At 40.4% G+C, this 72,089-nt stretch overlaps 2 protein-coding genes across 2 annotated transcripts; both read right to left on the reverse strand.

Moving 5' to 3' along the window:
- Window positions 1-42,159: 42,159 nt before the first annotated feature.
- Window positions 42,160-45,224, reverse strand: LOC115364710 (gibberellin-regulated protein 14-like). Its single transcript, XM_030059263.1, has 7 exons — window positions 45,123-45,224; window positions 44,871-45,039; window positions 44,092-44,619; window positions 43,715-43,756; window positions 42,797-42,870; window positions 42,615-42,658; window positions 42,160-42,294 (listed from the first exon to the last, which is right to left on the reverse strand). Exons 1-7 carry the CDS (start codon window positions 45,141-45,143, stop codon window positions 42,237-42,239), a joined length of 936 nt encoding a protein of 311 aa, XP_029915123.1. The 5' UTR covers window positions 45,144-45,224; the 3' UTR covers window positions 42,160-42,236.
- A 2,837-nt stretch (window positions 45,225-48,061) lies between these two features.
- On the reverse strand, window positions 48,062-53,204 carry LOC115365531 (uncharacterized). Its single transcript, XM_030060589.1, has 16 exons — window positions 53,110-53,204; window positions 52,852-52,990; window positions 52,403-52,480; window positions 51,933-52,301; window positions 51,647-51,742; window positions 51,319-51,548; window positions 51,043-51,221; window positions 50,872-50,959; window positions 50,290-50,637; window positions 50,081-50,198; window positions 49,917-50,008; window positions 49,712-49,826; window positions 49,487-49,576; window positions 49,140-49,301; window positions 48,420-48,599; window positions 48,062-48,337 (listed from the first exon to the last, which is right to left on the reverse strand). Exons 1-16 carry the CDS (start codon window positions 53,170-53,172, stop codon window positions 48,132-48,134), a joined length of 2,553 nt encoding a protein of 850 aa, XP_029916449.1. The 5' UTR covers window positions 53,173-53,204; the 3' UTR covers window positions 48,062-48,131.
- Window positions 53,205-72,089: the final 18,885 nt, after the last annotated feature.

The following is a 72,089-nucleotide window of genomic DNA, read 5'->3' on the forward strand; positions in this document are numbered from 1 at the left end:
GTGTTTTCATTAATTACAAAGCAGGTTTACATGGAGTTCATGTACATCCTGAACTGTTTTTCAGCTCTGCACCCCAGAATATGAAGCAATGTTATCTACATTTTTCTTATATTTTCCTATGTTATGCCATTTTCTCATTCATGCCTTGAAATCAAAGACCACTCAGCCTTGTCTTCAAATTAGCAGCAGTGACCCTTTATTTCTAAGAACAGTAGAGCTGTTAGAGATCAATAGCCAAGCCAGTATGTTTTTCACATCTTCAGGGCTAAATCAATTCCATAAGCCTAACTACATGGCATTTTTTTTCCATCCTCAGGGTTCTTCTTTTTTTATGATTTTCTTGACATTATTGCAGCTTCATATTTTGTGTAGGGATGGAGGCATAACATTTTGGCCATTGAGAAATTGTGAATGTACGTATTTCCACTAAATACATAAAATAAAATAAAATAAATTAAAAAACAGCTCCTGATGTTTGAGAAGAGTAGCACATGTTTGTTGTGATAAAAGTACACTTAAGGAAAGTGTTTTTTTTTTTTTTTTTTTTTTTTTAATAATTCTCTAATATTTTCTTTCTTCAATATTTCCCAAATTACATGGACTGAAAGCATTTTCTGCAAATAGAGAAATATAATGAGTTATAATACGAATGAATCGGAAAGAGGATTCATCATGGAGCTACTGACAATTATTTGTTCACTAAATTAAACCTTTTGAGTTCCCCTACTACTCTGGAGTCTAACCTTGGGACTATTTTGAAAAGTATGAGATTTGTGAAATGAATGAATTAGGTCACCCATCCTTGCATGTATTAGCAAATAACATGCAATTGTGTGAATATAGATTAAAAGAGGCTGGCATGAACTAGGAACAAAATCCCCAAAAACATACATGAAGTTTTTGAAGCCTTTCCTTTTAATGGACTAATTTCAATCATGTGAAAAGGCGCAAGAAAAAACAATTTCCTCATGTTTGATGTAAGCATTCCCCATTAGGCCCTGGCATGACTTAAATAATACAGAGTCACATAGAAAACTTCAATAGAGGCAGTTACTTTGATAATTTTCCCCTGACCTAATGTCAGCTGATTCTATTAGATAATTTTAATTTCATTCCATTCTGCCTTTGTCTTGCTCTGATGTACATGTAATGATCGCTCGCGTTGATTAATTGTCTGTGTTTTCTCCAGAGAGAAGTAACAAAATAAGCTGAAATTATTGCCAAAAATATCCCGAGGTCCATTCCCAAAGATGGTGTGTGAAAACAGTGAGATTAGTTCCACAATCACTGCTAACAGACGGTCATGTCCCAGTGCATTGTATGTTTCTCAGCATGGCGTGTTGCAAGAGATCCCTACTAAGCACTGCGCTCTCACACAAGTAGGACGGAGCTCAGAGGTTGTCTGTTATGATGCAGACAGCCCTGGCAAGCTAGTTACCCCGCCCTCATGGCTGCCACATCCATCAGCGCGGGGTCATCACCTGGCCTGTTGCCACCTGTCGGCTCTGTCACTGCCAATGCAATCTGTTAAGAAAATGAAGGATTGGGAATTAGCTCCCTGCCTGGTGTCTATAACAAACAATGTCATCAGCCCCCACTACAAATATGGATGTTTATTACATATTGTATGAGGTGGGAAACACAGCGCTGTGATGTATGCTATATATTTTTTTTTGTTCTCCGATGCCTCTTCACAATGTGGCTGAGCAATGTTTGATGATCCAGTGTTTGTTATTTTTGTTGACAGTCTTTATTTCTTGCTATTGACTTTTATTGTTTTATGAACAAAGCTTTTTTACATGGAGTGCTCTGTCAATAGCCAGTGCGAGAAGCCTTGATGTGAAAAAGAGCAACACAAACACGCTGTGCACACAAACGCACAAAGCTGTCATCTTAAATAACAACTCGCATTCTCATTTAAGTCCACCAATTAGCATTCAGTGAAACTCTGGCTCAATCATATCTGCAAACAAACCTTTAATCAACCAAAGACATGCCTATGCATAGTAATATAGTAGCATTCTTGCATAACCACTGTACATTACTATCAGCATCATCCAAGCACTATAATTGCACATAAAGAGTGTTGTTTTATGTAATAAATTTTGTATACCTTCAGGGTTTTGTTTTGTTTTGTTTTGTTTTGTTTTTGAATATAAGTAAAATGCGGTTATCCAGAAATCTGCTTTCTGATGAACAGCAGGCAAGTCTGCCAAGGTAAACAGCTCCTCACTCCCTCTCTAGATCTGCAACAATGTTCTACAAAGAAGAGGAGAGGTAATAGATAATGTTAATCAATGAGGACAATTCATTTTGGCAGCGGTACTCTTGCATTGAGGCGTCTTGCATCATTGCTGTTGACAAGGGCTGATTTGCACGATTATGCCGCAGAATACGAGAGTGAATGCTGCACTCTTTTTATTTGGTTTAAAAGATATTTTTTTCTCTGGTTTCTTGGACAGGCTGACAAAAAGAGAGCACTTTATCAGGTGTCACTTCTTCCTGCTCTCTCTCAGACAGGCTTCTGTCTTGATGGCTTCATCTACTGTTCTAGGGACTGGAAGACTGACTGATGGAGCAGGGTAAATAATGCCCACTGTGCAACTTCTCCTCATTCTCCTACGCTGTCTCTCTGTTGCTCTAGATCCCTGTCTCTGTCTGTCTCCACACTTAGGGTTAGAATGGCTCCAGGGATTTCAAACAGAGTGCACCCGCCTTGATTCCTACACATCTAAATGCATAGGCACACACATGCATGCACAGAAATCCAAGCAGGCACATACACATAAACACACCCACAGCCCGCAGCTAAGTCACTATGGGAGTTCATAGCATGCACACAGTAGCATGATTTGACATTAATCTTTAAAGTGGATTAAGGGGAAATTGCATGGACTTACCGCTGACCTAGCCCTCTTGGGATGACAGACCTATGCCCTTGTACATTTGGGTCTAAGCCCTCTCAAATAAAGGGCATCCTAACCTGGATTTGTTTTCATGCAATATCACTATTGCTTCAAAGCACACAATTTTATTATTTTAATACACTTCAGTGTCACAAATGGGCTTTTACTCCCTCCTCTTGCCTCTTACCACCACTGTTCCCCTGAAATAAAATGGACACTGATGATTGGATTCCATATTAAACCTGTCGGGCTGGAAAGAGAATTAGATAGAGAATTATTCTGGAGACCAGCGGTAAACATGACAGATTTGATCCATTTTTCTTTTATGCTGCCCCCAGCATGCACATTGGTGCAGCCAAGGCAAGCCCTTTATTAGGTCACTATTTGAGGCATATGTGAGGTGTGAAATGGACCCCTGCTTTCCTGATGCTTGCCTTTTTTTTTTTTTTCAAACATCAGCAACTTGTTTACTATTTCAGTAGAGGCTGGTTCGCATTGTGTTACATTTTACTGTTAAAAATAAGATAAAACAAAATGCACATGTTGCAATTTGTGCAGTCTCACTGTGTTGTAAGTATAAAAGTGTGAATATAGCCATGGGTTAGTGAAACACTCTATGAAAAGGTCAGGACCAAACCAAAGGTTTCTATTACATTCTGTTATGCTGATTTCTGTAGGTTCTGCTGTGATGACTTTGAGCTTATAGAAATCAATTCATTCATGCATTGCAATGCGAACCCACATGAGATTATTCTCTTGTATAGAAACTCCCAGCACAGTGAAAGAAGAGAAGTGAAAGAAAAAAAAAAAAACTTCCAGTGTTTGGGTCTTTTTTTCACTTGGTCCACTTCCACTTTTCTCTCAAACTACTCTCTTGCCTGTGCAAGATTCTCATTGACTCTATTCCTCTTAAGCCCCATTCTAGTTTGCCCTTGAGGCATCAGAAAAACATCAAAAGGTGTGTTGGAAAAATCATTTAACTTTCATTCAGTTTAACACCAGTCTTATGCTTTGGGCATTGATTTTTTTAGCTCGCGAAGAGTGAAAGTGTGAAAGAACAGAACTTTTCAGTTTCATGCCGTAACAAATGACAACAGCCACTGAAAAGACAAAGTATGAACTCAAAGGTAACCACTAGATCAAACTAACTTGTGTTTGTGTGAATGTGTGAGTATGTGCATGTGTTTGTGCATCTGCGCATCTGCATGTTTGTGTGTCTATGCATGTGCGTGCGTGTGTGTGAGTGTGTGTTTGCATGCATATGTGTGTGTGTATTTGTGTGTCTGTGCATATGCATGTTTGTGTGTGTGTGTGTGTGTGTGTGTGTGCATGTACATATGTGTGTGTGCATTTGTGTGTCTGTGCAGGTACATGTGCATGTTTGTGTGTCTATGCCATAGTCTATGCATTTGTGTGTGGAGGGGCAATTGTGTGTGTGTGTGTGTGTGTGTGTGTGTGTGTGTGCATGCGTGCGTGCGTGTGTGGGCGTGTGTTTGTGTGCATGTGCGAGTGTGTGATTGTGTGTCTCTGTGTCTGTGCATGTGTGCATGCAAGTGTGTGTTTATGTGTCTGTGCAGGTACATGTGCATGTTTATGTGTCCATGCCATGGTATGCATTTGTGTGTGGAGGGGCAATTGTGTGTGTGTGTGTGTGTGTGTGTGTGTGTGTGCGTGCGTGCGTGCGTGTGTGTGTGTGTGTGTGTGTGTGTGTGTGTGTGCATGCGTGCGTGCGTGTGTGGGTGTGTGTTTGTGTGCATGTGCGAGTGTGTGATTGTGTGTCTCTGTGTCTGTGCATGTGTGCATGCAAGTGTGTGTTTATGTGTCTGTGCAGGTACATGTGCATGTTTATGTGTCCATGCCATGGTATGCATTTGTGTGTGGAGGGGCAATTGTGTGTGTGTGTGTGTGTGTGCAAGTGTGTTTGAGTAAGTATAAAATACACAACTGTTTGCTTTTCTTACCCTGTCATCATTCCTTTTACTTTATCACTTAAAGCATGAGGCAATAAATGGCATCTGTCTTTTGAGTTTATTTGCTATGTAACCTGCTCTAGCAGACTGTTGGGATATGAATGTGTGTACATTTTCTGTGTGTCTAGTAATGTGAGAGAAAATTAATGCCTGCATATAACCAAAAATTCAATTTGAAGCTCAAATTGGTGTTTGGTTTTTTTTGTATGTCTGTGTTTGCATGTTTGCAAAACCTTCCCAGTTCACTTAATTGGCATTCATGTCTGTGGAACATCCATCGTCCTTGGCAATCCCAGCACTCTACTGAAGATGAGCTGCTGCTTTGCCACCCTGTCAACCACGAGACAGAGTGCCACAAAGCCACCTGTCAGTGGGCCGTTAAGAGAAGCTCCAGGCTGACCAAGGACTGACCGGGAGCATCTGTGCCAGTGTTTGTGTCTAATACGCTAATGAGAGCTGTCAAGCCATCGCATCACTGCCGCTGCCCTCAGGCACTAACAATGGCACCTTCAATTTGGCTGTCTAAACTGACATCACCCGACACAGGCACACAGAGAGGACAGACGTGTGTCAGTGTACAATAGTATATTGATAGACAAATAAAAAGGCAGACAGAGGTGCAGACACAAACAAGGACACAAATACACATACAGTACAGTGGGAGAGAGAGAGAGAGAGAGAGAGAGAGAGAGAGAGAGAGAGAAGGGAGGAGGAGAGAGACATCTGCAGTTTCTTTTAATGAAGTAAGGTTTGTAAAATGGATTAGTCAGTCTGCTGTTCCCCTGACTGCCTATAGAGGCCAGTGTTGCTCAGTCACAGCAAGGGAAGCCACTTACTCACTTCACCAGAATTAAACAAGCCTGGAAGGATCTAACAACACATCTATTCCCATGTCAGCCCCTGAAAGGAAACAAGTCAAGCCTTTGAAACTGTATCACTAATTTTATATGAGCATGTCTGATTGATGCCATGTGCCAAGCTGTGCAACCAGGTCCGTCCAGCACCCCAAGAAAACATCAGTATGCAACAGTCAATGGACAGTGTGTGCGTGTGTGTGTGTGTGTGTGTGTGTGTGTGTGTGTGAGAGAGAGAGAGAGAGAGGTCTTCAAGCACTCTTCTCTAAGCCTGTCAAGCATCCATCAAGTAAAGTCTCCCTACCCTCAGCTCAAATGTTTCCTCCTACAGTACTGTGTACTCTGACCTTGTTCTGCAACAGCAAAATCCTCCTGGCAAAAATAAATAAATAAATTTGAAAAAAAAAAGAAGAAAGAAGAATAAGTTGGGAATATGGGGGTTCACCTTTGGATGCTAGCTGAAATGATACTTGTACTTTGTGCTTTCGGTATCAATAAAAATCCAGAGATTAAGCATATTCAAGAGTATTAGGACTCCTCAGCATAAATGTATGTGAATTTGGGTGACATGAGGGTGAGGATTGTGTGTGTGTGTGTGTGTGTGTGTGTGTGAGACTGTGTTCACTCACTATACATTTCAAAATTGTTTTGAGGAACTAGCACTTTACATCTGTGCATTTATATGCCGGTGCATTTATATTGTGAGGGAAAAAAACACATAACTGTGTTCCAGTTCAGGGCAAATGTACTACTTATTACTCCCACTAACTATTTTAACGCCTGAAGTTCATAGTTAAATTGCAGACAAACTATTTGCGTACAAAACATGCACATGAATAATTCTCCATCACTTCGCTACATGATCTTGCTGAAGGCACCAGCAATGCCAGGGCCACCACTGGGTTCAGCCTAAACAGGATTCACACAGTTCCTTTGATGAAAAAGTCAAACACTAACCAGGGACATGAGGGAAGTGCTCCCAAATACTGCAACCAGAGAATTGTTGAGACTCTGATCTAAATTTGTTGACTCAAAAATAAAAATAATAAAATAAAATGTTTGTTTGGACCTTTCATTAAAATTTCAAACTAAAAAGAGTGTCCACATCATCTGAGAGAAAAATCATCTAAGGTCTGTCCCCACATCTTCAAAGTCAGTCTCCCGCTAATTGCCAGCGGAGAAACATTTCACTTGATGATATCATAGGCTTCCTAGACTCACTAATAATCACAGATTTATATTAAACTGTCTAAGATCATCAGAATAACATGATTTGATTTTTGTAACCTGATTTTTTTCCAAGGCTATATAATGCATCTAACCTCCTTAAAGTTTGTGTGAGGGACTTTTACCAGTTTAGATTGGTATTCCATTTGGTCATTCAGCTTAGTAAATAATTTATGTACGCTTTCCACCGCTGCATCCAAGATACATGAAAACACTACTTATTTTAGCGCCAACTGTGCAAACATAACTATATTACTAATAGTGCATAGATCATGTTACAGATACGTCTTACATAAATCAGTAAAACATTAAAAGCATATCCTGCAGCAACTCTGCGCAGCCTATAGCATGTGCAGTATGCTGGATATAGCTTCATAATTAAACATATGAATTAGACCGTTTGATGTAATTGCTCGAAACGTCACAGAAAAGGTTGTGTAAGGTCACACTTCTGTTTTCCTGTAAACAGTTTGCTGCACTTTAGAGGGTTTTTCTTTCTCCTAGGCAAACTGTTTAATGCACTCTGCCGTCCCACTTTACGGACTTCTGTTATTGATGGGGAGCTTTGGGCACTAATTTGATTTCATTATTATTCACTGATCATGGACATTTTTTTTTTTTTTTTGCAGTGATACTGAATTTAACATTCCTCAGAATTACTCACTTTATCCCTTTAATGGCAGCCATGTTCCCGCAGTATGCAAGGATCATACACAATGAGATGCTACTTTACCAGTTTCAGTGGATGATGCAGAGACAAAGAACCAAGTGATGTGAATCACAGAATGAGGTGTGCATTTACATGTGCATATTGTGCATAGATCATCGTATGCAACATAAAAATACTTAACAATAATGGACTGGAAATTTGTTAATGCTCTCATCTCAGGACTGTATTATCATACAGTATTTAGAGAAATAGCCATATTGTCATGTATTCACACTGAAACAAGAAGTCGTAAGCTGCAAACAACACCAGCCTGTTTCCTTGATGACCCCCTTGTTAGGGCTCCACCGTTCTGAACCTGCAGCAGTTTGACAGTCTGTCTGCTTTATTCGGGCTTCTTTCGCTGTGTTTCATAACAATAAAAGTGTGAAAATGCCAAGATTTGAGTATCACTGGAATCAGCTTCAGCAGCAAAGTCATTATTAAGAGGTGGTGTGACATTGAGCACGTTTACATGGACACCTTATTCCTGTATTAACCGGAATATTCGCAATATTCCGGTTGCGCACATGTCATGTAATCACGCACCGAACCCGATTAAGGTCATATTCCGGTTGGAGAGAATTCCGAATAAGACCCCTGGCATATGCCTATTCCAACCGGAATATTGGGGCATGTAAACACCTTAGAAAATGCCCCGAACCGGAATATTCAGTCACGACTGCGCATGCTCGACTCGCAAGGAATTCTGTGGTGTCTTTGTTGCTATGGTTACCTGCAAGCGGGGAAAACGGCATGGCGAACAGTATGGTGAACAGCAGCAAGAGCCAGGAGACTGCAGTCCGCCTTCATCTAATGAAAGACTTAAATATCATGGAGGATATTGATGGGAGAAAACATAGAACTAGCAACAGAAGAAAAAGAAGAAGACTTCTTCGCCTGTATTTCCGGCAGACCAGACGCCTATACTAGAGTTCTCATCGGGCCTGAAAATTAAGACCCGACCCGACCCGGGCCTGACTGGGCCAGCCCGAGGCCCGACCCGACCCGACTAATTAGCCGAACTTTAGGCCCGACAGCCCGATAAAGCCCGAAAAAAAAATCGCCAAATTCGCCATTATTTAGCAGAGCCGGTCGGCTGCGGCACCGGGGCACCATCAGTCGGTATCAGGCGAACCGGCCGCGGCACCGGCCAGCATGAGGCAGCTCACCTGTCAGATCCGGCAGACCTGACGGGTGGGCGCGGTATCGGACGGTGCCGCGTCTCTCTCACTTGTTTGCGCTGCGCACGCACAGCTGGTTGTCTGTCTGTCACTGAAAGTTTAGCCTCCAAATCCAATCCAGTCTCTCACTCTCTCCACCAGTCACATAAAAATGAAACGTCATAATCAATAAAGGAACACATAATTCTATTTTTTTATTTAAAAAAAAAAAAAAAAAAAAATCCCCCACAGAACCCGAAGCCCGACCCGACCCGCGACCCGACCCGAAAATGTCGGGTCGGGTCGGGTCGGGTCGGGTTCGGGCAGAATATGAGAACTCTAGCCTATACGCGTACTGCTGCCCCCCGTGGCTGAGTGTCGCATTACGGAAGAGAGTGGAATACGCCGAAACAGTAACATGTAAACGGAATATTCCAGTTGCTGCGGCGCAGTTACCTTAGCCGGAATATTGACCCGAACCGGAATATGGTGTGCATGTAAACGTACTCATTGTCTTAACCAGCAGTGATCAATTTGGCATTTGTCTTGTCAAGTTCGCAAACATTAGTTTAGTAATTGTATTCAAGTTTTTGGACATTACGCTATTTCTTTTTTGCTGGATTGGATATGGATTTAAACTGTGGAAGCTGCTGGATTAAGATGTCGTATGCATTTTTTTCATGCTCATGACCAAGGATTTTAATGTCATAGCTGCTAGTTTGCTGGCCTGTGTGATTCATGTGGCCTGCCGGTTCCACGGCATGATTTGGCATGCACACATGTAGGTTTGTTGTCATGTGTGGGGTTGATTATGTGTGGCTTGATTGTGTAACATTATATGGTTGAACATGTGTGACAGTATGCTATTGTATAGGCAGACATAATGATTGACTGTAAAATTGTATGTATGAAATGTATATTTATTTGCTTTCTGTTATAATTATCATGGTTGCCTGCCCCACTAGTCTATTCTGACTGATTTATCCTTTATCTGGCTACAGGTTTGTGCAGATTATTGGTGAAAATCCATTATGCCGATCATGCCTCTGAAATATCAGTAGACTAGTTCTGCAAGGCCGCTGTAATTTCACTTTTTTATTAGCTCCACCCTTCTGTCCTCATTCATTTGGGATGTGTCTTGCATCTGTATTGTATGGGTGTCCTCACCCTCTCTGCAATGAGCCATCAGCTCCTCACCTCCTCACAGCATCCTAAATTCTTAGTTAATGAGCTGTACAGCAATGTTATCTATAAACATTTGCTAAAATGCTGTTGCAGCACTAGTAAGATCTTTAGTTACTTCATTTTCAAATACTAGGATCACAACAGTGTCATTACCAATAGCCCACCTGGGCCTTTTGGTGAAGAAAATGCAGCCCCTGAAGCTCCATCTACAGTTGAGGAAGGAACTCTAAAATCTTGGTGGATGATGAAGATAATCCTAAAGCATAATTATATCAGAATAATCCCTGTTTTTTTTTTTTTACCGGGGGTCACCATCCCTACAAAGACAAGTTGAGGGTTAAAACAAATGTCTCTAGAATGGAATTTCCCACTTCATTTCTCCTCCTCCCAGCAGCTTATACACCAGGAAGAAAAGTAAACGGGTAAAAGAGAAAACAAGTTCCCAGATAAATCTGGAGCCAAGAACCATTGGCTTTGACCTGCTGGCTGGTAGCTGGCCAGGGCCGGGGACTCAGCTGGGGCAGCTGAGTCCTGCAAGCCACTCACCATCACCATTATCTGGGGAGAGTAGGTGGGTGTGGGGGAGTTGAACTCTTTGGGGATCTCAGTATGCCAGGAACTGACAGATCCTTTTTAGTTTGCCAGAGATCAGACTCTTTATCTGGGCATGAGCAAGAGAAGTGAACGCCTGGTGAAACACAGGTGGAGCTGTCACACACCTGCTTTGGCAGTGATTGTGATCCCTTCGCCTTGTTTAGCTTAGTTTGGAACGGTCGGAGCGCCTGACATACGGTGGGGACAGGTGCATAAGAGACAATGAGGGTGAAACACGTCTGTGCAGGGCTTGTCTTTGCCCCTGTAATGATGTTTGGTTGACATTCAAAATTCACTCCTGAAAAATATTAGCATAGTGTAGGTTTCTGACGCACGGACTGCTGTCGGCTTAGTGCATTTTACAAACCTGTACTGTATGGTGAGCTTGCAGTTCAGCTCCTGTTATTCAAGTCATTAATAGACAATGAAACTCAAAGTGAATTTTAAATGTTCCCTGTAATACACATGCAAGCAGAATTAGTAATTAAACTCTATTTGCTGCAATTTGTTAGCAGCAGTACTGAGAAATACAGAAAATAATAGTAATGACAACAACAAAAAAATCTCACCATCATGCAAATTTAATACTTGATCCATGTTTATCTGTTCAGTGTAAAGGACTAAGACACAAGGCAAATGATTTCCAGCTGCAACAGCATACTTCAAAGAGCCCAGGATTGCTGTAATTAAAGCAGGCATAAGATTCATTATTATGCTCATAAATCTCCCCTTGATTTCCCCTTGCTCAACATAAACTGGCAGAGTTGCTGCTGCAATTCCTCAAAAGAAAAAGACAAGAGCGCAGCAAAAATTTGTCAAAACAATACAACACAACTCTCAAGCCATGGAAAAACTACAGTTTAAGTGTGAATTGTTCTGCGGAACAAAGTCGCCAAGGAACAGAAAAGTGAATACTTGGTGGGAACATCCTGCTCACTGCAAGTGTATACCACCTTGGTGGACCTATAGAAAAATGTAAAACCAAGCAATTTCTTATTTGTTGCTCATTAGATGCAGAAGAACAAATTGGGTCATGAAGCAACAGACCCAAGGGTATTTGTGATTGCCTATGCCGTGAAAAATCAAACAACTTGAATCCCCTATATCCCTGGCTGTTACTTAACATAGTATATGTATGGGTTGATTAGTGAGGCATAAAACTGTAGCAGTCATGCAGTAAATCTCGCTCTCCCCACTGACTTCCTAATAGAAATTTTACTCTGAGGCTCTAAAATCACACCATAGCTTCAGTCACACTCTGATGTTCTCAGAGGGCCAGCCGCTGACGTTTGCTGCAAAAGGCTACACATGTAATCACATTAGGAGTCTGTCCAAACTTCTGTCAATATCCCCGATTCTCCTCGCTTAGGGTCTGCAACCTCAATGTGTTTGACTCTGGCACAGCTAGAAAAGAAAAGTGGGGAAATGACAACAGACCTTTTTGAAATGTTTAACCTCTCCTCCCTGTAGCTAATGGCATATACACAGTTAGAACTAAATCGGGCTGCTTCATAGTAGGCTTCCGCCAGGTCTGCTGAGCTAAAGCTGATATAATACGGTGTGAAATCATTTAGAATAAGCACTCTAAAAGCATCTTAAGACACTGTGGGGAAAAAAGCAGCTTTGAAAAAAAAAATCGAAGGAAAAGATCAAGACTGCGGTATGAGAATGAGGCGAAGTCCTTATCTCCAAATGGGGAGGAGAAGAAGAAGAAGGAGGAAATTCACACCCATATTCAGAACCTGTGCTGTATTTCATTTCACACAATTATGCCCAACTATTTCCCTGCAGTTACAATCATTGAAAATCCATCCCTGCGTTAATGGAATTATAATGATGTAGTGTAAGCCATGGCACCTAATCAAATGGAATTGATTTAAGTTGCTTTCTGGCCCGGGGCCCCCGCAGCTCAAGGGCTCGGCGTGTGTCTTCTCCCTCTGTGATGGTCCCTGGCTTGAGCTACTGAGCTGATAGGATGAGGAATGTGTGCTTACCTGCATGTGTCTGTATCAAAGGCTGTTTGAGTGTTAAAAACAAGGTTTGTTAGCTATTTTGCTCTGTGATCTACAGTATTGGCTTTGATACCACAGGTTCCGTTTGATGTAGGTGTGTGAGAGAGAGAGTGTGTGTACATGCACGCCTGTGTATTTGTATTTGTGAAGGCTGATTAGAGGTATGTGGGCCTAGTGGTGGAAAGAGTGAGCAGAGATCTGACCTACTGGGACATTACTGAGATGGAAGGAGGCAGGCAGGGGCTGACTGATGGCTCACTAAACAAGGCAGCCTTCCCTGGATGCAGATTGGCCCTTATCTGTGCATTTATGCATTGTTTTCCTCTTCACTGAGTTTTTTTTTCTGCTCCTTTAGCTGCCAAGTCCCATTCACCCTCTAAAAACAGACAAGCAAAAAAAAAAAAAAAAAAAGAAAAAAAAAGAAAAAAAGAAGAGTGATAACATTTTTAAAGCTTACACAGGGGAAAATAACCCTCAAAATAAACCTCCAAATCTACTAAGACAAAAAATATTGGTTTAGCTCTTCTTATGAAGCCACTGTAGCAAAGCTTCTCAAAATACACCTAAACCCAATATCGCTACAACTCCCCCAATCCAATTCACAAAGCATTTGCCCATTTCTCTTTTCGTTATCCTTATTGGTACTGAAAAAACAGCGCACAGGCTGTGCCCAATGCCGAGAAATGAAATTGATGACTTAAGTGCTTTCTAGGCTGCTTGCGAAGGGCTTAGCCATGAAGTACTGCTCACATTACATTCTTAGCTTTGCAGAACTGCTGAGGGAACCAGTACCCTGAGCAAAAAGTTTCACCATCAAACAGTGACTGAACCCCAGCTCACCTCATCTGCACTTTACGGCACCAGCATCCACCTCATTGCTTACAAAAGTGCTCTGTAAAGCCAATGTCCAATTCAAGGTTGCAACCACCATGCTTAGTAGCCTTTCAAAAAAAACGGCCTCCACACTGACCACCTTTTCATAAATCCGATCGGCCCTTGAAAGAGAAGAATCACGATCAGTTATAAATGTTGAGAAACATTGTCCTTGAAAGGGAAATGCACTTAAACAGGGGTACATTAAATATGTTCTCCAGTTAGAGACTCATTCAAACATGGATGGAAGCTGGTTAAGGAATTAATAAAGCTCTTAAAATCGAACTGAATGGAATCAACAAAGCATAGAGGGAGCTGAATCAGAATAAGTGAATAAGCTGCTGACGAAGGGGCAATTTGGAAAAGAAAGGCATGCAGTATACGTTTTGGACAAAATGTACTGTGGATAGGGGACAGTATTTGCATAGCACATTCATATGAGCTCACTCCAGACACTCTGCAGTCAGATTCTTTTTGAATCGTCTCTGTTGAGGTTGAATCATATAAAGGACAGATTTTACATGAAAACCCGCCCCTTTTTTTCTGCACACTCGGAAAGCATGCAGCCAATTGTGTATGACAAATTGAGAGCGTTTTGCAATGCCCTTTGCCGAGCTTGTGCAAAATAAGTTTCTGTGCCGTTTTCTCCTGTCTCCTATCGTGGACACCCATGTCTCCCATTTCCTGCATGCCTTGCAAACACAAAAGGAAAGTAGTGCCATTTATTGGGCCTGGGTTTATTTGTATTCCATCTCTTCTTTCACTACATGTCGGCTTTTATGAGCTCACTCAGGCGAAACATTAAAGAAGCTCATTCTTTATTAATCCTCACAATGACAATTCAAAGCTTCCAACACACCGACTTCACCACGTGTGCTTGCACTTTCTACTTTAAGAAATCAGGTTACTGTCATTATTTTTTAAACAGCCCTCGGTTGTCTCAGTATATAAAATTTTGCACCATCGGGGTTTTTAGTTTTGTCAATGAGACAAATAAGGAGAGTTACCATGCATTCGGAGTCGAAGCAAGACGTTTTCATAGTTACAGTGTTGATGTTAAAGAACATCAAATGTTGCAAATGTTAAGAGTCTGCACTTGCCATTGAGTGGCTTGACCTTGCCCTTTTTATCTAGGTATTTTGTGTCTTATCTTGCACGCCTCATGTTTAGACAGATTTATCAATATGGAATTAATTAGGACACTGACTGAGGCTAATGTTTTCATACTTCACATCTCGCACTTTATTTAGCTCAAGGCTAATTTAGTCACTTTTCACTCTGCAGCAACATCTGAGCAAACTCTGAACAGGGACAACTAAACAGGTCAGGAATCTCTGGGTTAATGTGCCAGTAGGCAAAGTGAATTGACTTGACAGAATGTCTGACATGCACTTAACTGTCGCTTTAATTGTATATTTTTCAACAAAAATATACAATTAACAATAAATCAACAATAAATATTGCTACTGGAGCAGTGATGCACTGATTTAGAATTTTGAAAGGGAATTTGGAATTTTCACTAAACCCTATGCGTAGTCAACAGATTAACAGTGATGGATTAATACTGAGGGAACATTTGGGCTTTAATAGTGTTGAGGGAACAGTGGGCTGAGCAAACACAAAGGTGTTCAATTATCCATAGTTATTATGGGAAATCAATACAACCTTTTTATCTTAACACAAGTTAAGGGAACTGGAGTCTCAAAACAGCCAGTTGCTGCTTGGAAATGTGCCTGCACTAGGTGATCAGATAATTCTTCCTCTAATGTCTGCTCCCCAGTTTGAGAAAGTCAATAGGGACCTGACTAAAAGTCCATAAATCTTCACAAATTCATATTGTTTTCCAGCCTTATCAAAACAGCCCAGTTTAACACATGGCTGACAAATGACTGACAGCTTCTTCTGTTGGAACTTTCTTTAACCATTGTTCATTCGGATGTTAACACTTGTCAGTCATGTTTCATTCTTGTGCAAATTTGTAGTAAGACATTTGTCATTAGGCAGGTTTCCAACCCGCTGCATTACAGCATCACTGGTGTGGATTAATTCGTTTTGTGACAATTATCTCTCAAACAGAAGGAGAGTGACACAGACCAAAAGGATAGCAGGGGCCCCTTGGTGGACTGATAAAAATTTCAGTGAGGAAGAGGAGGACAAATCGAAGCAGCTGTGATCAAATTTTGGATGCGAGGAAGGTTAGAAAACCATGACACAAGGGGAAACTGACAGTCAAGTCAAAGATGCTGCAGAGTTCAAACAAGTAGAATAACAGGAAAAGTCTCATGTTGGGTCAAATGCATGACTAGGGTATTTATTAGAAACATAACAATGGGCTCCTCAATTTGAATATTCAGTCCATAATGGAAACACTAAACCTAGTGCTTCATGGACAAAGATAGGGGGCAGTGAAGACAGAGTGAAGAAAAGATTAAAGTAAATAATCAAAATAGTCAAGACTTCGCAAAGATATTTAACGTAAGACTTAAATTCAGTACTGTTTATAAATCCTAAACCACAGGCAAGTCAAAATCAGGGTAGCAAGAGGTTCAAAATAACAGCATCAGGAGAGCTTACAGTAACATAATGGCTGCATATCTGTGATACCGTATTGATGTGTGGTGTGTACTGTGAATGTGAGTTACATTTTTACAACGACTTTCAATTCAAATTGAAACTATATATCAAATATCGGCATTTTCTAAAAAAATAGCCTAGTCGGGAAAGTTGCACTGATAAGCTCAAGGCACCAATGACTTTGCTACTTTTACTGTTTCAAAAAAGTTTAGTGATTATTCAATACACTCAAAATGGGGTGAGGGGAGGGATGGGAGGTCGGGGGAGGGGGTAGCTACTACTTCAAGACATAATGATGGATTATGACCAAACCAGACTGCATCTGGAAGTGCCCAATCAGCTAAATGTAAGCCAGAGGCTGAATTTTTCATAAATATGTATGGCATCTTACATATTGTTAAGAGCCTGCAGTGAATTACAGATCAGCATTATCAATTCAGAGCTACATAATTCTGCTGAGGTACATTTCAAAAGAGGCTTACTCCATGAGATGCAAATATGACAAAATAGTCTCAAGGAGGAGACGCACCTTTACTGCTTCACTTGGCTCTTGCATGTGTACAGAATGAGTTCGGGTAAGATTTTCACCAATAGTTTTCACTCCGAGATAAGGAACTTCTGTAAAAAGTTTACAAAGTCCACATTTGAAGCAGGGCATGGGGCAAGAATGACACTCTGCAAAGCAATATCTGCTGCAGTCCCTCTTACACTCTCGTTTTCAGTTTCCGAAGCAATCACGGGCCAGCAGAGCACAACTGCGCCGCAATTAAGCTGTCTGTGATTTTTAATTAAAACTAAGAGGCGTGATCCGTCTAAAACTTTGTTTGCCTTTCAGGCAACACAAGTTATCATCTTCATAATGGATACGATAATACTGTTGGATGAAAAATGATCACATTACTATTCACATTTTCTAATAATATAGGGCAAGCCGAGAGAGACAAAATAAGTTTTCTGTTTCCTTCCAAGCAGTTTGCCATCCAAACATTGTTACAATTAGGACAATAATTGTAATAGAGACATGAATAATTCAAAGGTGTGAAGCGGTTTCAGCTGCACCCAGTAGGCACAATCAATACACTGCCTGCCACCGTCACCAAGGCAAAGTCCATTACGAGTTTTAATGCATCTGAGTAGCTTCTGAACCGAAAAGCAATTTCATGTTGATATCTCCAGGGACTGCACAAGAGAACTTGAGAGACAAATAAACAAAACTTGCACACCAGTGAGCACACAACCCTAAGGAATACAAGCTTTTACTGTACAAAACTGTTGACTTTGACTTTTTATTAATGACTTGAACATCAAAATTGTTGATGTTTTCAGGTCAGATGACATAATGAGAGAGAAAGTGAGATAGATGATAGACTGAAAGATGGGCCTTCACAAGCAAACAGACACATAAACTCACATGCACAAACCCATTTTATACAGTCCATATAACAAATTGTCTTCTGTCCTGCTGCATGTTAACTTAGGTTCATTTGTCATATTTGGCTGGGGTTTCATTCAGATACTTTGGAAGTTACTCTACTCTGGCCTGTTTGGAGACCCTTGGAGACTTGGCTGACAACAGTGAAAAAGCAACTGTAACCCTATTAGGAGAGAGGGATACACAAGAGGGCATAAGGCCCGTTTCCACTGAATAAGTTCCTTGTAGTATTTGGGGGGCAGGAACTACTACAGGAACGTCCTCTTGCCTGGCCCTCTCAACTGCCATGTCTTCACTGAGAGGGCAAAGTAGGAGGAAGGTGCCTGTAAAGTTACCAGGCTCTGGATGTGATGTAATCGTTGCGCGATCATTTTGACCGGGGCATCAAAATGTGTGTTGTTAGCGCCCCTAAAAATGCTGGCTAAAAGGTGTGTTGTTAGCGTTAGCTAGCTAGCATGTTAGCGTTAGCTTGTTAGTGTTGGCCGTGTTGTTAGGGATGCTAGTGTTAGCTAAAAATGACGGCTATTTTTTCGCTTGCTGTTGACACCACATCGCGCCGTGAGTACATCCAGTCAGCACCAAGTAAACCCCAAGCCCCACCCAGGAGTTTTTCAGGGCCGTTCAAAGTACCTGCCCCGAGGCAAGGACTTGTTTAGCCTCTGTAAAAGTTCAGGAACTCGCTCCTTCGGGGTAGTTCCGGTGGTGGAGACATGCAACAACGGTCCCGGCCCCGTAAAATTACCCCGAAGTTCCTGCGGTGGAAACAGGCCTATAGTCAGGCTTGTCTGCCACTGGATAAGAAAGTAAAGGTGCAATATGCAATGACTGAGGTAAAGATAAAAGTGGGATAAGCACATAATTTATCAGTAAAGCGGGTTGTCAAAACCTTCAATTTTTATGTTTATGCCACATTTTCTTTGCCAGATGACTTTAAAATATCTTAATTGTGTTTCCTGTGATGATAATCATGCACAGTCACCATCAAATGTCATGTGTTTCCATGTATGTTGACAGTCAAGCCTAAAGAATCTTTACCTCAATTCCACATACACCGCGGTGTCCATCCATACAGGGCAGATCTACGGACGAATAGAAACATCATCTCATCTGTAGCCCCTCCTGACCACTGCTTATCCAGAGTGCCCTGTTGCACCAGCGCCACAAAAAACAATTCAATTCAAACTTTATTTCAGTCTCACAAAAGGATCCGTTGCAGGGGTAAGTATCACTGATTTAATCACAATAATGATGGAATCTTGATACTGGCAGTTCTGTGATTTTCGAAATATTGTAAGATAATCACCTATGATACATCACAGTATCTGTACCTGAGGAAGAAAACATACCCTGGAAAAGGAGTTTTATTATGCATACATTGTGCAACGTTTATATTGCAGAACAGTTGGAGTCAAAACACCTAAAGGCAGGGAATAAATACGCCTCATTGGAAATTTAGGAAACTTAAATGTGCATCTGTGCAAATGAAGCCGGAAACACAAATATTGATATCTGGAACAAGTGTATTGATATTGTATCATAAGAGGAAGTATCAATATATTGATAGTTTGATATTTTCTCCCACCCCTAGTCCACAGCATATGAAAAATATAAAAAGAAAAAGAAAGAAAATGGATATATAAAATAAATGCTTCACAATTCATCATTTAGTTTAAAAAACAGTGCATATGTGGGCTGTCCTGCCAGTGTTTTCTGAGCCTGGATGAGCACTGAGAGCAGCCCTTCCAAGTGATGATTAAGCCTCTATGATGCTGTTCTCTGACTCATCCAGGCAACACACAAGTGTCATCTGTCTGTCTATTTGGCAATCATAAATATTAAAGTTTCTCTATAACAGACATCTCTCAGCTGTCGTTTTCTGAAAGTAATGACATAAACTGTTACCTATATGGTTTACATTGATATTTCCCATGGATTTTCATTATGACTGATTTCTTAATGTAGTCACAAATCAGCAGCACATTCAATGCACTTTGCAGTTGCTTATATCAGCAAATTACTTTCATTTGCTCCCAAACACCTGAGATCGATTTACTCTGCAAAGAGGAATAACCCAATTTGAAATATTCTAATGTAACTTCTTCCCCGGAGTTAAAACAATCAAACGGATATATTGGAATGCCTTCCTTCTGTTCAGTGCCTGCTAGTTTGAATAGACTACACCATTTGCCTTATCATTTATTTTTAATTCTCCAGGACTCTCGATCTACCTGGGCCTGTGGGAAGAGGCCTGGCCAGCATCTGTCTGCTGCAGGCATTAGAAACACGTTAACAGCGAGATGAAATAAAATTCATCAAGCCTGACACCAAATTTCAAAAATGACAAGGCGTCAACAGATCTTGGACTTTATTGGCCAAGAGACGAATGGTTTGAAGGAGTAATTCAAAGTGAAAAATCCCCCTCTTGAGGAACAGATCCCCTTTTTTGCAGGTAGTGTGAAGAATCCCTGCTAGAAAATAGAACAGTTTTTCCTTCCCACCTTAATTTACAGTTGGCAGTTAGGCGACACACTATACCTTAACTGCACAATCCAATTGCTTGGAACCAGATTGATTTTCAAGGTAGAAAGTAACAATGATAATTCTTCCTCAATGCAGGTGGTGGTGGGTGTCGTGTCCCTCACACACATCCCGTAGACATTTTCATCTTAATCTTTAATTGAGATGATAATTACCACATTGTTGTGCTAGATTTAGGTTCTTTGAAGTTTAAAGACATGGATAAGTGAATTCCTTCGGCCAATTCCTTTTGAAATTTTGCAGTTTAGATAATTGAAGCCTGACATTTCCAAGGACAAATATGCAGGCCGCACTGCTGTGACTAGGTGAAATGGTTATATAATGAGAAACTATTTAAAAAATGTTTCCCCTTTTAACCGTGTGGGCTTCACAAGACACACCAGTAAAGCCTTTGCTGATGAAGACGTACAACATCAAGCGACGTACTGCCGTGCCTTTTATTAGTTCGTGTACAGATGCTGTATTGTTGTCTGGAGTTTGTCACTTTGCAAAATGTTCCATTAAATTACTTGCAGCATTTTTTATATTGGTTTTTGATTTAAGAGACAAACCAAACCATAAGGTACTGCAGCGAAATGATTCAGGGTACCATATACACTCAGTGTCGATTTTATCAGGCCCACTTGTACAATCTAATGCAGTTCAGTGCAACAGCTCTGCGATCAATTTTACCTTTTAATAAAGTTTATAATGTTCAGTTTTTGTTGACATTGTGGAGAATGTGTAAATTTGATTGCATCTTTATTATTGAGGTTGTAGTTTGCAGAGGTCTTGTGCTGGACTACATTATATTTAGAGGTGTTTCAAATTTGTTGTCCTCCCTATTTAAATACATGAGGGCGACAGAATAGTAGCAACACCTCAATAAAATGCAGACCAGTACAACAGCACCACTAACTATGATCTCAATGCCAAACATAGAACTGAATTAATGTATTAGGTTGTGTTAGATTGAGCAGGTGTACCTAATAAATTGGCCACTAAGGGCTCTAGTTTCCCGGCGCAGCGCGGGGTGGCGCAGTGAGGCGAACCCCGCGCAGAGCTAGTTTCGACCGGCGAAACGGCAGAGGCAGACAGTCTCCAAGTTTCGCAGGCGGAGGTTCGCCGAGATGGGAGTGGCGGCGCAGCGGGGGGAGGTGCCGACAGATTCGGCTTGGCGCAGTGACAGTTTCGTGCCAAAAGGCTTCACCGAGGTGCGCCAAAAGCTCGCCATCTGAAACCACGTCTACTTTCAGCGCAAGGCGGAGCGGAGCTGGCGCAGTGGAAGTTTGGCTGACTGGTGCACATCACCAAAACCTCACAATCAGCACAAACGGTGCCAATCTCCTTTGATCTGACATCAGCTGTGACGGGACAGTTGATATGGAGATATATGTATGTGCTGATTGTGATCGTAGCATTGAATAGTGTTTTTTTCGGTATTTATTGCATCGTTCATGTGCCTGACATTCCGGAAGCCTGCCTGTGAGGTTGTGGTGACGTGTGCGCACTGCGCACTGGTCTCCACTCCGCGCCTGTCTCCTGAGCTCTGCTCCGCCTGTGGCAATAGACCTCCATGTCAGCTGTGTAAACTTTCATTACGCCTTCGCGCAGCGCATTTTAAAGGCAAGGACAGGGGCTCATTTGATTGGTTACATGTGAATCGGCTGTGTCAAACCCACTCCACGCCTTCTCTCCTCCCTTGCGCCGGTAGGAGGGACGGCGGAGTACTTGCGCCACCGAGAACGGCGTGCCAAACTTGGAAAATCCGCCTGGCCACACCCAGTTGGCGAAGCGCATCTGCGCTACGCCCCCGCCTCACCTGGTCTGCGAAACTAGAGCCCTAAGTGTGTATCGACCCCATATCGAGCAGGCACACAAGTAAATGGTTGATGTTAGGGTTAATGTTGGTAAAACATGCGGAGTTGGCTAACCACACTTTACTGCAGGCTATAGTTAGTTAACTTGCTTCATTTTGTTTGTAGGTTAATGAACAAAATAAAGTGAGATTGTACATTTTGTGTTCATATTTCTTAAATTGCAACCACTATTCTCCTTTTAGTAGAAACCATAAATGTATGCATTAGTGTTGCTTGGTTTTCAAGTTATTAAATGTGAGTTAGTGAATAAATAGGGCCTTACCATATCATATTGTCCACAATAATGCTGGTGTAGATTTGTGCATGAAAACAACAACAACAACAACAACAACAACAACAACAACAAAAAAAAAAACCTGTCACATCATGATATCAACAAAATAGCAGTGTGATGACATGTTGATGTATTTGCCTACCGTACCGCACCGCCTACAGTGTTCTGTCACCACAACAACAAACATGACAGCCTCTGATGAGGAATTAGTTCAGTGTTTTCCACACCGGCCAGGTATATTAACTGCCACCCAATTCAAGCCATCCAGAGTTTCCCATTAGCACCATTAGTTTCATCAGTCATTCCTGCCCCCATCTTTATGGTCACCGTCAACATGTAACCAGCACCTTTGTTTAACCAGAGACAGTCTTAAACATGTTCTTAGTAGAACTGGGTATCAAAATTCATCAAAATCCAATGGAAAAGTTATTGCTATTGCAGTTATTGCTATTTTCATCTTGGATATCTTTGCCACAAATTGCCATGAAATACTGTGGTATTATTTTCCGGCAATATCACCTACCTCTATGAATAAACAGCAAATTCACATTGTCAAACTGATTTTAGTTCAGTGTTTACCATAAACTTTATTTATTTATTATGTAGCATAGCTCTAGGGAGAGCAATAGGAAGGAAATGTGTTAGTCTAAGTACCGGCTAATCCTGGGAAAACTGTGAATACATCTTTATAGCTTTATATCTGTTTTGTCATATCAAGTGGACCAACTTGAAAACAGTAGCTTTGTGTTGTAGTGTAACCAGCCAAAATGGAGAAAACAGAAGGGTTTGTCATGTATATAGTGCATGACTGTTATACAACCCTGCAGACCAAGTAGTGCAATCATTTTTATGCATGTGCCTATTAAAAATGCAAGCATTTTCAGCATTTTGGTGTGGATGGGCAACCTCTCGAAAACTTTAAGAAAAAAGATCCTAATGAGGTTGGGGAACATTTTGACACACAAAAAAGGCATTTTCAGATTTCTCCACATCAGTGCAGACTTGGTCTTAGGCCATCTGTGGGTTGCAAAAAACAAACAAACAAACAAACAAACAAATTCAATGATTTTCATTCAAGGACTTCTTAGTGTTAAGCTGTTAGCCTGCCAGGAAACTCAAACATTGACTTACTTGAATAATGTAAATGAGTCTGCTAAAATTAATTTTTTCAACAGAAGTTCCAGCAGATTTGATAATGAGAAATGAGTACTTTAGAGGCAACACATGAAGTGGATAGTCCAATATGTACAGACTGGAGCCCAGATGTGATCTTCAGGGAACAGTGAGAATGGGGACTGCATGAGATTATGTAGGGAGGTGGCGCCTCACCCCAGCTGCTCAGGTAATTGGTTTATGTTTTGGACTGGACCAGGACTTTTAACACTATAGAGAGACACGGAACCAGGTTCAAAAGAGAACGTCAGCTTTCTCTTGCCTCATTTTATTTTAAAAGCTATTACTGTTAGCCAGATAGATTGCAAGTACACTGTGATGAGAGTGATGTCATTCTCTTAGCTAGCTTGGAAGCACTGTTTTGAAATTGCATTATGGATGCTCTTACAATGATTTCTTACAAGATTAGGGGTATAACCGTTTTGAAAACGAGACCGAAAGCATGATACAAACATTCATGGTCGCAAGTTGCGATTCTGTCTTCCATCGTACAAATCCACTGAGTCCTATACAGCAAGGACTGTCGAGCAGACAGATGATCAGTTATTATAATGATTATGAAATCATTAAGTGTTTGAATGTAATCTTGCAAAAATGTGTTTTTATGGTTGTTTGAAGAAGAAATTTGTAAACGTTTGCTCAGCAATATAAAATAGATATTAGAGAGGGAATTATGACCTGTTTAACACCAATTCTAACCAATATCTTACATGAATGTCATATGGCACTTAATCTATTAAACAGGTTTTGTTTGGAAAGGTTTTTTTTTTTTTTTATCATTAAAATATGAAATTAAAAAATTATATATTTTCTTACTCACCATCACCCCAAAGAAGAAAAAGAGGTATGAACCGAACTGTGGATTTGGAGAATTTAATTTCATTGCTTCCTTGTTTTTAATCACTTATACTTTTTCCTTTTCTTTTCTTTTCTTTTTTCTTTTTTTATCGCTTTTTCTCACTCAGTCCTGCAGTTACTTTGCAATTTTTGAGGGAAAAAAAAAAAAACCTTTTATGAAATCAGTCACTTTAGGCCTCTATAATCCCCAAATCCTAGAGAGCCTGAATAAATTTCAGGGCAAGGAAAAAATAAATATAACTAACTAAATAAAAATAGATTAAACAACACCCAAGTCAGGCATCAACTTACTTGGGTTTACCTGTATTCATACCTGTGTATAAGAGTGATCAGTGCGGCATCTAAAAGTATCTTCATCGGTCACCTTCTGATCTCTGATCAGTCACTAGGCTGAACACCCAGAGTACAGATATGCAAGACAAGAGTAGCTGAAACTGTCTCTTGGTCTTTCATGATTGTGCCGTCTCGTACTGGCAACAGGGAGTCGGATGATTGAATGGGTGTCATCAGTTCATATTACTCTGTGGCATTTTGAAAATGGGAACACAATCATCATATGTGCTGTTTTGTTTCCTTGTAATCTCCTTTTCTCCAAGATTAATGACATGAAAAGGGTCTTAGCCAGGGATGAGTCATCCAGGCAGGGCAGCCGAGTGAAACATGAAAATGGCATTTATAACGGCTGGAAGTAGAAGCCCCAGTCTATGTCTCTCTATTTACAAAGAAGTGTTTGGCATCTAGGGCAGAAAGAGAGGGCCTCTGACAAACTGTAGTCTGCAGCATTCAAGTTAAATAGCAGCTACATGTCAGTGAATGTTGTAAACCTCCAGCTGAACTGACCTGCATGTCCTGTCAGGTGACTTTCCACTTCTTAAATGTCCTTTTCATTCTTTTAGTCGGTATCCCAGGGCTAATATTCTGTCCAGGCCACCATGAAAGTGGATGAAACCTGTTCACAATGAGAGAGGATGATAGAGGGGATGAACTCATCAACCTCACAACTGATGATGCTCCACATCAGAGCCAAAATATGAGTCTTACACAGCCTTGATCATAACTAAATATTGTGAGATGTTTGTGTTAATGCTGATTTTGACGAATGTTGAAAATTTAGATCCTCAGGTAAATAGAAAGAAATTGAAGAAAGCGCTGAATTAGAAAATGCCTCCACTTTTTCGATATTTACCAGCAACATACTGCAGGCCTATATGGTACAGTCAGATGAAAAATTGATTTTCTGTCCTCTCCAATCAGTTTTGAATGTGACAGGCAGACACCCTGCTAAACACCAGACACCAGTCAAGCCACTCAGATGTAGAACATAATGTTCATTTTCAGTTTTCCATTTGATTTCAGACAGTGCAATTGTCAGAATGTAAAGATGGCGTCAAATCCTCCCGCACTGTCTCTGATTAACATACTGAGAGGGAAGATCAAGATAAGCCCACAGGGAGGTGAGTGTGATAGTTCTCTTATGTTTCATTTTTTGGTCCAGTGAGAGCAATCCGTGACAGACATGGTCTCTTTGCATTTAGTTCTGTCTTTGTCAGGCAAAAGGTGTTGAGAACCAGCACAGTGCCGTGTGCATCAACACTATCTGTGTCACACCATTTCGATAATATGCCTGAGGTAAAAATAGTCCCCTGTCATCTGTCGCTTGTCAGAGTCTCTCATGTATCCTTGTGAGTTGGTTCTGAAATTGAATATGCCCAGTTCAAACAGAGTTCAGCTTCTTTTTGAATAAATATTACTTGGCCCTTGTCTCCCATCAATCATTCATCCATCAGTGAGCCTTCACACAGACTTTGTGTGTCTGTCAGACACACTGGTTTGCCATGCAGGTGTGACCTGATAGAGTAGCCAGTACCCTGGGGCATCAGGGGTCAAAACGACTTCGCCCTCCATTTTATTCTGGACTTCTGTACTTTCCTTTTACATTACAAGGTTGATTTACCGTGGTCTCAAAGGGGCTTAAAACTATTACCTGGAACACTTTGAGTGACCTTAAGGAAAAACTCAGAGCCGAATGGCTATTTGAGCTCGAGCCCGGTCACTGCTCTTTTATCTGAATGTCTTCCTCTCAGCTTGCAACAAGATTCGCCTTGCATGACAGCACAATCTGCCTACAGTGTGCGTGTCATAATTTCAAACTCCATATATTATATGTTATTATAGCATGTCATTCAGTAATAACATCATTCAGTTAAAACATTCATTTTATTGCATGGGTTGTTCAACGTTTTCCTTGTGTGGAACTGTATTTTGGAAGGAGTGTTCAGACCAAATGCGAAGCATGCCGGATTCACAGAAATACAACCACAAATTTTTCGTTGACATTGACAATTTTTAACTGATGCACATGATCTGAATTTTACATGTTTGTGTCATTCCCTAAACTGTGTTGCAGCATGCAGCAGCGAGGCTGCATTTTCAAGAACTATTCATCCTGCCCAGCAAATGAGATTTGTTTCTCAGACGGACTGTCCACAATGTAATTTACAAGTAAGCAGGTCAGACTGGTGTGTCCAGACGTCACCACCCTATTTGCATGGGTTGCTGTGGTAACAGTGTAGGCGTCGGTAACCATGCACAATGGTGGCGTGGCTTTCCAACGGGGAAGGATGAGAGATGTACAGAAGTCTTCCCCCAAAGTGCCATCAGACAATTTATTTTAGCGTCTGTTGTTCTCTGTGTTGTCCTCCATACTGTTCAGCGAGTAGCAGCATGGATTCTGCTCAGCCGCTCTGATGCACTTCTGTCACTCTGGATTTGATGTTGTTGTTATGTGTTGCATTCCGAGAGACACGAAAGACAGTTCGAAAGCTTATTTGAGTGTCTGGACTGAGACACATCTGTAGAAATACAATTGGAATTGCATTTCTAACTATCTCCAAATGTGGTTTGGATTGGAATCGCAAAAATAACATTTCATGTGGATTTTTGTCGTCCAAACCTTCTAAAATCAATCTGGAAACAATCTAGATTAAAAAAAAAAAAAAAAAAAAAGAGGAGAAGGAGCAGGTGCAGGAGGAGGAGCCTCTGCTGAACCATTGTGGGTAGACAACAAGCAGAGAGCGAGCTGGAAAGTTACCTGACGTCTCCTGATGTAGTCTGAACCCCTGGAGTGGTGAAGTCTACATGAGAGCAACTTCCCAAGAGTGAGCCAACTGGCAAAGACATACGTGTGCATCCTGGCCACCTGCAGCCCCCCTGAAAAAAACTTTTAGTGCAGGTGGTAACATTGCCACATGTGGCGTTAAAACTACAATGAGTGAACCAACTCACAATTATATTACAAAAGCCACTTTCATATTGTGTCTGACATTTCTATGATGTATGACATGACATAGACAAAATGTTTGGACAGAATATAACATAGGGTATATCTATCTATCTATCTATCTATCTGAAAATATAGCTGAAATTCGAATATATTTCAGAAGTTATATCTTCTGGCAAATACACATTATTACAGATATACAGATTTCTGTCATTTGATTTCTGTCAAATAAACCAACACAGAGGTCAATATCCACATTCCTCAAGAAATGTGCTTAATTAGCAACTTGCTAAATGTGCATGCTGAACAGTTATTATGCATATTCACCAGCCAGGTGGAAAATCCAAGGAATTCCCACATTTCTCAATTAAATAGTTAATGCGGCTGGCCATGTGCTGAGTGAATAATACACATAGGTGGCAATGATTTGCTTTTTGCAACCCCTGTAGTACTAACCTGTAAAATCTATTCTGCATCATTTTCCTCCCCAAAATAACTATGTTTAGCACATAGACACATCTCATCTGCCCAACTGAAAGTAGAGAAACACATGTTTTCCTGCAAGCAAGGGCCAAGACTACGCATGATGAATATGGCTGTTTAAAAATGTGATAGATGAAAGCCGACATCAGTGACTCAATAAAGTAATCACGCAACTGAGAGTTCTTGAAAGTTGAACATTTAATAACTGAATCAGATGAGGATATCCACCACCAGGTGTTCCTTTGAGCCTGGACAGTTTACAGGCGTGTCTGCATCTTTTTATACGCGGCTGATGAGTTGATTCGAGCCCCAGCTGTAGGACTATTCTGTTAAATCTACCTGTCAATAGTTTCTTCAATCTTATAATGAACACACATGCTGTGAGGACAGTCACATCTTTACCCACTGTGCCCAAGTCATCTTTTGTTACTCTCCCTTGCACTTCAAATAGGTTTTGGATTTATTTACACATTTAGGGGCATTATGCTGCTTGAGAAAGAATCCTTTTCCACCAGTTTAAGCAAAAGGAGCTGGCATGCCTCTGTGAGGATAGTGCTACTTGGGTAGGTGATGAATGTGCATACAGAGTAATATTGGTGTCTAAGTTCTGAATTGATCACTCCCCATGAGCGTGTGCCTGAGCAGGTTGAGAGAAACAGGAAGTGGCAGTAGGTATCTTAACCTCCTGTTGAGGGAGCTGTGATCAGAGCGTCCAGGTGGGTGCTGGGCTGGAGGTGTCAGTGAAGACTGCAGCAGCAGGCAGCAGCATGGAGGAGCAGACGGTGAATAAGCGCACTTTACTGCTTTAAATAGACCGTCTTATTGGGATGAAGCGTTTGTTGTGGGAGTGTTGAGCAAGTGTAGGTCATGTGATGGCAAAGCGACTTGAGTCAACTCCCTAAAGTAGCTCACAGGCTCACTTCAATTGCAGCACCTTTACTTTCCATATGTCCATTCCTTAAACTAGTGAGAACACTAAAGTCCACAACACACTATTTCCATGAACTTTTTTGTTAAATAAACTTCATGGCTACTTTTCGCCAAATTGCTGAGTGTGTCTCCCTCCTTTTTTGTGACCACTCAATACTCATAATAGTGGCTTTCAAATTCGTGCTCTGTGAGCTGACAACAGGCTTCCTATTCTTAGGGGCAGATAAATAACAAAAATAAGACAAGGTGTAGAACAGATGATTGCACCTATTTCAGTGGAGGATGGCTCAATTTGATAACAGGTGATATATTACATGGTTCTGTGACCAGGTCACATGTGCAAGTGGAGGTGGTGTTTACACCTCCCTGTCCTCTTTTCGTATGGTGTCTGGACTGCTCTCTGTCCTCTGGTCTGTGTCTGAGCGACCTATGGGCTTGAACATTGCCATTTTTTATGCTACTGGTCATATTTATTATTTCGTATGTAATTTATAATTTCGTATGTATGTATGTAATCCTGCAACCCTTACAAAGGTTAATGAGGACAAACTACCCAGTGAAAGTTGTCACCAGTTTTTACCACAGTGCTAAATTTATTCATATTGTTTTACTGATAAATACCCTGATAGCATTGACTTTTGGGCCACATGTGGCATCTAGCTGGTACCTCTGGCTGAGATGTGATCCGGCAAAACACATGAGGGCCACATCATAACCACATTGGTTTGGCCATACCTTCAAAAATGGAGGGGATTTCTCCTTTGGGACAGTTCTGTAATTGAAGCGCTTGGCCCAGATAATAGATTTTACTTTTGGGCCACACCTGATTTGTAACTGGCAAATGTGATATGGCAAAACACATGTGGGACACTTCCTAACCACTTCAGTTTGGCCATACACTCTGACACCTGCCCAGGTGGCAGAGTGAAGTCAATTGCAGCACATGACCAGGACCTTATTTGCCTAATTTTTCACCTGGCTCCTCTCATCTTTCAACTGGCTTGGTAAGTGAATTTTAAACCTTTTAAATTTTGTTGAACTAATGATAATAAATGGCGATTTTATTCTCGCTAAGTTTTGGTGCCACAAAACCTAGGTCTTTGGAGGAGAAAACTATAAGATGATTTGCCAAACAGAAGTCTGTTTTTCTTTAAGACGTGTGAAGGCGGTGACTAGACACAGGCTTATGGCTGCGTTAGCATCCTCGCTAAGCCTGCTGCTTTTCAGATGAAAATGTTTGATTACACTTTAATGATCTCTAATGTCTGATTTTGCTAAAAGCGGTCGCTAACTTTAAGCGCTACTAACATTGGCTGCTAACACCGCACCTGTGTCTATATGAAGCGATATGAAGTACGGTATATAAATTATATTAGCAGCTAACGCAGCTCCCGTGTGGTATATAAATTATATTAGCTGCTAACATTGGGTGCTAACGCAGCTGAGGCGTGTCAGTGGTGATTAGCTGCTAACGTTAGCAAGTAACGAAGCCAGAGATCTATGTGCGGCGCCTCTGCCCGTTCACCAACATGAATATATGGTCGAGTGGCCATCTTTCAGTTTCTATGTGCTTCTCTTAGTGCAAACATTTCACTCGCCTTTGCCCTCAAAAGTGTGTGTGCGGACCGGGAGACTGGTTTAGCGAGTAACCTAGCTTAAGTGCGGTCTTTCAAGAACTACAAATCCCACAATCCCCTGGCCGCAACGAACCAATCACAGTACTTTTCTGTAGTGATGCAACCAGTGTCACGTGAGAGGTGACACTACTTTGCCTGTCTTCTCCCTCTCTATTCATCTGACAAGTGACTGACTGATTCAACTGAAAGTCATACATTCAGTTTATGAAATATAAAAACTTTTTGAAAATTTGTACTGCATTACATAATATTAAAAGCTACAATAACACTACTCTTTCTAATGTTCTGCATTGTGAAGGTGCTGTTAGAAGAAACCCAATGACTTCCTCAGTCTCAGGCATGGCTTCATCTGGCTGGTGACAGAGATGGTGGGAGAAAAAAGAGAAAAAACTGCTAATGAAAAGAAAAGAGCTGGAGCTGACAGTTAAGCTAAATTTAAACTGTTCATTTATAGTTACATACTGTTCATATTTTTTGTACTGTTCATTTTTTTTTTGCACTACATTTTGTGAAATAAAACTGAAGCAAAACTTGTGTGTTTCATTTTCATACATATCATGGATGGTTAAAGTGATCCATATACAGGGCAACTTAATCACTGCTCATATTGCACTAAAATTATTATTGTTATTTGGTGCCAGCTAGATTTGACCTGTCATTCACTTCAAGTAATGTCACTCTGTCAACGATATGAAGGCCACATAAGGGCCATATTTAGTTTACTCCTGGTAGAAGTCTGGTTTTGTTATGATTCAGTTAAAGCTAATACACCCTAGGGCCAGATGTGGCCCATCATTCACTTCCGAAAGTGAGCCAGGTAAAAGGTTTGGTGTAAATTAGGTTAGCTTCTGGGTAAAATCTGGCTTTTGGTCTGTCAGCCATATGTGGGCCACATAAGAGCCATTAGGCTTTACCAGAACTCAGCCATACAGGCGTGCCGTATGAGGCCCAGCCATGAGCCATATGATCTTTTGGTGTTGGTACAGCTGTGGCAGAGGTCTGGCTATGTTATGGTTCAAACACAGCTTTCATATACCTGGGCCAGAAATGGGCCGTCATTCACTTCCGTAACTGGGCCACATCTTTGCTGTTCATTTGGGCCACATCCAAGCCAAAGGAAATTTGCTATTGGGGTATGTTGATACATTAATTGCATTTTAGCTGTAGTATTTTGAATAAATCTCTGCCTGTGCGGTGTATATGGTTGTAACTTCTTAGTGCTTACATTGCATGTGGAATTATAAAACATAAGATTCAAGCCTCTATAGTTGAGAACTGGTGTGAGGGTCTCGTTTTTGTATGCGTAGGAAATGTGACAAGCCCTAGCATGATTTCACTAATCCCTATTTAACAGGTACTTAGCTGCACAGTTACCTAGCTATGATGAGAGGACTGCTTAATCTGAAGCAAATACGAAGCATTGGAGGAATCATTAGGGATGAATACATTACCCACGATGGATCCCAAATCCTTTAGAAGAGGCATTGCCCATTGCTTCTACATTATGTATAACTCATCTGATATTCTTCTCTGTCATTCCATTATCGTCCCGGCTCACGTCCACCTCTTCAGATTCAATACTTTGCCCTGTCAGTGGAATCTGCCACAGTGCAGCTCAAGTTAAAAACACATTTAGCAGATAATTTCATACTTGCACATTAATCACAGACACATACATGCACATTCTTCAGAGTGATAAAAAATAATGATAATTACAGCTGGAAACAGCAACATGGCCAGGAGCAGTATTAGTAATTGGGGAAAAAAGGGACAAAAGAGAGGAGAGAAGGAGGAAGACGAGGAGCAAGATGAAGAACAAGAGGAAGTATTCCAGTAAAATTGAGCAATAAGAGTTTACAGTAGCAGCATGAGCAGCTAATGAACTGAATAAGCCATTTGACAAGGTTAACCTTGAGGATGGAGCAGTAAGGACAAATTATTGTTATTATATTTATCATTTCTTATTTATTATTTAAAGTGGTAGCCACCAAGTTTGTGGAGCATGTAGAATAAACCTTGGTATAATTATATCTAATATGAGCATAATTTTTCTTGGCTATTTCTATATTTCTCATTCCAATCTTAGTGAATGCAGTGCTGCTAAATAAATGAAAAGTTTGGTTATTTTCAACCAGGTCCTTGTATTTCTAGTTTTGCCATGATGCTTAATGGTTCAGAAAATTTCAACACTTGCTGTGGAGCTTTCATACTTACAAGTTTACAGAAACGGCTGCTGTCCAACACACACACACACACACACACACGCGCACACACACAGTTATCATAAGCTCCTTGGCAGCTTGTTTGGGTTAGTGAGAATAATTATTGTACCAGCATCCTCGTCCTGCTAAGAGAGGTGGTCTGGAAGCGCCTCCAAATGAACCCTGGAGCAGAGAGTTTGAAGAGAGAAATCCATTTGCACAATCACAGTACGTTAAGGGCTTACAAAGTAGTTATTTGCATGTCACAACAATCTGAAAATGAATGGACAAGGACAGATATGGAGCAATGATGAGGTCAGATGCCTGATAAATTATCTGGTCAAAAGAACATATTTCCCAACTATTACAGAACACGCAAAACACCACAGGACCTAAAATACTTTACAACAAAACAAATAAAAACAGGTTTCAGAGAACAGTTGAACAGTGCTGCATGGGTCAAAATAAAAAGAACATCAGTCGCAATTCATATAAATACAGGAATTGTCAAGTGGAAATGCTGCAAATGCCAAGGGCAAATATGCTTTGTCTGACACAGTTAACAGGCTGCTTGACACAAAGCCAGTTGTGAGTCCAGTGTGTACTATGGAAACTTGAGGTAGAGCAAAGGTAGAGCATACAGGTCCTCAACCACTGATAATGGCTAAAGTCTAAAAGATTCAAGTGGTAAGTTCCACACACAGCCATGCAGTGTACTCTGCCACAGTATATGGAGTATTGTATATGGCATATTGTCCCCATAGTGACCCTTCAGTCCCTCAACCATCTTTTCCCAGGGCAAAATCAAATCCCTGAACAGCACATAAGTATAAAGTGCCGCTGGATGAAGATAGACCTCTAAGGGAGCAATTTGCCAAACTGAGCAGATATCAAAGGGGAGATCGCATTTTTGAGGTTTTGCAACATTTCATTATATTTTACTTTTATTCTGTTTTTATTTTTCATTTGAACCTTTCAGTTAAAATGCTCAGACGCTGAATTGTACCATCCTTGAAAGACGTTTGTTGTTTCAGTCATTATGCTGAATTTTACCAAATCTAAAAATGATTGTATGCACCAACTGTGGAGTATATATTTATAATTTTGTTTTATTAAAGCCAGTGTAAAGGTCACAGATATGCACTTCATAAATATCTAATCCGAACCTGCTCATACAGATCTTTATCAATGTGAAATTTGAATGTTTTTGCTTTGTTTTGTTACTGTACTTTGCAGTTTTTCTTGACTTAAAACATTTATTTATTTATTTATGTTGGAATGGAATATATTTTAATAATAATAAAAATGTAAATGCGCAAATATGCCACAAATAATGTCATCTCCATTAAAGGTGCACTATGCAATATCGCTGAGTCAATTTCAGTAAGGATCCTTTAGACTGAGCTGACAAAAGAGAACCATGGCGTGTCAATCATCGAATTTCATGCTTTTTCAATGTCAACGTCATTTGAGTTTAAGTCCCCATGAAATGACCTCACATGACTTATGCTCCCTGTAAAACAGAGTATCTTAAATGGTGCCATCATCCTGCACTAGTGGGTGTAAATTAAAATGTCAACCAATAAAACCTTCACAAATCTTTAAACACCCTCTCTCATCCACCTATTCCTTCTATTAAAATTGTGCTTCCCTGCCAAACTGATATTCTATTGGTTTGCACTTGTGAATGATCCTTCCCTGCTATGCACATCATATTTCAACAGAGATCTTTTAAACACAGTAAATCATCCCTCGGCAGCAATGAGGAGGAGGGTTTTATATGTAACCTTACGTCGCCGAGGGTTGTGGAGGAGCCTATGTGTACACCTCTCAAATCACAAAAACTTGCAGTCCTGCACATCAAAGAAGCAGATTGGTTGAATTGTCCTCCTCTGTCTGGAGGCGGGTTCAGAGGGAACGCTCAGGGAATATAGAGCAGACAGAAGAGCGCCTGGCAAATGAGGTTGCAACAGTGCAGTTTTGTTTCTCAGTTCTTCTATGTTTTCTGTACTGTGTTATTGCTATTATGTGGAACCTCCCTTAAATGGACACGAAATGATCCGTACAAGTAAAAGAGAACAGCCATGTGAACCTCTCAGAACAACACCCACACTGATTCTTCATCTTCCTCCTTGACATGCTGACCATTTCCCCTCAGCTGTCCATGTACAGCATGGCCCTCATCAAAATGTTCATTATGTGTCTCATGAGAATCATGAAGTATGCAGGGAGTCATGATGATTCTGCAAACAAAAGAAATGTGGCTGTCGTTTCTCTCTGGCAGACATCTCCACCTACGCTTCAGACTGCCAAATGCTCCCTCTGCAGTCTTTGTAGTCTGAGTGGTTTTGTGCAGGTAAACAGTCCATGTGAGGGAGCGAGAGAGGCAGAGTACATTGGCCAAAATGTCATTTGGTAAATCGTCAGATGATAGCCAATGGGATCTGAGATTGATAGCTGCCTGGCTAAGCTTGTAGTTGATCTCTACTGGTGCAGGTGTGGCGCTTCTGCTCTCAGAGAAGGGTTTCATGAGCCAAAGCATCACAGGGTTGGCAGATTCCCCTAACAGGACCAGAGGTATACCCAATGTCTGCTCATCCTGGCAGTGGGGCGTCATTCTGGCCTCACTGAGAGAGATTAGACATGGAAAAACTCTGGCATCACCGACCTTTTGTGCCCACCCTCTGCTGACATCCAGGACACCATGCAATGATCATCCACGTCCCATAGCAGTGCTGAACCCCTAATGGATGAAATAATCTGCAGGGATTGACTGGATGTCAATATGTGAGCCGTGAGCTGCTCCCACACTCTGTGGGATGTGTATTTTTCTCTGTTTGTCTTGAGTCATACTCAATTCTGCACCAGTCTTAATTTTTTTCCCCATCATCATAATAATAGCTGTGATTCCCTCCTAAGTGCTTCTTCAGGCTGTAGACATTCCAATACTAAACAAGTGTGTGTGGTGGCCAGCATGCGTACACACACAGCAGTGTGTAAGTCAGCAGGCAGAGGTTGGGGATACTGCTTGTTGTGCCGAGTAAGCACCAACTGAAGACTCACTGAGAGGCTCTGAAACCACTTTCTGTCAGTCCAGCTCTCACTCACACAGTGCAAGTACTGACAAAACCGAGGGCAGATCAAAATGTTCCTGTGGCAAGGGCAGTGAGAAATATTTATATAGCATGTTTCAGTCAGATTGAAACAAATATCTGTAAGTAACTACATAGATTTAATAAGAATTAATTAATGAAATTATTGACTAATAATGAAATAACCGATTAAAAAAGAGCTGGGCTAATGGCTTCCTACACTGAGATAATTGCAGTCTTTCCTATAATTTCTTGCCTTATTCTATAATGACTACTGGACTGAAAAATATTTATTATAAATATTGTTTATACAATGAGCTTATGATATTGGTTCATTTGGAAAGAGTGAACAGTGTGCATATCAGGCTGTATTTACACCTCGTGGCACCTCTCTCATCTTCCTTGTGCTGCTGTTGTGAAAAGATCATATTAGCATCACAGCTTTCTCTGCTCATAGCAGCATCTGATGGCAGGGTGTCATCATTATCATCATCATCAGAACTTTATTTAATCAGGGATAGTCCTTGAGAGAAAGCCTTTTTTTTTTTTTTTTTTTTCCGAGGACTCCCTGGATATGCAAGCACCCAGAGCATAACACAATATGAAAGTGTGTGTATAATATATCTATATCTATCTATTGATATAATCACAATAAAATGCAATGAAAAGGTATAAAACAAACAATAAAACATACTTATAACAGTAACAATAACAATAAAATGAAACAATAAAACTGTGTTGCAATCCACTTTTGAAAGTATCATAATTACACAGTTCCTTTGGGATAACTTAATGTGATAACCTCAGAAACATATTTAAATCTCTTCAAATTTGCTGTGCAAATTCATGAGGAAGAACTATAGGAAGAACTGGACTGATTTTGGTGACCCCAGGTTTGTTCCCCACCATCAGGCAAACTTTCAGCTTGTGAACATACAAGTCTACTACATGTAGCATACAGCAACAGCGGATGTGTTGGATGCTTTACATTGTGGGGTACATTAGGAAGACTGAGTGCTCTCAGTAAGGGGCAGCCATGCTTATCACCGCCCCCCGTTGTTTCATACACTCTCAACAACTCAAACAAAAGTATTTCTTTAGAGGCACTTGCGCTCCATTTGAAGGACAAAACAAACTCCCTTACACACTCCACACATAAACATCAGTAAACACAGGTAGAAGTACGCATGAAATACCAAATTGAAAGTTGAATCCCAACTCTTACAGTAGGATGATTGTTTTATTTATGATTGCAACTCCACACTGAATTAAACTGTCATCACAAATAATCTGACAATGCCATGGTTAAATAAAAGTTTAAAGAAATGGGCAGTGCAGCACTTAGAACTATATGAATAAATAAACTTTCCACCTACCAACAATGAACTCAATGGACTCCAATTACTAAAAATGCCCCCAATACGAAGAATGATACTGATGATAACACTGACAACAACAACAACTACCATAATAATAGCAGTAATACAAATGATTATCTTATACTCCGAATGTTTCTTTATGGACCACAAAAGGATGTCAATCCATCCAAAAGGCCTGCCTCATGGTGCAGTGCACATCATGCAATATTGGTAATTCATAGGAACACATGCTCTGCTGCACTTCCTCCGTTGGCTCGAGTGCACAGCGTGTGCTCTGAATGCTCTGTTAGAGTGTTGCTCTGAATAAACAAACAGGAATTCTGACATCGCTCTGAATTTACAAATGGTCCACTTTGGTCCCATTGTACGCTCTGGTGCCCACAGTGCCAATTTACAAGCACACCTGACATTTAGACTGTTTGTGCCAAGAAAGTGATGACATGCCACCAAGCAAGCTGTCTATATTGCAGTTGTATGTGTAATTTTATTTCTGTTTGTGCACCTGTACTTGCCTGCCTCACCATCTGTGTGTGGGTGTATTTGTATGTACATTTGCATGCATGTACTGTACGTGTGCGACTGCGCTTGTGTGTAGATGCTTATGCTGTTTTCTTCATTTTTACCTGTAAATATGAGCTCCCGCTGTGACATTGTGTTCTACAACATGAAGCCCTCATTACGATGTCTGACCTCTGATGCTCGGGCCTGTATTATTGACTGTAGGCGCTGTAGTTGCAGCACCACATCGGCCCACTAACTAATGGTGCCATTTGGCCATTTTATCAATTGTAAAATTGCTAGGTGAGCAATCGCTGTGTGTATGCTGTAGTTTTAGCTTTGAATAAAATAAAATAAAATAAATTGCTGCTTGGGGGATCTACCATGATTCCCTGATGACTGTGCATGCTTGCTCTGCAATTTCTAAAATGTCCCAGCCAGGCTCCTGTATGAGCTGTTCCAGCGAGCAGCAAATGCAAAGAGACTTTACCACTGAAGATGATGTAAAGGTTAGTGTTAACTCTCAAATAGCTACATAATTAATAATTAACATGATGAACCAGCTAGCTATAGTCACTCACGATGAGGCAGACAAATTCCAGACAGTGAATGCCAGTGTGAACATTCACTGATGCCAATATCACTAATGTTCAAGGCAATTCCTGTAAAACGGAACTGTCAGTCAAAATATTTGTAAAATTGTTTTATTATGATTGCATGGTCTGGCTGTAAAGGAGCATTTTCTTTTTTTCTTTTAGGTGCTAGTTATTATGTGTGACTTGTTTTTCTTTGTTTTCTTTCTTTGTTTTCCACCTTGCAGAGAATTTTCCACATGACATATCTAATGCAGCACTCATCCTCTCAAGCATTTGTCCGCAATTACCGGATATCATTAATTAGCCATTTCATAAAAACATGCTGTTTTCGATGACCATAATGCACAAAACCCTGATTTATATTTTTGCACTGTGCTATTAAGACACCATTAAAATGTAATATTTGAAGGGCTAAAGAGCAAGAATTTCCGTTTGCTTTCCTGACAAATTAAGGTGTTTAAAACATTTTGAATATGGGATTTATACCTTGAACAAAGCATAACAGAAAACTGGGGAATTTGAAGAGCTTTTAGCCATCTATGACTGACAAATATTGAGTGCATAAAATAAATAATGGGACTTTTCTCCGGTAGCTCTTTGAATCTTGTTGAGCTACCCTTTGAATACATCTAAATACACTGTTATCTGTGAAGCCAAGACTAACACAAATTTTCAAACAATTTACTTAAACAGTGGCGATAGAAACACCCACAGGATTTAGCCTTAGAGCTCCCTATAAACTTCATATATTAACACCAGATCAAGGAAGACATAGATAAACAATAGATCAACCATCTCAGCTTCTCCTAGCTACTTATAATGAGTTCAGAGCCTGCTATAAGCCTCACAACACACTCGAAAATGCCAAAAATCACAAAGATTGATATATCAGCACACATAATAAAGAACCCACAAACGTCCAGATATGCATCCACACACTTTGCTGTGGATGTGAATCATTAGTCCTGTTTCTCCTGACACTTGGAGTGCCACTGCGGTGAGTCACTTGGCAGTTAGAGTTAATCTGGCTTACCCAGGAGCTCCGCGAGCTATGGCAGGTCTCGACTCATTTGGTGTGCCGAATGTCTGAACACGCTGTCATAATACTGGGTCATCCTCTGTGAGTGGAGGAGGTTGTTTCCAGAAAAAGACAAAGAAAATGGATACAGATTGGCAGAATAAAATTGCCTTTGTCTGAGAATGACTTTGGAAATGTAAGGTCAGGTGCCATTTAGCGTTCATTTTTCAAGCAATGAATCATAAACCAGCAACTTGATAATGGGAACATTACATCTTCCAAAAAAAAAAAAAAAAAAAAAAGATCCAGCAATAAAAATGCTGTTGATGTGACATGCGCAATAAAATATCACTTTTCTCATGACAGCTCTGTGACTTTAGTGACTTTGTCTGATGACAGGGAAGGTGAGAACAATCAGGGTGGGAAATGAATGGGGGCGGCTGACAAACGTGATTTTTTGATTGTTCCACGAAAGACAATAAAGCACTTTAATAATAGCAGAGGTATTACTGATTGTTTTCACTGTGGTCACCAGCTGATGGACAGTGCCTTTCATCATGCCCTTTTTTTAATGGCATCCTCTCTTTCCTCAGTCAGATTGTACCAGCAACAGACGTGCTAAAAATGACATAAAGAACATTTATCTACTGCAAAAGCAGACATGTCCTTTGAACCTGTGCTTCTTCATTCTTGCCCTCTTTTTTTCCTCTTCCTCTCCTCCCACGCTCGTATTTTTCCATCTTTAATGGCTGTATGTCTAACTCAGTGCGGTCGTCATTTCTCCCATACCTAAACAATCAGCAGAAAACATGAGAAACTGTGTCATCTGTTGGGTGACTCTCACGTCACATCACATCATGCTGCTCACACAGCAACCCAGTCTCACTCCAAATTGTGTAATAGCTACGTTGGTCCACAAGGCAAAACGTAGTCATTCCACTAAAACGGCTCTGAAATTGTGACATGGGTACGTCTTATCTGCCAAGTCTTTTCTGCGGGCATACTTTAGGTTTCGGTCACGTGACTGCCCAGTTTCTCCCCGGCGTGAACAAAAAACATGGCGGACATTCCTTCTACTTTCGGTGGAAATTGCTATATTTTAAGATAGCTTGTGGCTTTAGCTTTGTTTTGATAACTTTTCTAGCGACAAATGTACACTTTATTTTCATAGTATCCATTCGGTTTATGTATACGATCCGTAGTTTTGTCGTTTCGACGTACATTCTTTCAAATCTCCCTACGAACTTGTAGTAAAAATACGTTTTTATTGTTGCTACGGTGGTAGCTAAGGACGCTATTAACAACGAACCGGAAGGAAGTTGATGTCGGTCACAGACCGAGTTGCTCTTAAAACCTTTCGCTATATTTTAAGATACCTTGTGGCTTTAGCTCTGTTTTGATAACTTTTCTAGCGACAATAGTACACTTTCTTTTCATAGTATCCATTCGGTTTATGTATACGATCCGTAGTTTTGTCGTTTAGTCGTACATTCTTTCAGATCTCCCTACGAACTTGCAGGAAAACTACGTTTCTGTTGTTGCTATGGTGGTAGCTAGGGACGCTATTAACAACGAACCGGAAGGAAGTTGGTGTCGGTCACGGATCGAGTTGCTCTTAAAACGTGCTTTTGCTGTATTTTAAGATAGCCTGTGGCTTTAGCTTTGTTTTGTTAACTTTTGTAGTTACAAATGTACATGTAACCTGGTGTCGGCCGTGCCTCTTCCGCGGGAGCCTCCCTAAACACCCTGGGACTCTGCGTTGTGTTAATGTGATGTGGGGGGTGTCGTGCGGGGAGGAGAAGCACGGCGCACACACAGGAGAAGTTCGGTTTGCGGCTGGGACCCGTGGTTTTTATTTGCACAAAACTCCGACAACTCCACATTTGTTGCTGGCCCTTTCAAAACAGTGAAATAAACATAAAAACAATATGACACCCGCACGGAAAAGGGACCTTGAACTACGGTGTCCCGTAAGGGACAAACCACAGCGCACTCTGGATTCTCGAGGGCCTACACAGCTTATGACATGTCGCAGTCACTACCTTACATACACTTTCTTTTCATAGTATCCATTCGGTTTATGTATACGATCCGTAGTTTTGTCCTTTCGACGTACATTCTTTCAAGTGTCCCTACGGAATTGTAGTAAAACTACGTTTTTATTGTTGCTATGGTGGTAGCTAGGGACGCTATTAACAACGAACCGGAAGGAAGTTGTTGTCGGTCACGGACCGAGTTGCTCTTAAAACTGGTTAGGCTACATTAGACCATAAATACATTTCTATGTATTAAATAATGACTTTTGTTTGATTTTCAAAACATAACTAAATCTTTTAAAATTTAATGAAACAGCTCAAAGCATTTTAGCCACAATACAAACTATAGAATATTCCAATCTTTGTAATTTACACTTTACTGTTAATATGTGATTTATGTAATTTTAAGATAAACCTAACAAATTAATTCCATCTTTTAAAACAGGTTTGATTAGACCACAAACTATGATTTCATACATCAAATTAACTTCTGCTTAATTTGTCTATATATTATACTGGTAGTTTTATAGTTTTCTTTTCATTAATTTTATTTTATAAATTTATTTATTTATTTATTCAGATGTGTGTATTCATACTGATACAACAATTTTGTTCCACTTCTGGGGTAAATCAATCATTCAATCAATCAATCCATCTATCTGTCCATATGCATGTATGTATTGCATTACAACAACATCTAGATCATACCTTTTCAAATGTTTTTATTGTAACATGAAATATATAACAACAACAAGACAACAACAACAATAATGACAGGGATAATAACAAATAAAATACACTCTTTTTAGTTACAAAAGTGCTTGGTGTTTATGTGTGTGTGTGTGTGTGTGTTTGTGTGCATGCGTGCGGGTGCGTGTGTGAAGATGTCTAGGTGTCATCTTTTGTGTTTTCCTTTGCCACCCACTGCAGAGGCCACATCTTTCCACTGCAATAAATGTAAAGAAGATTCAATGACAACATGCCAGTACAGGACACAGTGGGCTTCAGTTTGTACCTCATACTCACTATGTTTAAATACAGACAGTTATATGATTACTGTAAATTACCTTCATATGGTAATAGTTTGACTGAGGTATTTATATGTACTCTCTGTTTATGCTTGCCATTTAAAATAAGTTATTATAAATAAATAGCACAAAAGCATTTAAAAAAAAATACCTTACAACTTCCATTACATGCATAATAAAAACTGTGACAATTTCTTAAAAAAAAAAAGAGAGAGAGAGAGAGAGAAATTATACATACCACATGGAACAGGGCTCCCACTCCACCAACTCCATTTGCTTCCCCTGAGAAATATTTAAAAAATGTTTATCACACTGTCAGAGGACTTTAGAACTGTGGAGCATTAAAATCCACTAAATACATCCGTAGTAAAGGTATATATTTACATTACATTTCTACTTCAAATAATGACAAGAGAGAACCTTCTGCATTTTCGTCTTTACGACGCGCTTCACTGGATAATACTGGTCCTTTCCCCCGATCATATGGCTGCATTCTGAAAGAGCAAAAAGTGTCCACTTAAATTTTTTAAACATTTTTATAGAACTGCAAGGGATGGACAGAAAGAAAATGATCATTCCAGACAACAGTTTTTGCTCAACACTGCGCAACACAGAAAGATTAATGCACATTTTATCATAAGCATGTTGGATTATTGTAATGTTCTCGTTTTTGGTCTTCCAAACAATACACTGCAGTGACGGTAACCTCAGTGGAATCTGAAGTGGTTGCCAGGCAATGAGTGAAACATGGAGATTGACAATGAGAAATTAGTGATTTTGGTGCAGCAGCACCCTGAATTATATGATCCGTCGCTGGCTGCCTACTGGGATGCCACCAGGAAGGCATATATATGGGACGGGATGAGTACAGAGCTGGGTGGAATACCAGGTACGTAATATAATAATCAATATAATAATAATTATAGCAACATAGTGACGTGTGTGTGTCGTTTTGCCGTTCCGTCGGACAGTTTGTTTGTTTTTACCGCGCTGTGCAGCAGCATTTGCTGTCTGCTGTCTGCCGGACTCCATGTGAACTTAGCATTATTGTTGTTAAAACATTTATTTTTAAGTATTTGGGTTTGCTAGTCTCCTTTTCTAAGTCCATCTTTGTTATCACTGTGTGTTGGCACTATTTTATGTTCTCGTGTTTATATCACTGTTATGCATATTGACCTGCATTTGATCTCTATGAAAGGTAATGTATAAATAAAGCTTTATTGATTGATTGATTAATGTCATATCGCAAATGTAGAAGAATAAATAAAATTATAAATATATAAATATGTACTGTCCTATTTGAAATGGGGGAGTGTAAATAAAGGATGACCAAATAACCTCCAGGTGAATCTTTCCTTGGTTTCTTCTTCGGAGGCAAACCTGTTGAGAATAAAGAAAACTGTCCGTAAAGAGCAGTTACTACTGCTATTATTATTAAAAAGGCATTAAACATGTCATTAAAAATAATCTAATCATTCCATTGAAGCTGATGGTATGTCCCATGTGATATCAAACCAAAACTCTGTCATTTTGACATGATATTCCCCTAATATGTGAGAAAATTTTGTCAACGCAAACTGTAAAGCAACAGAATCTTTTACCACAATAATATAATGTCAGAAGTTGGCATTCCCACAGAAAATAACATGATAAGCAAAAACAACTACACTGCTAATAGGATACAGACACTATTTAAAGATGTGACTACAGCATACCCTGGTTCTTTTTAGCAACTGTGTGCTCAGGACTGGTGGTGGGCTGAATGCCATGATGCGTGGTAGAGGGATGGATGCCAGGACAGGTGGAAGGTTTGATGGTAGGAGGGCAGGATGGCAGCGGAGGCTGGACGACAGAGGTCAAGGGGTCGATGGCAGTGGCAGTGGAGGGCTGGACGACAGAGGTCGAGGGCTCGATGGCTGTGGCAGTGGAGGGCTGGACGACAGAGGTCCAGGGCTCGATGGCAGTGGCAGTGGAGGGCTGGACGACAGAGGTCGAGGGGCCGATGGCAGTGGCAGTGGAGGGCTGGACGACAGAGGTCCAGGGCTCGATGGCAGTGGCAGTGGAGGGCTGGACGACAGAGGTCGAGGGGCCGATGGCAGTGGCAGTGGAGGGCTGGACGACAGAGGTCGAGGGCTCGATGGCAGTGGCAGTGGAGGGCTGGACGACAGAGGTCGAGGGCTCGATGGCAGTGGCAGTGGAGGGCTGGATGGCTGAGCCGGTGGAGGGCTGCTGGTTTGTCCAACCTCAATGGAACAAAAAGACAAAATGATCAGAGTAAGGTTGTTTTGTTCTGCATGCTAGCATTGTTATTTGAGAAATTTAAATGGATTTGCTTGCTGCTTGCTTCTCACTAAAATATATTTTATCTAGAGTTAAAATGTCAAATTATGAATGCATTGTCGTATCATCAAGCCTTCATGAATTTTTGATGAGTATTAAGTATAGACGGAGGTATATGTTGAAAATATAAATGATTGCAGATAGACAGGCTTACCAGTGATCAGCAACTCAAATAGGGCCTTCATTCTATCAAGGCACTTTGCAGCTTGAGCCGTCAACTGCCACTTGGGGTGCACAACCTGTGTGTGCCAAGTGGCAGGCTTTTTGCCTGGTTTGGCAACAATCACTACAGCTCTGTGTCCCAGTGTCTGCAATTTTTCCAGCTAAAAAAAAAAAAAAAAAACTTAAGTTGTCATACAATCAGCCATAACTTTGTGACATACAGTTACAGATATTAAACACATACCAACACAGATGCCTCATCCATGACATGTGAGGTGGTTTTATTTTTTTTTTGGTTTTTTAACCAGCCCTCTTTCTTGGCCTCAAATTTTTGCAGCTTTTTTGCCAGCCGTTGTTTCCTTGGCTGCACTGCCTGGCAAGACTTGCAGGTCTTGGTGGCCACAGCAATCACTGCTTTGCAGTTGATGCAGAGAGTTGTGGTCGAGCCTCGTGGCATCTTGAACTGGGAATTTTTAAAAAAACAAAAAAAAAAACACAGTTTTTACCAGTGACAAGGAAATAACAAATACACTTAATATTATCGGTGACCAGTTTCTGTCATTTGGCACTATATAAATTATACTGAATTGAATTTAATTGAATTTCTGGTCTCACAATTAGCCAGGCAGATGTTCAAAGGATTGGCCAGGAGAATTTGCCTCAGTCTCCAGTAAAGTAAAACATGAAGTCCAATAAAATTGTTGACATGCCAAATCTAGCTTGGATATTGGCTTTGGGGCACTGCAGGAATTCTGTAAATTGCATATTTGTAACATATATGATCAATATATCAGTGCAGGACTGAGTGCTTGTGTGAGAAAAACAGAGACCTGCACATGTACATACATAATCTGCTTAGTTTAGTCATTTTATATTTTGTTTATTTGGCCTTCTTATGAATCGATGCTTTAGCAGCCTCATCTCCCTCAGCATCATTTGCATTCTTAGCTCCTTCAGCTCCACTGTCACTACTATTAGCACAAACTAATTGATTTGTGGCCCAAAACAAAGTTACTGCAAATGTATTTTCAAGAGGAATGTCTGGGAAATTTGTCAGGTCTAGTTTGTAACCCACAGTAAGCAACCACGTACAGGTTACATCACTGACTAAGGTGGAGTAGATTTATGCTTGACGATAAAAACGTCATCTCTAATTATTAAGGTTACGACTAAGATACTATCAGAACCCCCGGATTTACAGTAAGAAACACGGAAACGAAAACTGTAGGGGAACAAATGATGGCAAACACAGCGGCAATATACCCAATAGCATCCGTGCTCATTTGGAAGTTCATATATTGTTTGTCATTACCTCATGTGTGTTAATTTCTTACCATTAAGTCTCTCCTGTGCGCGCAGTGTCGGACCTCTGAACTCTCTGCCCCCGGGAGTCTGAGACAGCCGCGCCCCATCATCGCCCCTCCTCCCCCACCTAGTAACGCGCGCGCGCGCCACACACGCACACACACACACACACACACACACACACACACACACACACACACACACACACACAATCCCCAAATTTCTACCAGTTGTGGATAAGATAACAATCCTAAGTGTACATTTCAAACACCTTCAAACTTCAAACCTTGCACATGTAGTTTCATTCACTTACATATTGAGGCTTGATGGGCTGAAATAGCAGGCCAATGAGGCCATGCCCTGTTCATTGACACCTGCTATAAAAACAGGTGTACAAAAGTGGGTCCTCAATGTGGGAAAATCTTCCAAAAGACAAGGGCTCATTCTTGTTCATCCTGTTAGTCTTGGAACAAGATTGGTGTCAGACAAGAGCCCACTTAAACCTTTGAGGCCTAGTTGCGAGCTGTGACAGGAAGCCTGTTGGCCCTTTTGACCCTGTTGCTCTTTTGCTCTCATTTGGCCTCTACAGTAGATAAAGACCTGAAACTTGAACTGTGAGACCTCTGAAAATTATAAAATCATAATCTAGTGGAATCATTTCATAAGCCCCTCCCAAACATGAAGTAGCTTCAGGAAGGAGGTGGGGCTTCCAAATGTTAAATATTAGTTTCTGGCAGAGGTGTGAATACATCCCAGAAATCTCATCTTATTTGGAGCAAATTTGACCAAGTTATGATGCTTAATTGATTGTCTTAGTCGGACATTGCCACACCCTGTACGGGCTGCAGAAAGGACTTAGGGGGGTCAAACCACCACAGATGTAATCCTTAGGGAGGGCAGATAAACATAGTAAAATTTCATCTTCCTGTGTTAAAAGGAAAATTATTTTACCCCCTTGTGAAACTGGGGAAAATCAGGGTCTGTGACTTGTGCACTCTTAGAGCCTTTGTGAGCAGTATTGAGGATCAAATCCAGGTTTTGATATTTTTACTTGGGCTACATACACCAAATTTTACACACATAATCTAAGGCCCCAAAGGAGCATGTGTTGTGAATTTCAGCCATCTCTGTCCCAGAGAACCCACTAACCCCAACCCTAACGAGCTCCTCAAAACTGGGCCCTGGTTCCCTGGTTTCGATTTGAACTAGAGCCAGTTATAACAATGATTGGTGTCAGTAGGAGGACTGATTCTAAAATTTTCAGCCATCTAGACGTTACAGAGCTGAAACACAAGCCCATAAGACTGCAGCAATTTTTTATTATCAAAGTGCATTGTCATTACTGCCATATATCTGGAGACAAGTATGGAAGGGACTTGAAGCTTGGTATAGGTGTTCTAGTAGCAGAGCCCTGTCACCAATATGTTTCAAGTCTCAAAAGCACTTAATTCCTGTGCTAAGGTAGCTGTCCATTAGCACTACCTGGGCTCTCATTCAAGTGTATAGGCCCCTGGACATTTTTTTTTTTATAAGTTTGTGTAAGTAACTTGAAACTTCATGTGTGTTCTGGGCATCATTTTCAACAGTCACTGTGAATTTCAGCCTCCCAGCACAAACATCTGCCTCATTCATATTATTAATTTGGTCTTTTACAGAAATCTCAGAGTTAAGTGACTTCAACACAGGTGCTAGTACTATTAAATGTTTTGGGTGAGGTTATGTGAAAAGCCCAATTTAAGTAACCACCTATGCATCATATTTATGCACATATTGAAATAATGACTCATGATTTACATCAACAGCATCTAATTGGCCAAATCCATTCTATCTAGCAATTTAAAATAGTGTAGTGCAGAAGAAAAATCCACAGAATTTCAAATGCAAGGACTTTATTTTCATGGAAAAGAGCTGCATCTTTGGGTGCTGGGGAGACTGCTTTTGGGGGAGGTCAAGGTTCTTCGTCAGAGGAGGAGCTGCTGTCCAAGTTTTCCTCATCATCAGTGGAGGAGTCATCCAGAGACAATGCTTGCAATCCCAAAACACGTTGGTACGTTGTGCGGGCGGCACCCTGCTGAGCTTTAACTGCAGACAATCTCTTCCTCAGTAGACAGAATAGCCCCTCACGTCCTCTCCCCGTCAATGCCTCAGTACTGCCTGACAAGGACATTAAAAGGAAAACAAATTAATGCTTCAAGCTCTGGACATCCATGCAAAATGCCAAAAATATTTTACTTACTTTGCTGGGTGATCCCTTGAGAAAGCTGGGAGGAAAGATCTTCCATCATTCCAACCACACTCCTCAAGTACTCCCAGTGCTGCTTGACTTCACGAACAACAATGCCCTCCTCTTCTTTCAGTCTGGTTAGCAGCATTACTTTGTCATACACCCTTTTTTTCTTTGCCATGTCGCCATGACCTGCAATTCATCACATTAAGTTTTATCAGTTATCTTACATTTCTAGAAAGTTGCGTAAATTTTTTCTTCAGTGTCTTTCTACATGTGTACTTTATAGGAATTTGGGGTTTTAAATACACTGCCAATCTCCTCTCCCATGATGCTATCCTGCTTCTTCAGAGGGACAATAATTTTATTATAATAGGACAGTGAGGCATGGATCTACAACTCCACCTAAAATAAGTACATTCACTAATCAACAGAAAAAAAGATGTTCTCTTTTCTGCAGCTACAGACACACAGCGGTCGCTCCCCATGACAAACCGCTATATGTCTGTGTGTGTGCTGCTGCTGCTGGACACCACAACCACGCTAATGTAACATGGAGATCAACGCCCCTTACCTGAATCAAACAGAACATTTCCTCTTAAGTGAGAACACAGTCCGCACGGACAATGCGTGGGTGGGTGTGACGTGTGAAATGAACACCAGTAAATGTCTGAAAAGGGCTTAAACATACCAGGATATGAAGACAGTTGTAAACATGTCTTATGCACTTACATTCCCAAGGCCAGGAATAGTTTTCCTCAGCCAAGAGCTCATTGGGAGGAGGGAGTTTGTCAGTTTCCCCCAACACAGCATTGTGTTTTGTGATGGCATCTTCCAAGGCTCTCTTTTCTGCAGCTATCTTTTTCCTTAGCTGATGTCTCCGTTTGTTGCCATCTAGAATGTGAAACAAAAAATTATTTAGTGTATGCGTACCCATTTACAGATTGATGAACACCCATTTCAGCAAGTCTAGACTACTAAAAACTGTGCTTTAACTGTATGTTTTAGTTAAAGTACTGAATTTCATGTCAGGTAAAAAAAAAAATAATCTGTCTAGAGTGCCATTTATTTTGTCTCACCAGCCTTACGATACAGCTGATATTTTCTCTGCTTGATGCTAAGATACAGTCCTTCGATGGTTTTCTCCAGGTCATTTTGACTGGTTGTTCCTTGTGAGGAGAGATGTATAAAATAAACTCACGCCAACAACAGTTTACAATCCAAGTCTTTTTCAACATACTTTCACAAAACCTGAGAAAAATGACTCTTTGAATTGTTCATTAAGTGACAGTTTTTCACAGTACCTGCAGTCCACTGCTGAACATCAGACACCCATTGCTGGACTGTGTCCTCCTGTATCGACAGCTCTGCAGTCAGTTTCTTAAGGTCCTCAGATGCCTCGGAAATCCTTTGTACAGTCTGTCAAAATCAATGTTGGAGTAACAAGTTTGAGCCAAATTTGAAAGAAATAAGTCTTTGCATCATGAAAAACGTCGGTCCGGTCTTTACCTTGATGTATCGTTTGGCCAATGTCCGGTCAAGGTTTTCTGCCTTCCGCTTGTTCCAGCCACTGGCCTGGATGGTAAGGATGTCTGTGCGGACTTAACACACAATGCATATTAGGCAAGGAAACCAAAAACTAAATTATTTAGATGCATCTAAAAAATACTTACCAGCTTTTGACATGTACTTGGAACATATGGCTGCTCGAGAGAGGAAGCTGTTCACCTGTTCAACCTCCTCCCCTATTGTTGTTCCTGCTCCCTCTTGATTTCGTCCTCCCCATTGCAACTACAACAAAATTGTATGTTACCATTTGAAAGACAGGGGGCTGGAAGAGGACCAACAGTAATGAGAAATAAAAGCCCTTGGCAGTAATTACCTCACACATCCAGGAATGTGCTTTAGCATGCATGATGGAGAGAAAGGGACGCATGTTCAACAGGTCCTGTAACTCAGGACAGTGGCCCACAACCCTCTGCAAATATGGCCAGTATTTGCATACGACATCAGAGCAAAAGAACTGCACATTCTGTGAAGCAAGCTGTTTCTGGAGATATAAGGGATATGCAAATATCTCTCCACGGAACATATTCAGTCCCTTCAGCAAAATCCCATGACGGCAGACAGCAACCTCGACACCTTCCTCGTCTACTTTGCTCGCAGACTTGCTCGAGGACTCTCGTGCTGCCATCCACTCGCCTGTACCACACCTCCCTTTCCCAGGATTCTATTATAGAGGAAGACAAACACAGATGTACACAAAGCAAAGCGTTTTAAAGAGCAACTAAAACCCCAAACCACTTTTTTCTCCTGAAAACAAGTAAATTCACATATGTAGTGTTGTAGATTGATTCTGATCCAACTCTTGACATTTTAGTCAAAATATTTCAATTTGGCGCAGATATGCGGAAAGTAGGCTATGATCATTTATAAAACAAGGAGAAATGGAAATAAACTTTACATGTCCTGTTGACCCATGGATGTAGTCGACAAAGGAGGTCACCTCGGCATCCTTGGCCAGAAACACACCTTCAAAAAATCCATTAGGTCTAAAAGAACCAAAAAAGTGGTTAAACTTCTATCTAAACATCTATGGCACTCTAAAATTTAAGTGGACAAGACTTTTACACACCCCGGTTGGCTTTTAAAGCGGTAAAGCTTGCGGTTCCCATCCACTGCAACAGCCAACATGGAGGGTGTGCATGCAGGGCACTGAAAGTGATGCACCTGAGACAGCCTCTCAACCTCAAATTTTGCATAAGACCATTCCAGGAATGATTTCTGCATGGTGTCTCCACATATTTTACCACTCTGATAGGAAAAGGAAAACAAAAGAGACCATGACACCATATAGATACATCTTAAACTCATTCAATGTAGTAGACAATTGCTTCAATGATGTACTCACCCGACCGAAGAGTTTAGTACGCTGTTCAAGCATGGCTACAAAAGCTTGTCGTGACATTCCTGGAGCAGTAATCTTGAGATCTTCGTATGTAGTGAACAAATCGACTGTGTACAAAGTCTCAAAATTGACTGTAGCTGGCCAATAGCCACTTTCAACCAGATGACTAATGGTTACATCCCAAGTCTTTCCACAGGAGCAGCTGACAGTGGGAAGGGACAGATTGTATCGCCCTAAAAAAAAAAAAAAAAAAAAACACACTTAAGTAATATTTGTAATTCATTACAATACATGAGTAATCTAAAAGACAATATGAGGGCGAAAACTGTACCATTCATTCCAATCAGTATCACTTGCTTTCCTGCAGAAACGGTTGTTTGCCCAGTAGAGCAGTCGCAGCAGGGAAGTATTACTGGCAAAAAGCACTCTTAGAAGGAAGGAAAACAAACATTTTACATTACTGTTAAAATATATTTTAACTTTCAAACAGTGAAGGTGTTTTTTTTCTTCAATGAGGAAAAACTTTAAATATGGAAACTTAACCCATCATTCCCTTTTGGGCTTGTGACATTTGACCAATTTTAGTAGGCCTATACTATCTTGAACACATAAAATACCTCTTCCATGGTAGGAGAATTTTCCTCCCTCTTCTTCCTTGATGTGAGTGGTTGGTGGCAGTGGCCTGTAGAATCCCTCTACCATGGATGATCTGTTGTGGAGCACCAGGGAGTCGTGTCTGGCAAGATCGCAGGCTGTACAGTGAAGTGGTCTTGGTAAACAATCCTTACACATCACAGTCGCAACTTTGGCTCTACAGTGGTGGCAAGCTGCTTCTTTAGGCTTCTCCGATAACAGCATCTGATTAACCATAACAGGTCTTAACACAGTCCACTTTTCCAAAGTGGAAGCTTGCCTATCCTTCCAGTGTGAAGGGGCTGGGTCTTCAGCAGGTCCTAAAAGGTCTTGGACTTCTTGGATGAGGGAGCCTTGAAAACAGGAGGGTGGGGGTGGGGTATTAAGCACAGGTAAAAGGAGCTAATTACAACAAGCAAACAAGGGAAGAAGAGGAGGTAAAATAAAACTCTACCTATGTCTTGAATGGTCCCAGTCACACTCTGATGTCCACTAGTAGAAGCACATGATGGGTCCATGCTTCCGGAGGTAACTGTTGAATTTATTTGAAAGGGACAATGCAGTATAATAGTACACAGCATGAAACTAATGAGCTGTAAAGAAAGTCTATAGCTATTGCTCATTTCCAGCTCTTGTCCATAGTTGGGTATTTCGGGTAAAAAAGTTAAGATCCTAACACTACAATAAACTACATGTGGATATACAACAATAGTTAGGATCTTTTGTGTACCTACCTACAGACACACACGCCAAACACACAAACATAAGAATCAATCAAGTACTGAATTGGTTGAATGACTTTTGTTTCATTATTATGTCATGCATAAACAATATGCTTAGCTCAAAACAAGCACCATTATTTCAAGAAAGTGACCAGCAAAAATACTGGGGAAGAAAACCCACCTGTGGATGAACCCCGTTTCCGCCCCTCCCCCGTTCTACGCCTTTTTGGGAGAGGGTTCCCTTCCTCGTCCTCCTCGACCCAAACAAATTTTTCTGAGCCCGTTTTCGACGCTCCAGCTGTTTGTTTACGTTGAGCCTCCTTAAAATAAACATCATGGGACATGCCAGTGTTACCTAATACACATTATCACCTAACGTTAAAAAAAGACAACTCTGGTTTCAAAAATTGTAAGGAGATATCTTGGGAGCATTGCCTACCTCGCATTCATCCAAGAGAACATCAGCAAGAAATATGGTGTCATCGTCTTCAAGAGGATCCATCGTGCTTCGCAGTGTCGTGGTTTAGGCCTGACGCCTGTGCGCGCTCTAGGGTCTTTAAAGCTTTCGAGATCTCGCAAAAAATTGCGAGATTTAAGAGCAACTCGGTCCGTGACTGACAACAACTTCCTTCCGGTTCGTTGTTAATAGCGTCCCTAGCTACCACCATAGCAACAATAAAAACGTAGTTTTACTACAATTCCGTAGGGACACTTGAAAGAATGTACGTCGAAAGGACAAAACTACGGATCGTATACATAAACCGAATGGATACTATGAAAAGAAAGTGTATGTAAGGTAGTGACTGCGACATGTCATAAGCTGTGTAGGCCCTCGAGAATCCAGAGTGCGCTGTGGTTTGTCCCTTACGGGACACCGTAGTTCAAGGTCCCTTTTCCGTGTGGGTGTCATATTGTTTTTATGTTTATTTCACTGTTTTGAAAGGGCCAGCAACAAATGTGGAGTTGTCGGAGTTTTGTGCAAATAAAAACCACGGGTCCCAGCCGCAAACCGAACTTCTCCTGTGTGTGCGCCGTGCTTCTCCTCCCCGCACGACACCCCCCACATCACATTAACACAACGCAGAGTCCCAGGGTGTTTAGGGAGGCTCCCGCGGAAGAGGCACGGCCGACACCAGGTTACATGTACATTTGTAACTACAAAAGTTAACAAAACAAAGCTAAAGCCACAAGCTATCTTAAAATACAGCAAAAGCACGTTTTAAGAGCAACTCGATCCGTGACCGACACCAACTTCCTTCCGGTTCGTTGTTAATAGCGTCCCTAGCTACCACCATAGCAACAACAGAAACGTAGTTTTCCTGCAAGTTCGTAGGGAGATCTGAAAGAATGTACGACTAAACGACAAAACTACGGATCGTATACATAAACCGAATGGATACTATGAAAAGAAAGTGTACTATTGTCGCTAGAAAAGTTATCAAAACAGAGCTAAAGCCACAAGGTATCTTAAAATATAGCGAAAGGTTTTAAGAGCAACTCGGTCTGTGACCGACATCAACTTCCTTCCGGTTCGTTGTTAATAGCGTCCTTAGCTACCACCGTAGCAACAATAAAAACGTATTTTTACTACAAGTTCGTAGGGAGATTTGAAAGAATGTACGTCGAAACGACAAAACTACGGATCGTATACATAAACCGAATGGATACTATGAAAATAAAGTGTACATTTGTCGCTAGAAAAGTTATCAAAACAAAGCTAAAGCCACAAGCTATCTTAAAATATAGCAATTTCCACCGAAAGTAGAAGGAATGTCCGCCATGTTTTTTGTTCACGCCGGGGAGAAACTGGGCAGTCACGTGACCGAAACCTAAAGTATGCCCGCAGAAAAGACTTGGCAGATAAGACGTACCCATGTCACAATTTCAGAGCCGTTTTAGTGGAATGACTACGTTTTGCCTTGTGGACCAACGTAGCTATTACACAATTTGGAGTGAGACTGGGTTGGCTCACAGCATGACGGCATTTAGGACCTGTTGATTTCTGAAGCCAATTAGCTCAAGCAAACCAACATCGGGTCCTTTGGAATTTGTTGAATGAAAATATACGTTGCCATGGCAACAGAATCGAAGGGGAAAATGTTAAACAGTCAACTTTGGTCATGTCAGTGACGCTTTAGATTTGGAAGGTCAAAATTACTTTGCAGATCCTCTCAATGAAAAGGTTACAGTGTTTCCTTGAGGATTTTTTTCAGCAGCAGGGGGAAAGGGTTTTGTTGTACCTGGGTGATGCGCGCAGTCAGAGAGAATATCAGTAGATAATTTAAAAACATGAGACAAAGCGACACTTGACTGCGAAGCAAACTTTACAACATATTCATTGACATCTCTTTATTCATACATAATGCCTCTTTGACCCACTACTTTCAGAGGGCACTAGATATTAGCCTCAGAGTCAAAGTTTGCAGCCCGGCATTTTTTTTTTTTTTTTTTTTTTTTTTAAGCTCTTGGGCTCTGTCATCAGGCGAGGCTTCTGCAGGATCCACCCAGTTAATTTCAAGACTTTTTAAGACCTTTGTAAACCTTAGAACGCAATTTAAGACCTATTTCACATCCATACAGGACAAAGTATGAGGGATAAAGAAAATAGACATAGAGCAATATTGCAAGGAAGGCATAGATAGATCACAGATGCCTTTTCTAAGCAGCTGTTTTTCTGATTTCATGTTCACCCATGCCCCTAATTTGAACTTTTTCGTACAGATACAGCTTAACGATACAATGATTACAGCGTTTGATGGTACAGTTATAGTCTGAGGAAAATAATTGTGGTTTTCACAATTATTATGCATTAATTAAGATAAACTTTCTTGATCCCCTCTGGGAAATATTGGTAATGTGGGTAATAAACTGAAGTGTTAATATTAACTGTTATCCATGGCTGTTTTTCTTCATTCATTTTCAGTTACCTATGTTAAATATTTAATCTCATCTTGCAGGTTTTTTGCAGGTTTTATTAATCACTGATATGTGATTAATTAGATCCTATGGCACAGAGCTGCAGGTCTACAAGTTCCTAATGCTGAATTAGTCTTTAAGCATATTTACCTACTATACCTAGCATTTACTCAGCACAGATGAGAGGAAGCAACATGAAGTAAATCATCGCACTGAAGCCAGTGAGGGCTTACAATGCAATACTCCCTTGCCTGCTGTGCTGCCTTTAGTTTACATTGCACTGAAAGCCCCATTTTTTTTTCCCAGCTCAGTTATTACTCAGTGTATTACATTCCCTTTACTTGGGTGTGCAAAGCTGGGTGGTGATCTTGACAATATTGCTGTAAATTTGGGATGGTGGACCCTTTAGCTTTTTTTTTTTTTTTTTTTTACACGGCACTGTGCAACCACTGTTTACAGAAGAATAATGTGCCATATTTATTTATTTATTTATTTATTTTAAGAGGGGGAACAGAAGGACTTGGTGTAGCTGAGCCTTTATGGTTACATAACCAAGATGTTTTAAATTGTGGTAAATAGTGAAACCGGGGAACTGCTGTGTCCCTACAGTGCAACAGGTGTTACTTCTGGTGTGACTGGGGCAACGGTCGCTACCCCAGGAACATTTCAGAATTACATTTTTCATGGGTCTCTCTCCCCAGTCAACTAAGGGCACAGCCGGTGATCACTAACAGCGAGAGAAGAGGCATAGTCAGAGTCAGCCTCTGTAGCGGAAACCACCGGTTGTAGCAGATATAGACTCGGCTCTGCGGAGTCGTGTAATTCGTGACTTTGTGACATTTTATAAAATACCAAAGCTGCGGCAGCAATAATTTAGCAGTGATGGTCTGCCACTCCAAAGTGTATATACCGGAAACACATGATTATCTCCATTTACATATATTCATAGGTTATAGCTGCTGGCTATAGAGGTTTTGTAAGTTAAGAATAGAAATACGGATGGAAATAGAACAAAACACATGTAAACATTGTAGTTACATCCCTGAAATTTAATACAGGGGCCATTGTTCTTGAACTTAAATCTAGACAAAATTAAACCTTACCAAGACACCAGATTCAAAGACACTATTTCAGTGCTTTTGAAGCTCCACGTTACATTAATTATATCAGCTTCTCATAGACACACACACACACACACACACACACACACAAATCTAACACAATACACAAGTCAATACAAGCCACTTCACATGAAAAAGAGACAGTATGAGCCAAATCAGGTGCCAATAAGAGATTTTGTTTCACGGTATCGATCAGTGCAAAGGGCAGGACAATCACTATTTCTCCTCTTCCATTCTTGACATTGGAGTGACCTTTCCAATGCTCCACCTCACACATCACCGGGCTATCAAGAAAAACGCTGTATGGGCTGTATCCAAAACAGGTGAACGTACATGCCTCATTGCTCTGTCAAATCGATCAGAGATGCAGCTCGTACTGTGAGCATAACAAAGACTTTAGAGCGCTCTGAGCCCACGGTGACTTGTAAGTCTCAATACTTGTATTGATTGCAAAAGCACGAGATCAAATACCTCAGTCAAATATGGTGTGTGTGGTATGATGGTTGTGTTTATTTCTTGTTTCCACCCCTTAGAGGCTGTGTTATAGGTGAATATTGTTAATGTTCCCTGCTTTTGTGGTGATCATTCAATCACTTGCCCAATGTTTATCAAGCACACAGCAGTGGAGGAGAATCAAATCAATATCTCTGCATATTTCATGATGGGAAGTAAGTCATGTGCTCTTTACATGCAGCATATTAAATGAATATATCGTGTAATTTGCAGGTTTAGTGAGAGTAATTACAAGGAAAAAAATTAAACCTTAGGGGTAGCAACTTTTAGTAATGAACCACATTTTTGCATGGAGTTGACATTGAAATATCGCAGCTGCAGTGTAAATCAAGACGAGAGATTATATTCACATTGTGGAGCTGGAGTTTTTATGTTTTAATCATGTCTGTTTCCATCTTTGACTTTCTTACTTCAGCACAATCCCTGGATGCCATGCCTTCTGCTTATTCGCCCTGCTCTAGTTGTGTTGTTTCACAGCGAGTAGTGTAGTTTGGGAATAGTAAAACTGCTTCTATACTTGTCATGCGACAGCACCCTGACAATTTGCCAGGTAAATCCACTAAACCAGACCATGGAGTCTAATATTTCTTTTATAATTGACATTTAGATCACCACCAACCACCAGGATGCCAGTGCCTTTTTTGAAATGGTTAATCCCATGTTAAACCCTGAACACCATAAATGTTCAAATGAATATCCCCTTTTTATACCATGTGCTCATATTCATTTCAGGCAGAAATGTTCATGTTCTTTCTCCATAAAACAGACCTTGCATTCTGCTCCTGAAATCCAGTGCCGTTGCATGATTTAATCAGCAGTTCCATCTGCACCGGCATTAATTACATTCCTAATGAAAAAGGGGAGGAAAAGTATGGCCTCACACTTCTTTCCTCCTCCTCTTTCCTGAATTACCATTTTTTAATTGATCACCAGAAATGGCTAGTAATAATGCGATTTCCAGGGAAATACTACGGAAAGTCATGATGAATTCAGATGTTTTATGGCTTTTTTTTTCAGTGCAGCTCAGCAAAATGCAGTTTGATCCATGAAGTTAAATATGTGCATTAAGTAAAATCCCCAGGGCAGCTTAGGCCTCTGTGTTACACATTGCTTAGAAATGGACTGTATATCTCATGCTTTGTGACCAAAGGTGTCATGTGAGCTGTTACAGTGGAGAGCCAACAGAATCAGAGAACTAATCAGAGAAAAGGCTTTATGCTATGAGGGATGAAAAATGACAGAACAATAAATAAATGAATAAATAAATAAATACACATATAAATATATAAATGCATAAATAATTAAATTAATAAATATTTCTACATTTTTTTATTTCTGTTTTTATTCATGCATTTATTTATTTATTTGTGTATTTATACATTTATTTATTTATTTATTTATTTATTTATTTATTTTTACATTTATTTATTTATTTATTTGTTTATACATTTGTTTATTCATTTGTGTATTTATATATTTATTTTTACATTTATTTATTTATACTTTTATTTATTTCTACATTTATTCATTTATTTATTCCTTCTTTTATTTCTACAATTATTTATTTATTTCTACATTTCCACATTTATTTATTTCTGTATTTCTGTGTCGTATGTTAATAAGGTGGGCGGTTCTTACATTAGTCTTAAGCACGACTGGTCAACTGAGCGAATCAGACAGAAGCAAACGATTCATGCATGGATGAACCATGAAACTGGAAGTAGTCGGTGGGTGCATGATTTACCACATCATTCGCCAGTGACCTTAAATCACTGACGATAGCTCTCAAAACGCTTTCCATTGCGTTTTACACAGTAGCTAGTAGGGCATTAATGTAAACATCGACCCGTCGAAAGTCGAAGAAACACACACACACACACCCCCACACACACGGTCGGCGCTCCACTACAGCCTCCTCACCCCCCCCCGGTCGCCCGGTCGGCGCTCCACTACAACCCCTCCCTCCCTCCGGTTGGAGCCCCGCTAGCCCCCCAAAAATCTCCCGGTGTTGACGGGTCGACGTAACGTCGACGACATTGAAAAGTCGGCGTGAAAAAGTCTGGCGTTGTTAATGCCCTAGTAGCTAGCTAGTCCACTGCTATCCACTACGACTACCAGTCCAGGCAGTAGCAGTGGATAGGATCACACCCACAAACCAATCGTGCTTAAGACTAATGTAAGAACCGCCCACCTTATTAACATACGACACAGAAATACAGAAATAAATAAATGTGGAAATGTAGAAATACAGAAATAAATGTAGGAATAAATAAATAAATGTAGAAATAAATAAATAAATGTAGAAATAAAAGAAGGAATAAATAAATGAATAAATGTAGAAATAAATAAAAGTATAAATAAATAAATGTAAAAATAAATATATAAATACACAAATGAATAAATAAATGTATAAATAAATAAATAAATAAATAAATAAATAAATAAATGTAAAAATAAATAAATAAATAAATAAATGTATAAATACACAAATAAATAAATAAATGCATGAATAAAAACAGAAATAAATAAATAAATAAATGTAGAAATATTTATTAATTTAATGATTTATGCATTTATATATTTATATGCGTATTTATTCATTTATTCATTTATTTATTGTTTTGTCATTTTTCATCCCTCATATTATGCATGCTGTACAACAAATAGAAATAATCCTTTTAAGTTTGAAAGTTTAGTAAATAAATAAAAGTATAGCTGCAGGGTTCAAGCCTGAATACATGAAATATTTGGTAGAGTTTTAGAAAGCACATGGTAATAATTAGTCTTTTTTGTTATTTTTAACCTGCATATTAACATCCATACATTGGTTCCTTAATTAGTCCTTACAAACAACTTAGTTTCACCTTATTCTTTATTATTGGATTCTACACGTAGAGCCCATGAACTCTAACAATACCCTTGATATTTGGGCTCATTAGCAGTCAGGAGGAAAAGCTGCTGCACATGAATAGGGCTGTTAGTATGCTTTGCCCAGGATGGGGATTATAAGGTGCTAGTATGAATATTTTGCTTTAAGATTACAGTAAGGGCTAATCCTCACTGGTATTTGTCATCCATAGTTGCTTGTAGGATGTCGCAAGACCTTTCCTTTCACTTGACAGAATCCCTGTATCCAAGGTGGCAGGACCGATATGTGCCTTCCATTGGTGTCATGTACGTACCTCGATTAGGTTTTGCACAATTAACACCACACTGCTGCTAAGTAAGTACACCGAGTCTGTGCTTTTGTATACACCAGACAAGATGGCAACCACCCAGTGGGCATTTCTGATTGCAGTACAGACAACTTGAGAACAACATGATCTGGAAAAGCACAGTCATTGCTGTATTTATTTATTTATTTAGTTGGCTTTAGTTGGAGATCAAACCAGGAACCCTCCAGTTACCAGATGACCGCTCTACCTTCTGAGCCACGGCGCCCCATGCTGTCCGTAGCTAATTATCTAGGTGAAAAATGTGATAGAGCTATCTATAAAAGCACTTGCAGTGTGCATACATTTGTCTTCAGTAGTTAGTAATTGGTAAAACTTTGCAGGTTGAAGACAGTGTGCTGTGTTGCCTCCCTCCCAGGTCCCACACTGTAGCAGGATGCCAGGCTTACAGCTCAGACTGCGTGAGCCCCTCTGACATCTGAACACTGGAAAGGGGCGGTGGCTAAAACTGAAAACCTGTACAAGTTTTTAACAACTAACCTAAAGGCCACTGTGAAATTAAAACAATAGGGACAGTGTACATTACATCAGATTACATCAAAATGCCATCAAGGTATTGGCCTAACTCATTGGCCCTTTGCAAAAACGTATATATAAAACACTTTGCAAAGTATCTGGTGTCCCCCTGGACTGCTGTCACAGGCTAACTTGGAATGGAAGACAACAGAGCGCTGCATGTCTTTTTCCTCCTCTGGTATTTTTTTCTCTCCATTGCAACGGCACTTCATCGTGTTTTCTCACTTGGAAGGGCATCTAAGAAGGCACCCTCTGAGTTTTCTTCATCAGAAAGGCTTGGGGTAGGGGTTGGTTGCCCCCAACCCCCACCCCAAGCCCCGAGTCCACCAGTGCGTAACAACATGCCTCGCCAAACACCACAGGTTCAGTATCTGCTTCAGGTTGTCGGTGTGGTCCAAGGCCAGCAGGGTTCAGCAACACTGCCATGTTGAGAAATGTGCTCAACATTGCAGAATCAGTATTCAATATTCATGTCAGGTACGCCAACGACCTGTTCAGGTTCAAAGCAGTATGTAAGTACGGCAAGTCCTGAGGGGAAAACCACAACTCAGCACACCAGGTCAAAACCGCTCAATACCAGACCGTAAAAAGTTTGCTTGTGATAGTACAGCAATACTTTATAAGACAGTCATTGACAGCAGGTCTGCAGCTCAGTGTAGCCTGTATTTTAAAAATTTCCAGAAGCCATTTGTCTCGGTGCAAAGGCTTGAAAGAGTGAGTGGGGAGGGACACTGAGCCAGACACTAGAAGAGCTGCTGGTGAGGGAAAATTCAGAGTGGGAGGAAATGGTGTGTGCCAGTCTGTGTGTGATTAAAACCTGAGAATAATTATACATTCAAAGTGATCTGTCCATTCATTTTCATCCAGTACTTGTGGTAAACTCACACCTTCACAGAAAGAATCACCTGCAGTCAGCATGCAGGACAATTTGCAAAAGCACTGTAGGTGGGTAAGTAGCCATTTCATGATCTTAGCTGCTCAACAGAAAACAGAACTGGATATCAGTATTCATGCCTATCTACTTTTTAAATTCTCACCGATATGAGTGCTGTCTGCAGCTCTTTTTGCTTCACTGTGATTTTATTTTTTGCTAAGGCAACCAGTGCCTGGAAAAGTCAGCTGTAAGGGCTTAACCACGCAGCCTTTGGGAGGGTCATGGACAATGAATCTCAAACACAATTATCTCTTTAGGAAAATTCAACCCCAATAATGGTTTAACTCGGTACATTCCCAGAACATGTGAATAAGACTCCTAATTTCTATTTCACATCAGGGCAAAGATCAGGACTTGCATGTCTTGACAATTTACTATAATAGTTTTGGTAGAGACATGTGCTCTAATCTTATTTTTAATATGTTCCTTCCTTGTTTCTGTCTTGACCTTTATCCTGTCACCCCTCACCTTTTACATGAAAATTTTAACTGGATCAGTTTACTTGAGGAGTAAACATGTTGATAGAGGTAGGTAAATCACCACAAATAAACAAACAAACAAATCAATAAGTCAGACATTCTTGTATCTTGTTTGGCTGCTTTATATTAACAGAAGGTGGGAAAGAGGCATTAATGTTAAGAATGCACTTAGAGATCCAGGGTCTGACATAACTGGTGGCTGGATGGCCTGAGGCCAATTAAAGTTTATGCAGGGCAGGAGTCATGGGTAATGGCCTAAAAACACCAGGCACAGATGTGGTGCGACACATCTGCTGCAGCAGAACACGGCGATTATACTCAACTGAAACTACTACACTGACCGCTGAAGCCGTGCACTGCTGATCTGTATTTTAAAGTGGCTGGCCTATTTTTTTCCATCTATGTGCAGCTACACAGCCCCTCAGGTAAAAAACTACACAGAATTGTGTAAAAATGAGCACAGTCTTTAAAATTGTACCAAAGGCAATATGAGGCAGCAGTGTAACCTTGTGGGTTTTTTTTTTTCTCATTGCACATTAAAATAAAGCAGTCAAGTCAATGTGTATCCATGACCATGACCTAGGTAATAGATTCAGTACCAGTTAATAGCAGTCCACATGTTGACAGGTCTTATTTTTAATAATAATTTATGTGGCAAATGCTTGGACTTACCCATTTTCCATAGTAACTTACTTGAAATCCCCTAAGAAGATGCAGCTGGCATGCAACCACACACAACACAGTTGGTGAAGCAAGTAAAAGAAAAAAAAAAAAAAAAAAAAACCTCTGCATCCTGCCTTAGTGACACGTTGTGTCTGTGCCTGGTGTATTTTAAGAGCAAGTCTCTTTTAACACAGTCTCTGCTGCCCTAGCATCATTCGTCATATAGTCATTGTGATTGCTGGTACTTGAAAAAATGTCCATGAAAGAGACATTCAAGGCTATGAAAAGAAAGAGGGACTTTCTGCTTCCATGTCAGCAACATCCTCCTGTGGTAGCAACAATACTCATCTGTTTGGCACAGACCATCAACCTGGAGGGTCTGGACATGGAGAAGTTAAACTCCATGTCTGTACAGGTGGACAGGTGGGTTAACCTTTCCTGCTTCAGCATCCAGACCGTGGTCGGGAGGCACAGGGGAGATGCTGCTTTCTGCTCCAGGGCCGAAGCTGTCGAACGTGGTCCAATGGAGGCTAAACCCCTTCACCTCAGTCAGCAGGTTGCAGGCAGGAAAGTCAGAAATTCTACTCTCTTCTTTCTGTGGATTCCATAGTCTTTGGCTTTACACAAAATATGGAGAAACTTACATTTATACACCATTTATTCACTATTTATTTGTGAAATATAATTATTAATATAAATTATAGGGAAAAAGAGTTATTTTCATTTTTTGGCCATTGAAAATATACAAGGGGCCAGTAAAACTCTAAATATACTGGCAAAGTGGGCCAGTGGGAATTTTTTTTTTTTTTTTTTACATTGGACACTAAGATTATTGATCTAATATTGACTAATACCCAGATGGTGGAAGAATAGAAAATAAATATTTCTTCTTCTCTGGACACCTAATATTAGGGATGCACCGAACCCATATTCAACAATGAATTATGGCTCTCTGATTGATAAATTACCTTTCTGGATGGTTTGGCTTTCTGTCACATATAGAATATATATTTTGCAGGAGGGAAACACCTCCTGCAAGTGGTTCAAGTCCCTTAGTCCAAGTAAATATAGTTTTAATAAGCGGAAATGTAATAAGAAGAAATATATGTCATTTTCTATTCATTTATAGCTACATCCAGTGATTAAAAAATAAACAAAACAAAAACAAAAAACACTTCTGGTTTTAGCCACACCCACTATTTTCCCTGAATCCGAATCCTAATTATTTTGCCCCAAAACAAATGCAAATGCAAATAGTGGTGCCTTCACACACCTCTACCAAATATGTGTGAGTGCAACGTACTGGAGGAACATCTTGCCGACTATCTGGCCAATTTTAGCTCAATATACAGTAAATTGTGCCATCTGATGTAAGAACTCTTGTTAGTGAAGCAATGTGATCTGTGTTTCATCTTGTGGTTGGAAAGCCTCTACATGACTCTTGTATGTTGTTGCCTGGAAAAAAAAAATACAAGACAATAGCTTCTGAGAATGAGAAATTTAGTTTCTTAGATTGTTATGCATGTTCACGTGTGGCAGACCTCCTCCAGGACCAGTTTACTCCCACATTCTAAAGATTGGTGGTGGGCAGGACGGGTGGATTGGACAACAAATCACCCCTAGGAATGAATATCAGTGTCTGTTTATATAAGTTCCCAGTTCTGCAATAGATCAGCAACATGCCTTGTGTGTTTCCTTAGCCTTTCATCCAGTGTATTCTGGGATAGATGTCAGCCGCCCCCCAAAGCTGAAAAGGATTAAACAGGTAGAGAAAATTAATGAAACACGTAATGGGGAGTAGTACTGCCCTTTCCATTCAGAACTAGGACCTTTGGTTTAGAAGGAAAGTCTTCAGTTCTGTGGACACCTTCCTCATTCTTTCCAATGCTGTTGAGATCTAGCTATTTGGGAACCATGAGCGTATTCCTGAGAGTTGGAGAAAAAGCTAAATTATAGAATTTATAGAATTTATAAATTATAGATAAATAGATATTTTTTCTTACTGAGTCCATGTTGCTGCTCACTGCTCTTCAAACTGCAGTACAGACAACAAATACGTGCAAAGCAATAGTGAAAATCACACCTGTGTATCAGTTAAAAAAAAGACCAATGGAGATGAAGTGAGACCGCTGACAGTGGCTTATCTATTTCGGAACTGGACTAACTGTAACAATATGAAGGTGGAATAAAGTGCAGGAACAGAGGGGACAGGTCCCAAAAGTGAGGGGACCCCCTCATCCCACTTCTCCGCTAAGCATATGTCAAACTTTGGTTGTTGGCATTTTTTTCCCCAGGAAATTGTATTGAATTCATGTAGTTCTTAAAAAAAAAAAAAAAATCTATCTTTGGTATCTTTGGTAATTATTTTAGTTTCTCTTGTTTCTTGATTTCAGCAACAGAATAGAGAACATGTTAGAGAATAAAGAAGTAAATGATGAAGTGTCTATGAACAGGAATATGCTGTAGTGTTGATGTTTATCTCTGATGCACTTCAAATAAATTGTATAAAAATACTAACCAGTTACTGCAAAAACATGACTTGATAAGGTACATATTTTGAGTATAAATACCTCTAAGATCTATTCAGTTTTGCTTAAATTTAAGCTGCTCTTTATGCAACATCTTACAGCACCTCCAGGACAAAAACACAATTTCTACATGTAAACCAACAGTACACAACTTCATTCTTTGTTTTGTTCAACAGCTGGCAATGTACACATGCCAACTATATCAACATCTGTAATCAGCAGCAAGTCTCAGCTGGAGACCTTCATTTACCTCATCCATAGTTTGTCAAGCTTAAGAAAGTGTAGCAGTTTTATTTTTACTGGTGGGGCTGATTGGGGATTTTTCAGCACATCCCACAATTTTAATTAGGCTTGATTGCACTAACTATCCAAGCCTTTGATTACAGATTTGTTGATATGAATCCACACACCACTAAAGTAATTTGGTAGTGGCTGTAGAACTGGTGACTGACCTTGAATTACTTCTGGTACTCTCTCTCTCTCCTGAAGTGACCTTAAGCAAGACATTTACTCTTACACTTGAGCCACTCAGAGGATACCACCAAATACTCCCAGATGAATGTTTGTACCCTTCCTCCATCCGACAGCCTCTAGGCTGTTGCTGCAGATGTAAAATTCTCAGTTAGTTTATGTTTAAATGAAGAAATTGGGTAAGCTTTAGGCATCTCTGTATGCAATTTGAGGGCTTAGTTGAAAGGGAGAAGCAATGACTTAAACTGCATTTTTCCTCAGCTTAATTCCTCATTTTTAGCACATGTAGGTGAGTAAGAGCTTCAGATGTTGATCCCGTGGCTCACCAGGGTACCAGATTCAGTCGGCTCCACCTGGCATCCATCGCGTAACGACTCAGAGCAGCTGTCCTCTTACTTGGGTTCATTACCCCTCTAACACCTGGTCCTTCTCTCTCTCTCTCTCTCTCTCTCTCTCTCTCTCTCTCATTTCTCTCTTTAACTTCTCTTTTGTTTTAGATTCCACACCACAGTGGCTTGAGGTATTGTAAAGAAAATCAATGACAGCAGATTAAAAATAGCAAACACATTAATATGGACACAAACATAAAAAATCCAGGTTTTGTCAGAGCTGAAGAAGCTTCTTGGATGAGAAGTGAAATGTCTTTAAGAATCTACAAACAAGTCCAGTCGCCCTCGATTCAGCTCTAAATGGATGGCCATGACCTGGATGACTGGGAACCTCCACAGACATATTTCCTGCTGGGGGTTTCACGTCCGTGGTGGAGGTAATTTTATGCTGGCATGGAATATATCATCTGTGTTTCAAAAATCAACTCCAGAATCACAAATGTGCCCTCATGACCTGGAGTAAATGACCATACCAACCAATCACATTACTTTACACAAAGCGCAACAAAATAACATACAGTAGGCTAGTAAAATATTACCATGAATTGCCTATATTAGATTTTTCAAAACCATTTCATTTCAAATAAATCAACTTAAATGGAACTCTTAATGCTTTAGCATCATCTATCAAATTCAGCTCTCTCCTTCTCCACAGGATGCAGGGTGGGCTACAAAACTAAAAAATGTGAGCGACTGGCAGAGCCTGTGAATCTGTCATTCACTGTGACTACTGGTTCAAAATGTTCATTTCCCCACCAAACTGAGAACTGTGGTTTTGAATGCAACAACTACAATGACCACAATAGCAGTGTTTAGAGTAAAAATAAATAAATAAATAAATAAAATAAAGAACATAATGGTCAAAGGCACAATCTCTACTCGCACAGGTGCTCATATCTGATATTTCCCATTGAAAACATTTACTTTGTGGAGTACATGTGATTTAAGTGCTTCCACTGTTGACTCCTGATATGTCATAGCTGAATGAATTTGATGGCAGAAGCCATTCGGCAGGTGACACATTCAGAAGTTAATGGCTTTCAACAGTCTTTTCTGTTTGGATGGTAAAATGGAAAGCCATGCGTTCATGTTCCAGGAAGAAACCATCCATTCTCCAGGAAATGCACCCACTGATGATAAACAAAGACTGCAGATTGTGGCTTTTGTCATAATTGTCCCACTCAGAGAAACTGAGGACAGAGGATAGCACTACGGATTAATCTCAGTCCATTTGTCCATCAACTTTTTTTATTTTATTGTTCATATATCCATCAGACACAGTATTTTAGATCACTACCTGGATTTTGATAAAACCTGGGTAAATCATGCATTTCACAATTATTTCACCACAATTTCACCAATTATCATTCATTTTCAGAAACAAAATATTTGTCTTTTTATGCTTTGAATGGAATTCATGCCTGTCCCTAACTTTAAAGGTAATGTTAGGACAGCTCCCCTCCTAGAAATTTATATAACTCAGAAATGTGGACGCCAATATAAATTAAAGTCAGGGAAATTCTGTTCAGACTCTCCCTAAAGCCTGGACACGAATGGGCCCGAAAGCCTTTGTCATCTCCACATCCTCTTCACGAAATGACCCGCACAAAAACCTCAAACCTCAGGAACTAGTTTCTCTCTGGGAGTTCAAAGCCTTAGTTAGGACACTGGAAGATGAAACCACTGGGAATTGCCATTACTTTGAGTAAGTTGTTTTTTTTTTTTAACTTCCTCTATACAGTACTCTCTCTCTCTCTCTCTCTCTCTCTCTCTCTCTCTCTCTCTCTTGCTCTCCCTTTTTTCACACTCTCAAGTAATCTGTCTTGATACTTTGTCACTTTTTCTCTGAAAAATGGGCTGAGGCTTCTCTGTGCCTTAACCCACAGTGGAAGTGGATGCTTTTCCTTAGAAGTGGGATTACAGGACAGTGGAACAACTTTACATAAATACAACACCTCAGGGGGGTTAGCTTAGCTTTTTCATCATTTCATGTGGTTTTCATTGGTTTTGAATGTGTCTAGTGATTTTCAGAGACAGCAATGGATAGCAGCAAAATGTCCAATGTGTAACTAATAATAAGTACCATCATTACAGCTTCTACTACAGCTGTTGGTACCATTACAACTACTAGTACAACTACTACCACTGCTACTACTATGACTACTACTACTACTACAACTAACTAAAACAGATGGTTTAGTGTTTGTTAGACCCTACCCATAATGTTTAGATGTCACCACTAGGAGGCTCAAATAGTTTTGTTCTGAGAAAATAAATAAATAAATAAATAAAAAAAATCAGTAAGTCAATAAGTGACATTCAGGTTTCTGTGCCTTCCCTCTGCTATTGTCCCTCCCACAGTACCAATAACAACAATGGATGGTAAAATGCCCAATGCTCTGTGGCTGCTACTACAACTATTAATAATACTGGTAGTACATTGTGAGTGGTGTGTGAATGTGTTTGTGTGTGGACAGAGGGAGAAAGCTTGAGAGTGAGAGAGAGAGCGTTTTGATAATCCACATCTCATTTTCAAAAACTAATCCTTCATGCATGAGTGAAGCAGCATTAATTTCCTGCACAGCCACAGTTGCCACATCTACTGTCATGAGAGTTCAGTCACCACTGGGGCTCATGGGTCACCCAGGTCTGGGCTACTTTACACCCAGCAGTATGTCAGCCAATATGGGACCAGTTTGAGCTTTCAGACTAAAGTGAAAGCGATCCATTCGCCAGAATAAAATGGTGTTATTTTACATTTGTGCAAACCAGCAAATATGTTGAAATGTTTGTATTTCTGAACCAAAAATATGTTGCAACAGCTACCAAAATAATGCTTTTTGCACATGAGCCAATGCAAACAAAGAAGATTATGCCAATTAAAAAAAAAAAAGAAAAGAAAGAAAAAAAAGGTCAAAACTGGTTCTAATTTTTTGGCTTTTATCAAATTGTTTCCTGGTGCAAGGTTACAGTGCAGATGCTACCAGCCACATCTACTTTCCAGTTCAAGTAGGAAAACAAGACAAGAACTATTTAATTTCTTTGTTCCTCAGAACAAACTTAAAATTTAATCTAATTTGTCAGCATAGTAACATCTCCTCAAGCTCAAACCTGCAAAGTCACCGGCTTTGTGAGAGTTAGCTTGATGATAACCCTGACTTTTTAAGCCTCACCTGTTTCTGAACTCATTTCCAGACATGGCTGTGCCTTGCTTTAGAAGGGCCAATAGATAAAGGTATTTTTATACATGGGTGACCTTTTAGAAAAGAACACCAAGGTCTTTTGGTGTTTGAAAGATAAATTCCATGATTTTTCAAAGAGTTACAATGTCTACGCTAAATATGAACATTGACACTTTTACAAAAGGATGAGATTTTTTTTTTTAGCCATTTACAAGTTTCAACAAAATAGAGCCTATACAAAGCCACAGTGATCCATCACTGTATGGATAGAAAACTGAAGAAGAGTGTATTTATTTGTCCATTTGTTTTGAAATCTGTTTGCTTTAATGTCAGAACACAATGATAGTCATTTATTTATCAATCAAGTCTCCAGCGGTCAATAATCTGGGGCTCTTAGTGGCGATTCTCACGCTTTCTTCTTTTTTCTCATTGGGCATCCTGTTCTGGTGAGAGTGGACAGTACAACACCCACACGCTACACACACAGACTGCTTTTATAGAGCAGCAAACGTCTCCTGTCTCTGAAATCGACACACGTCCTGGGGGCTCTGGATCTGGGGATGGAGCTGCTGTCCAGGGGCGCGCCGCTATACAGAGAGTGGACTCTGCATTCAGCTTTTGTGAGGCAAGTATGGGTTCACTACGGCCGAGCTGTGGTGGATCTGTTTGCTCCATGAGAAAATTCACAGTGTCTGCTGTTAAAAAGGGGGGAAAAGGTGTTTTAATACAGATTTTGCCATTGATTACCACGGCAACAATTGAAGCTTCGAAGTATTAAAGTCAACCCTATATTCTACCCACATGTAACTGTAATGTAAAGGGAACTACAGTGCTGTACATTTTGCACATGCAGGTAATAAGGTGATAATCTCAGAAGAAACCTTTGTGTTGACATTTTGCACAGTCCTGTGAACATCTGCTGTAAACAATTCCAACACAGAACATAAAATTAATTTATTGGCAATAACTCAATTGAAGGGGACACAAACCTGAAGTGTGGTAAGAGGTGTAAATTAAAACCTGAATGGTTGTGTGTTTGTGTGTGTGTGTGTGTACACACCTGTATGTTGTGAGCTGTTACTTTGTTGCTCTCTCCAATGCTGTGTCCATCAGTGGACATAAGGAAAGAAGTGAGAGATGACCCCTGAGGATATTGTGGCTGTGTAGCTTGATTGTATTTGGTAGCGTGGCTTGATTGCTCTGCGACAAGCCACAATTCAAAATCTGACAACTCAATTCTGGCTCACTACTGGAGGAGAAACACATTTGGTGTGTGGGTGTTGCATGTATGTGTGTGTGTGTGTATGTTCTACTTATGGGGGATGAAAATAATGAAATAAGTACCAATCAATTTAATTAAAATGGAACTTTGTCCGCTGTTGACGCCGCACTCTGTTTGTACCTAAAAGCGTGCCTCTTGCATAACAACCTTGTATGCACACTCTAAACTTCAAAGTATCTTTGTCATGCCTGTCTCATTCTTCATTGGTGAATAGCACTCACCTAATTTCACGGTGTAGTTCAACAATGCATATTCTTCATTCTGCAGCACACCGGTGACACAGAAATCTGTGCAATGGCTCTAGTTCAACTTGTAAAATGTTGCCATTGTTCTGTACATGTCCTCGTGGCGGATGGCGCTTGAAAGTCATTGTTTGATGAAAAATATAGGCTGGACTGCACCACTGCCAAGCAAAGTGCCTGCTGTGAGGACACTGAAAAACAAAAGCGCAAGGGGCTGGTTGACATATTGGAAAATATGGCTCTCTCAAATCTGACATCCATTACCCGTGACCTTTTAACTCTCAGCTGATCTTGTCTGCTTCTATCAGGTTGACGAAATTTCAACTCATCTGTATACCTGGAAGCAGAGTGGGTGGTGTGTGGTGGGGAGTGAGGTTTGGAAAGTGTATATGTACATGGGCATATGCATTGATGGTCCAAACAGTTTTCTCGAGGCTGCTCTTGTTCCCTGGACAACAGCACAGCAAAGTACAATTTTCTTTTCACACTGTACCTTTCAACGATACTTCATTTTGATTAATGACTTATTCAAGACAAGTTGAACCACTTCTAAGCCTTGAACATTGGAAAGAGCAACTTTCACTGCATCCTGCTCCTGAATGTGTCTCTAAGAAACCTGTATTCACATAAAATCTTTCAATAGGCTAAATGAACGAACAAATTACATTAAGACAGGAAAGGATAACAGGTGAAAGTACAATTGCCTGAGATTCGGAGGTGTAGAGTGAGTTATCCCAGGAGGGTTTCTCAGCGCTCAAAGCTCTTTCCATAGTTACTTGCACTCTAATTGGGCAATGTTGAGATGGATTATGAAAATAAGGTGCCATATACAGGTTCTAAATGGCAGTAATAGGGAGAAAATCCAGCCGTTTTGCTTATAGCCTTCAATGTGTCTGGCCAAGGAAATGATTGCTCAGCACATAATACATAGTCCCTGCATTCTGGTGTTT

Source organism: Myripristis murdjan, chromosome 9, assembly GCF_902150065.1.
Source record: "Myripristis murdjan chromosome 9, fMyrMur1.1, whole genome shotgun sequence".
In the NCBI taxonomy this organism is placed as follows: domain Eukaryota; kingdom Metazoa; phylum Chordata; class Actinopteri; order Holocentriformes; family Holocentridae; genus Myripristis; species Myripristis murdjan.

What these genes read in the sequence shown, in the direction of transcription:
- LOC115364710 (XM_030059263.1), bottom strand. Translation starts at nt 45,143, where the DNA reads ATGGATGAGGCATCTGTGTTG. An exon ending in AAGGAAAGATTCACCTGGAG is followed by an intron (nt 42,871 to 43,714) that starts GTTATTTGGTCA and finishes TTGCTCTTTCAG; the next exon opens with AATGCAGCCATATGATCGGG. An exon ending in TGGGAGCCCTGTTCCATGTG is followed by an intron (nt 42,295 to 42,614) that starts GTATGTATAATT and finishes CATTTATTGCAG; the next exon opens with TGGAAAGATGTGGCCTCTGC.
- LOC115365531 (XM_030060589.1), bottom strand. Translation starts at nt 53,172, where the DNA reads ATGGATCCTCTTGAAGACGATGACACCATATTTCTTGCTGATGTTCTC. An exon ending in CGCTTTAAAAGCCAACCGGG is followed by an intron (nt 50,960 to 51,042) that starts GTGTGTAAAAGT and finishes TGGTTCTTTTAG; the next exon opens with ACCTAATGGATTTTTTGAAG. An exon ending in TCCATGGGTCAACAGGACAT is followed by an intron (nt 50,638 to 50,871) that starts GTAAAGTTTATT and finishes CCTCTATAATAG; the next exon opens with AATCCTGGGAAAGGGAGGTG.